At 38.3% G+C, this 64,607-nt stretch overlaps 2 long non-coding RNA genes across 2 annotated transcripts in view; one reads left to right on the plus strand and one right to left on the minus strand.

Annotated features, from left to right (window-relative positions):
- The first annotated feature begins 33,479 nt into the window (after positions 1 to 33,479).
- LOC113943493 lies at positions 33,480 to 46,108 on the plus strand. The gene is made up of 3 exons (XR_003526342.1): positions 33,480 to 33,723; positions 38,442 to 38,478; positions 43,760 to 46,108. It is a non-coding gene; the product is annotated as an uncharacterized LOC113943493 (long non-coding RNA).
- Positions 46,109 to 63,850: 17,742 nt separating this feature from the next.
- LOC113943317 overlaps positions 63,851 to 64,607 on the minus strand; it is a 22,025-nt gene continuing 21,268 nt past the window's right edge. Inside the window, exon 3 of the long non-coding RNA XR_003526289.1 lies at positions 63,851 to 64,398. This is a non-coding gene — a long non-coding RNA (uncharacterized LOC113943317). The remainder of the gene's footprint in view (positions 64,399 to 64,607) is intronic.

Consider the following 64,607-nt stretch of genomic DNA (forward strand, 5'->3'; position numbering starts at 1 on the left):
TGTTATAATGTTGACAGAAAAGGTTCAGAAATGCCACAAAACTTTCATGTTCTGGAAATGCGAATTCCTGAACTACGTCTGGTTTGCTGCTGTTTTGCTTAAAACCAGTTTTCATTCTCTATAGGGCTGTCAAGCCCTATGGAAGTTGTAATTTGAAAATCTCACCTTTGCTACTTTTAAGGTATCAAATTTACAAAAACACTCAATTTTCTTAAATCCTTTGTAAATTTTATTACAGCACGTAATATGGCAGTTTTCCAGCTACCTCTGGGAAATACTACTTCACAGGATATTTAAATTCTTAAGGAAATGATGGCAGAGTGCTGTCATTTCTCTGTTATTAGTTCTATTAGCCCATGTTGTTTACTCTTAATCTATTTCTTACTGAAGCCAAACTTAAGGATTTGAGCAAATTTCATTCTATTTACCATCAATGTGGTTCTAGAAGAGTTTGATTTTAGAGAATGAGCATTGTTAAGAGTCAATAGAGCAAGTGACATTATTTTTGGAGATAGTCTGTAAAGAGCCCTGTCTAAATTAGCACACGTTTGCACACTTACAGGAGTTTCTTTGTAAATAATAATTCAGACTGGACAATCTGTTCACTAGAAGTAAACATATTTATGATTTTTAGAGTGCTAGATAATGTCAGCTATAAATTCAGTTTATACAGATTTGCACATCACATTTCCAAATAAAGTTTCAGTACTTGAAAGATATAAGGAAAATAGATTATTTACTGCAACTACTTCAGAGCTTTAAGTTAGTTCTAACACAATGGAAATAAATTATAACGCCTCATGTTCAGATATTCATAAAATGATCATCTGAACATGATTTACTGAATCTTTCCCTTGTATTCTTACATGGTTGTGGAGAAACAAGAATCAAGGACTGAGTCTGAAGGGAGAAAAATGACAATGATGGAGTAAAAAGTCTCTCATTTCTATGTGTCCTTGACATAAACATTTTTTTTTCCAGGAACAGGCTGTTAAATTCCTTTCAAACAAATCTTAAAGGAGAGTTTATGGGGATCTTATTTTTTGAACCACACTGAAAAGTCAAGAAATAAAAATATAATTCTGAGAGTAAAAGTTTTTGTTAAAGTACTTGTAGCAACATTGAGTTGATCCTGGAACATCAAAGAAGGACACTTAGAAAAGTATTGTCAGGGACAAATTTTTATGTTCATTCTCCTAATTTTTCAAGCTCAAAATATGGAGCACTGTTATTACAAATAAGCTTTTCCTATCAGGGCTTATTATATTAAATTATTTGCTTTTACACATAAATATTAAAAGAAGTATAAAGATCAGAAGTTTCAAATTACAATATTTTATTTTTTAAATCTCATTTCCCTGAAATGTTGTTCAAATATCAGTAGTGCCTCCCTTATTTTATATTAAGGGTGGATAATAATGATATAATAATGAAATTTAATCTCTATGTCCAAGCTGAAAACCAAACATACTCCTTTGAAGAATCTGATGCAAGACTAAGTGACCTAGAAATAGAAATTACGTATGCTTGAAGCATAAGAGATCTAACCAGAAATGTTTTGCAACGCCATATTTGTCTCTCAGGGCATATGAATTAGTTCTTCTAAAAAAAATCAACAAACTTTTAATAAGAGAAATCAGAAGTTTGGGATTGTGATATTTGTGCTTCTAGGTAGAAGGGAGATATGTGGTTACTTATATGAATTGTGGGTGTATAATTGGAGCCATTCAGCTTGCAGCTATATTTTAGAAGCATCATGAAATTGTATTAAATTCAATATGCATCTGTTCCATGTGCACAAGAATACAGGTAAGGCAGCTATGGAAAAACCACAATGAAATTTTATCTCTCCGAAGATAAATTTAGCCCACTCAGACTTTGCCTGTTTATAGGAAATTCAGAACACTGATTTCTTCATAACAACACTCATAAAATCATTACAACACAAATTCTAGGAATCACCAAATATGTTTGGCATTTTTCCATTTATTTTGTTTTTTGACTAAATTCACCAATATTCACCAAAGTGCATCTAGATAATGTCTTGGTCAAATGAGGTCCTGAAAGGAGGAAAGATCTCTTGTACTTGGTGCAGAAATTTATGCCATGAAAACAAAAGGCTGGCATTTCATAGAAAATCTGTTTTTACTAAAAGTAATTTTCACATTATCCTGAAAGAACTGAACAACTGGAAGGCTCTGAAGGATATCACCAAAGTCAATCCAAATTGCATAACAGTTTTTCCTTCTTCAGATTCAAGCCATAGAGTGAAATCTTCTCATGTCTATAAAATAAAAAGGTCTAATCCCTCTGAACCCAATTACACACTCTGTAGATTCAGTATTTTTATTTTATATATTACGCATATTTCCAAAAAAAATGAAAAATATATAGAACCTATATGAACACAGGGATTTGTTCATCTTATTCTTTAACTTAATTCAAGTGATAAAGTGCATATTCTTGTGTCAATACTTAGCTGGTCACTTATTCTTCATTTTTTTCCCCCACGCGATATCTAAACACCTTATCAGAAAATATTTTCTGCTTCATGCTTTCATCCTCTGAGATATCAACCCTCTTTGGAAGCTTCCCAAGGCACACAAACTCTGTGTTACATATTAAGATTTGTATTCACCAGACTTTCTCCTAGACCAGCCCACAAAACTCTCTTTTTGTATGTGAAATTAGTTGTCTTTGTCAACATTCTCACTGCTTTATGTGCAGTGAATTACAAGGCAGTTTACTACTACTCACAATGTTTTGTAAAGTTTTCTTATAATGTTTCATACTCCGACCTGTCTTTACATTTCCAGCTAACTTAATACCACCATAAAACTTTGTTTCTTCACTGTTCATTATGTTTGTAAGTAATTTATTAAAATAATAAAAATCTTCCAGTGCAGAGCGCTTTAGAACTCAGATGGTCTCTCTCTCCTAGAAGAACTGGATATTTCCTCCTATACTTTGTTCCTTAAACTTTTAAATTTTTTAGCATTTACCCATGTATTCAAGGACCTTCTTTCTTACACTGAGGTTTCTTGGTTTTCCTACAGTCTTTGATCAGGGGCTCTGTGTAAAGTCTTTTTGGAGAACCAAACAGTTTATAACAACCATATAATTCCTGTGCCATTTCAATTACCATCTCATTTCCTTTTGCTTTTAAATTGATTGAATATCCTCTGCTGCTGTTTGGAATTTCGGTTTTATTTCTCAGTTCGGTTTCTACCAGTGAACCTCTTACCCATGTCTAAACTAATATGTATATACCTGCTCTTACATTCAAGGTTTTTTAGTGCTTATTTTCTCCTGAGATATTTATTATTTTCTGCAACCTACTCTTGATAACAGATTACCATGACCAAGAGGAATTGTTTGTTTTAAAATTTTCTTCACTTTCCTTGCTAATTTTTCCTTGAGAACTGCAGAAACATCAAGCTCCTTGTCTCAGTCTGATGAGACTGGAATGTTTGCTAAAGAGGATGAGTTATGAAATAGACCAAACCCCTCTCTTTCAGCAATTGTAAATTCGTAATTAAGGGGCTTTAATCGAGGAAGTGTGGAAAAAACCAGAAGAAATTACAACCCTTTATTAAAAGATAAATGTATGTTGGCAAAAACAGTAACAGAACACAAAAAAACTAGACAGTAGTCCTAGGAAAACAAAAAGTCTGAAGACATACTTCTCTGTCCTTTAGTGCAGTCCTAATCGTGGCCTGCAGGGGGCACTGTGGGATCGCTGAAGGTGCAGGGCCTGCAGTACCTGGTCGTGGCTGGCAGGGGGCGCTGTTGGGCTCCAGTGGTCACCGCATGGGAAGAGGGGGTCCAGAGGGAGTGGTCCCGGACCACAGGAGGAGCCGAGAAGGAAATGGGGGATCCTTCCCTCAATGGGGAGAAAGGGAAGGAAGGCAGCCCACTCCCACAGGACTCACTGCTATCTCAAGTGACGGCGTCTCAAAAACTCCCCCCTTCTCTCCCGCGGGCACGCAAATTCTCCAATGAAACACAGCAGACCCGAGGAGCAGGATAGCCGGGCAAGTCGGAACCAGTAGTCTGAGCTGACCAGGATGGGAAGCCAGGAAAACAGACCCCCCAGTCCCTCTTCCCAAAATGCCTGCACGAAGCTCCCCCGATTCCCTCCGAGTAACCAACAACACAGTCTGCCCAGTTCTTTGCCTGGGCGGCCAGCTCCCCCCAGCTTCTGGTCACCCATTAGCCAGGCATTTGGCTAGATCCTTTGTAACACTAACTGTCTCCCTTCCCCCTTTTCCACTATTCGAACTCTGTTTCTCTTACAGAGAAAGCAGGGAAAGAGAAAATTCCTCTTTCAGATTTATAACCTATAACACTCCTTTAATATAAACTCTCCTTTTTCTGCAGCTATTGAAACACTGAGCTTGTTGAGACCATCACCGCTAATTCTCACAAATGCTGTCTCATTGACTTTGTGGTTCTCCATCTGTTTATTTGCAGCCATTTGCCAGTTCTTGCCAGTTTGAATAGGATGAAAATTTGTTGAGACAGAAGTTCTCTTTAGAACTTCCTAATATTGTGTCTTACACACCCCTTACATACTGTGAGTTTTCAGTCCATGACTAAGTCAACAAAAGTCAACATTGTTATAGTATTATAAACTATTAATACCAACATCTCTCTTAAATCTGGTTAGTGAGGCTCAGGTAGGACTCCTGCTTGCAGCCACTTTTTTCTGCCTCTTGACATACTGTGGCCAGAATCTCTTAATCTGTTTGGCTTATGCAAGAGCAAAGAAAATGTGTTGTATTCTGTACAGCCTGAAGTAATTCTGGAGCCACTGAAGGTGCCTTTGGTGTGGTGCTCAGCCAAAAAATCTTACAGTATGTCCTCAAATGGTCCTGCACTCATGTCATACCTACCTCAGACAACCCCCTAAGTAACCAGGGTTTATTGCAATAATAGTCTATTTTTAATAGACTATTATTAAATTAATTAATATAAATAAACTAATATTAAGTTAATTAGTAATTAAACAATCTCATTGTTTCTGTCACCTCAGAACCATAAGTAACCAGCAGGAAAGAAAGCTTACTGCTAGAAAAGCAGACTCCTGATTACAGTTCAGAAATCACTGGTGGGGAAAAATAGCTCCTTCCTACACCAAGCATTTGAATAAGCTCTCTCAAATGTATTGGGTAAAGGGTGAAGGGCACTATTCAAGATTCTCATAGAGTTAATAAAGTAAGAGATGTGTATCATTGCTAACATTTCACAGCAGAACTTCTCAGGAGTTAAAGAGAGGGTGAAACAAGGGAAATATTAGGGATACAAGAGCAGTAATTAGATTTATTTTCTTTTCCCCTTCATTTTCCATATTGATTCTTAGCCAAAACTTCCTCTTCTCTACCTTTTTTATCTATCTGAATGTAGCTGCTGGGTTTTCAATATAAACATACATCATGCCCTATCAGACAGCACTGCCTTCTCAGCAGACGGTGTCTGGTGGAGCCAGGTAGACATCAAAGCCTCTTAAAAATCTCCACGTGTGAGAGTGAGAACAGCATGAGGGGGAATGTAAGGATAAAACCAAATTTTGCCACAAGTTAACCACTCCTTAATTAAAACTAGATTATTGCTGGAATCAAAGTGTTCTTGCTTGCTTGAGCTGAAATGAAGAGAAAGGGATTGAACAGATGTGCAGCTGTGTCATGCAGATAATCAACCTACCTCAACCTACCTCATAGGGGGGCGGGGGAGGGAATCAGGAAAAAAAGCCCCAAACACATCTTATAATACTCTATCAAATCCAGTAGATTATACTACAGAGAATTAGTTCTGAAGCTGAACTGCAGTTTTTTGTATTCACAAATATTGTCATCTACTGGAGCTGGGGAGTGGAGGGGGAAGGGAGATAGAAAAGAAATATGATTCATTCTTCAGGTTATTGAGGAAAGTTACTGTGCTTACATGCTAGTAAATAACACTGTGACTGCTGCTGCAATTTCATATTCTGACTAATATCGTGCAGCCTGGCTGCCATTAGACTGTCTTTGTGGCATTTCCTTCACCTGTAAATGGCTGAGGGGTTGTTCTTGATAATAGGCATTTGACAGCACAATATCAAGCGTATAAATTATTGCACTTTTGTGCTTCCTACTTATGTAATTTTTTTGAGACTTAGCTATCACAAGGTAATTTTTAAGATTCAGGGAGCTTTCTTCAGATATAAATAATCAAAGAGGAGATTTTGCTGACTGAAAGCTTAGAGCTTTTTATTTTTTTATAATTTTACTGAATTGTCAAAAAAAGGTATGAAATATTTGTAGCAGATGAGACCTAGGAGTAATGAAATTCTACTCAAATTTAACTGAAGCCTTTGTTGCCTCAGTGTTACTGTGCTTGTTTTTTACTTAGTTTGAGGAAGCTCCATGTATGGTGTCACCCAATTTTAAACATTTTTCTCTTGCGCATTCTTTCCTCAAATGTAAACAGGGCTCTGGCTGCACAGCATGTGCTGAACTTCAGTGTTTACTAGGACTTTTCCCTGTGGAGGAATGAATTTGCTGGATATATTTATTCAAAGATGTTATTGACCAAAACCAATCTTTTGAATAAATTGTAAATCAGAATTTTTACAGAATAGTTTCATTTTTTTAGATAAATTATTTAAATGAGAAGAAAATTGTCACATTTAGACAGTGAAGATAAAAAAAAAACAGGTTATGTAAAAATCATAAGAAAATAATCTTAGATTATTTTAAAGTTTCTTTAGCTTGTTCACTTATTAATGTTGTTTTGCTAAGTAAGCTGGCAGAAGTGTGAGGGCTTGTATTCAGAAACATCACACACAGGAGATTCCCCACAAAACAGAAACTCTACATTTTATTTTCTCTACTTTGCCTATTTACTTGCTAAGTTGCTGTTTGCCACATTAGTTAGTGCATTAAAATTTAATTCTTATTAGCTACTGAAATCAGTTGGCAAAACCTTACACACCAAGCACTACCCCATTACTAAGTCTATATTATTGAAATGTAACATTAAGTGGCATTTTTAAACATGAACAATACAATATAACAAAACACTGTGTATTTATTTTTCCTCCTAACAAACAAACAAGGTCACTGAATTATTTTTTTGGGAGCGTAATACAGTAGGTATCAATGTATATACAATGTGAGCTGAATGTTCTAGGTAACCCTTTCATGTAATACCTTTTTTCCTTTATCCTTGATTTCTCATTAGCATACATATCAGATTTCCTAAATAGCTTCTGAAGGTTCAAGAAAGAGCATCATTGCAGTGGAGGGTCTTAAGCACAGTATGAATTTAAATCAGCCCAATCAGACTTACAGAGACTCAAACAGCTCTCAGCAATACACTAAGAGAAGACATGTTAAAAATGTGATCTTTTTTTATTTCTCTGCACTTAATGCAGATTAGCAAAATAAGGCAGTGCTAATTTTATATGCTGACTTTGATTTATGAATTACCAGACATGAACAAGGATTTGTTTCAGTCAGGATGTCCAACCATCCTTCCAGTGAAAGGTGGTTTTCTCCAGGCAGCCCTTCAAGTCTTTTGTCCTCGTGCTTGTCAACTGGAGAGCCTGCAACCCAAAAACTTGCTTTGAAAGGCTGAGACCTGAATAAAAATAAAAAGAAAAATTAAAAGATTTAAAAAACAGGAAAAGGAAAAAAAGAGAGAGAAAGAACACTGGAACAAAAGAAATATAAATAGAAAATTCTATCCCTCTCAAAGATGAATTATTCTAAACATTTAAGTATTGTAAAATCTTCCCTTGAAACTGTATAAGGGTTCAAGTATTATTGAAAGGAGTAAATGTTCGAGAAAAGTGCTGTAGGAGGAAAGCAAGTTTCCCTGATTTCTAAAGAGTTCTGAAATAGTCCAGCTTTAAAGAAAATTGACATATGTGGGAAACCACTTAAGAGAAGTGGAACAAAGAGAATCTTCTACTGTTCAATATAGTTTGTGCAGAGTGGAAGTGTCCTTTCAATCCTTCTTTGTTTCTTTTTTCTTTTAGGTTTTGAAACCATTGTACAAAGAAAGGAACAAAAAAGCAGAAGTTATCTAAGAGTTACTGAGGGTCCGTGCAGAAATCACGCTTAAGCTAATTAAATGCAATCATTGAGTTTGTAGTTGACTCTAGAATTCTTAATACTATGTCAAAATCTCCATATGCATTTATTTGCTTTGCAGGAAAGCAACCAAATGTTCTCTAACTTAAGCATGTTTCTTCGGGGGTTGGGGGTGGGGGTGGGAGCTGTACAGTTTAAGCATTTCGAGCAAGGTTTAGGAAAAAAAACATTCCCTTCCAAAAACCTTCATGACTACAAGAACCAGAACAAGCCATAATATTGGGGTATCAACAGATATCATGCTACATTCCATTTCTTTACTAGAATGGCTGATATGCTGTTGAATCCCTCAGGCTCATTAGTTATACGTGATCTGTCCATAGATGTTATTCAGTAGACTATCCAAAGTTTTAATATGTAGTGGGACAAGCTCAGCTGACTTGTTTCTTAAATCTTGGGTTCCTGGTGAAAACCTGGAATATTATACCTTGTGTCAGCTTTTCAAAAAGGGAAGTATAAAGACAAAATAGCATTTGGATGCTTAATTGGATACCAGTCCCTATAAACATGGAAGAAAAGGCTACAAAAGCCTCAGAAAAGTAACAATTGAAAAGGCAGTTTAAAAAATCTTACAATTTGTGTTTCCAGACACATTTTTCAGGAGCTGATGTTCATTTCCGTGCTGGATGCTGAATATTCTAAGCAAGTCTCCTCTTTCAGATGTTCCCAGTTCAAAATTTAATGCCTCCGAAAGGCTCACTTTATCCAGATTTCCAATTTTATGCATTCAACATAGAGAAGAATGAGTCAGGTGCACAAAAACACACAAAAGCCAAGAATATGTGAGGTGATGATCTCTTCTGACCCCACATTTTGTGAATCCATTTTAAGACTCAACATTACTTAAAACAAACAGGATGTCTTATTTAAAAAAAAAAAAAAAGAAACAAAGGAAGTAAGCATAAATAATATTCATTCGAAAGGAAATGTTGGATGAATACCTTACGATTTCTTCAATCTTTGCACAAATGAACACATTAATTCATGTCAGTTGTTTTCTCACACACTCATTCATTCTGTATGAACATCCTAAAAGATGCATTTCTTACTCTACTAGAGACAAAAATGGCAAATACTTAATTTTAAACAAATTATATTCATGGGAATGAATTCCAAGTTCTGTAAAGATCACTGCTTCAATAGAAATTTGATCATATACAGTTATATCTGCCTACTGAGTTGATGAAAGCAGATGATCTCTGCTGTGAGAGGGATTCTCCAAAGGGCTGAGTGTTGATCTAGCTTTGAAATTACACATTGAAATTTACTTCAACAGCATGCACACCCTCATTGAATCTAATCAAAAACTGCCAACACAAATTCAGATTCTATAAACAAGTGCTGACAACAACTTAGAGATATTGAACAGACTAGCAACAGTTTGTAACTATTTTACAGTATAGAATTTAAAATAATCAGATGTGAGAAACCATAACTGCTTGTAGATAACAGGGGACCAGAAAAACCTTGGTTTACTATTTTAGAAATTATCTTCTCAATTTAGAAACAGTAAGCAAATAAAGCAGGGCTTCTCTGAGCTTTCTCTAACTTGCTCAGAACCAAGGGAATCTAAAAAAAAAAAAAAAAAGAAAAGGGAAAAAAATCAATATATACTTTAATCTCCAGTTTGCCAAAATAAGCATAAGAAAAGAAAGCCTAATATCTCTGAATTAAGATTAGTTTACTTATTTTTCACTCTTTTTGGGATAAGACACATGTGCCTTTTCTGAGGAAATTACATTAATTTTATATTTATTTATACATACATGTAAATAAAATATAAATGTAAGTATAAAGATAGGTATAAATAAATACAAATATAAACATAGATATAAATGTGTATAATTAATTAACTAAGCTTCATCAATGGATTTGGAGCCAGAACAGCTGCCTTCTATGCAGTCTATAAAATGGAGTTATGAGTGGGAGTATTTCATTAGTAAAAAGCTATAATAGGTTATATTATTCAGCTTTTTCATCTTCTTTACAGATCAGGAGTGGCAAATCATTGAAAGCCCTTCATTCAACTAATTCAAAGCTATAAGAACTATGTGATAAACATCAGCCTGAGACTCAGAGAACACCAGATTACTAGGAAATCAATATGATGATTTTATTTTTAGTCATGAATTCAAAAAGACAGATATATAACTATACTATCAAAAAGGTGTGAAAATTAACTTACTTCTAAGGAAAGAGGGAATTACACCATGTTTTCTCCTTTGCTCTTGTTAAAACAAGCATGGAAACTATGTTTCTTTTGTTAAGAGAATAAAGGAATTTAGTCTATACCTGATGCTCTTTCTATGCCTGTATAAATCATAACATTAGAAGAACAGATGTCTGTTTAAAGATGCTTTTCATAAATAAGTCTTTCAAACTGCCAACTCCTCTCTAGAAATCAGGATAAAGCTCTAAAAGGAGAAATTGATTTCCTTCTACATTTGAGCATCTCTAGCCTGTAAATATAAAAGAAAATGGAGAGCTAAATGAGTGAGATTGTTAAATAAAAATTTTCAAACACTCCATCATTTAAAACACCTAAGCAAGTGCTGTTTTAGGGCTATTACATTAGTGAAACAGATCGTTCAAATTTGACAATCCAAATAAGTCTATTGAGGTCTGTAAGATAATGACAATATAATATCCCTTATTTAAGGACATCACCTAACTCCAGAATATTAGAAAACAAAATATAAATTGTTCAAATTCCACAGCGTCCACCAGCATCTATAATTAAAATGTCATGTACACCGTGCTTGTACACACCCATTTTCCTTCTCTTCCCTTTACAGTTACAGGAACACCAAAACTCAAGCAAGGAGGACCCGCTCTAGGCTGAAAACTATAGAAAGACACAAAGAAAATATTTCCCTGTCAAGTCAAAATGGAAACTCTCATAGATTGAGAGTCCCCTGGATTTACAGAACCTGAGCTTCTTTTCCTCTAGTTTTGATACATCTCTGTTGGGAAATGAAGCATTTTTAATCAGTGCTGTAGCACAGCTAAGTCCAGTCTTAAATTTCAGACCATTACAGGTTTGTCCCTTTGCTCTGAATTTGGACGATCCAGGTGGATTGACTATGGTTATGTGTTCATGGGAAATTTTAACAGTCAGACCACAAAACAAAATTCTTCAGGTTTCCCACTCAAAACATTTGAACTACATCCCTTTCCTGAAAATGAGTCTTCAAATGATAATTCCTATTTTTCTTAAAACTGTACAATAGACCCAGACAACTAAATTTCTTGACATTACTTTAAAACCTATCATGTATTTCAGTGATTTTTTAAATTACTAAATATAGAATGACAGTTTTGCACTAAGATATTCATACATTTTTATTACCTGTAAACATGATCATGAAATTATAGAAATAATTTGTATAATGTCATATATTTTATCAATTTATGTGTATCTGAAACACTGAGAAATGTTCTCAGATTTTCTTTTTCATGAGTCACAGGATTTTTTCTGAATTTGTGACTATAAAGTGGGAGAAATTAGTGGTCAGTGTTAAATTTAATTACTTTGGCACTAATGTCTTTCACCGTTAAGTAAAAGGCGTTAGTGTAATTATTTTTTTTTCTCACAGAAGGACATGAGAAGAAAAAGAAAACCTGGAAAGGGGAGTTTTTTATGTTGATTCTTTGAAACTGCATTTTTATTTATTTACCTTTAGAAATCCACACAATATTACGTACCACTGGAAAATGTGATGTACCAAGGAGTAAAAACAAACACATCTCTGTAGAATTTGAGTATAGAAACTAAATACAATTTTTTAATTTATTCCAGACAAAACATATTGTTTTCCTCTTTTTTTCAGAGGAGAACCCAGTAACCAGCAGTGCATGATCCCAAACCAATAACAATTTTGACAGGATATAGAGCTGTACAACTGCACCAATACTTCAGGAAATGTTTCACCTCTCTCTCTGAAGACTTTAAAAAAGAATATCAATACCACTCTTACAAATCAGCAGTGCAAAATATGACAGAAAATAACCTGTTTCAGACTATTTCTTGCCATTTTGTTAGAGATTAAATCAAACTTGTCAATTTCTCAGTACATCCACTTTATCCCAATACAAGAAACATAAAAATCATATTTTAAAAGAAGGGAGAGTACCCATCTGTTGCATCATGACTGACAGAAATCCCATTTCTGAAAGCTGAAATGGCAGATGGCCTTTCTTGATCCTCATCCGATGGATTTGTCATAATAGGAAATGTGCCCTTTCATTTGACATGCTCTTTCCCATTGATTTCCAGATGACAAATAACTAGGAAAAGCACTGAGAAATAAACAAACAGTGGCCTTAGACTGGATATTTTTCATTAAATTAAGATATACTGTAATAAAGTCAATTTCACAGGCGTTTCGAAATGGGTCCTTTAATTGCCACATACAAGAAATGCATCTAAAAGCTAAACTTTTGCAGAATGACAATGTAATTGTTGCTGCAGAGTTCACATTGCAACAACATTTCCAGAATGTGGTTATATGTGGACATATTCTATGGTAAAGATATTTACCTTATTATTCAGAATGTGGCTTTAACATCTGTTTCTTTCTGAATACTACTATTTCTGAATACAATTTTTTATTTAGAATGGTCAGATTTTAGGCTTTGCTTATATTTTAAAGTAGAGGAAAAGTTTTTGTGGAAGACAAGGACACTAAAGCTTCTTAAAGGAAAAAAAACCTTCTGTGGGCACAGTTAATCTGATACCATAAAAGGCAAGTTACTGTGCAATCCTGCTATATAGAAAAAACAGTTTACTCTACATCCAGTTTTAGCACTGGAGTAGGGCTTTAGAACACTAAAGAAAAGGGGGGGGAGGGCAGAAATTGCTTTGCTTTTTTCTACAATCATTGCATCCTCTCAATATGGACCAAAAGAGGTCTGATTTTGATTCATAGCGGGAAATCTCCTTGTCCTAGTTAGGAGAGCTGAGACCTGTTCATCACTGGATGAGTGTAACCCAAAACTGTGCATTCTATAGGCTTCCATGCCATTTCCCAGAAACTGTTATCAATAGACTATTTATACCCTCTGCCCAGAGCAACCTGACTCCTCAGGCTACAAAGTAGGTGTTAAGTGGCCTGCGATATGGAAAGGTGCCTCCCTGTTCCTCAAGCCCTTTGTAAAACTCCCTGCCCTGAGGAAAGTACTGAGCATTCATGCCTGAACTGGAGAATATATAATCTTGGAGTCTTGGAACTTTTTTTACCACTCATGGGATCCAGAGGAAGACTGCAGACCACCACTCTCAACCAGACTGCAGACCACCACTCTCGGCTGGACTGCAACCACCACCCTCGACAGGACTGCAATCACCACTCTTGACCAGACTGCAACAGCACTCTCACCAACAAGTTTTCCCCCTCTCCCTTTACTTTGGATTCAGGGGGCCCAATAAACACCACTCTGTTCATGCCCCAGGGTACTGGGTTATACATTTGGGTTTTGTGGGTTAAAACCAATTGTTTGTCTGTATAATCATACTTATTGTATTATTTTATTAAATTGTTATTCTGACATAATCTCTCTTTTGGGTTGAGTTCATTTTCCCCTGCTGGTTTACCTTTAAACCAGCACACTCCTTGAAAGCTTGTTGAAGGTATAGATGCTCTGCTTATTTTGTCACCTATTTATGGTCTACACGATGGAAATAATTCAGAACAATGTGATTACACACAAAGATGGAACAGAGTTATTTTGAGTGCCTTCTGCACAGAAAAATGTTTTTACAAGGTCTGTTAAAACTGGGTAGTAATCACTTCCAAAAGTCATTGTGCAAGTAAATAATGTAGGAATGATGCCAAAACTTCCTTACCTTCTGCTCTTGTTTCTGGCAAGGCACATCTGAAAAGAGACTATCCTCTGAATTACCTTCCTCCTCCTCCCGCGTAACTGGGTAAAATAAATATGAGCAACATATGTAGAAGACCCTCTATAGCTAAAGGTCCAGGACAAAAAGGTAATATTTTCTTGCATGGCACTGCTGAGTGAGCAGGGAATCAGTGCAGAAGCACAAAAAAGCTGTGGATGCCCCATCCCTGGAAGAGTTCAAGGCCAGGTTGGAGCAACTTAGTCTCGTGGAAGGTGTCCATGGCATGAGGTGGAACAGATGATCTTTAATATCCCTTCCAACCCAAACCATTCTGTGATTCTATAAAGGGAGAAGGCAAGGAAAGGGATTTGCCAAGCACTCATGAGAGGTCAGAATTAAACTGTGATGCCCTGGAGACTCCCACACAACCCAGAGTCCTCCATCACTCACAGTGGACCTGAGACTGGCTGGGAACATACTGCCCCCTCTCAGGTACACTGGAGAGAGAAAAGGGAGAAAAACACCTGAAAAACAGAGCAGAATTCTTTCCTCAGTGAACTTCTGTGCTGTATTTGATCTACAATTAGTTCAGTCACAACATCTAGAAAAAGAGTTTACCTTTGCTTTAAAGCAATGTGATAAGTTTATGAGTCTCAGTCTTTTCAGTGTTATAGCACTGCAGACAACATTAAAAAAACATGTTTTGATGCAAAAATGATTATGGCTATCAAATCCATTACCAATCCTCTTCTCTACCTTGGGATCTCTCACTTGTCCGCATGAACTATTCTCAATCCAGGATGTTATTGTGCCTTTATTCCTTATACTTTTTGACAAATAGGTGTGAACACAAGCAGTGGAGTAATTCCTTTGAGAATGAACCAGATTTATTGCTCAGGCATGAGCTGACTGCACTTGCAGCTGTGCACAGGTTAGGCACTGAACTGGAGAGACGATCTTCAAAATATCATTGCTCAGGAATGTAGGATGTGGGTGGTGCCAAGTAGATTGCTGGATTTCTGTAAATCCTACATTTTATCCAATAAATCCAGGTTTGAGACAAATGCTGGCATGTCCCAGGGTAAGGCAAGGAAACGAACATGCCTGTGGACACTATAATGTCACATTGAGTTACATGTATTTCTTTTCAAGTTCCAATTCCTCCACACACTTTGCCAGCTGTGCTTCTGCCATCCTCTGGACCTGCAGCTGGGAGTCCTTGCCCAACACACACGGTGATACTTCTCAGTTCTCACTTTTTCCCTGAAACCTCCTCCAGACCAGTCTTATTTTCTGCTTTACACAAAACTGTGTCTCTCCTGTTTCCATTCCTCAGTCTTTCTACGAGACCTCCCTGTGGAGTTTGATCCATTTCTGTTGGATTCAAGACACATTAAAACTGCTGCCTCTGATGTGTAAACAGTAGAAGGCAGCAGAGATTCTTGACCCTAAAATCCAGAAGGTTTATCATCTCCCTGCTGATTTTCTCCTGAATGTGTTTTTCATTCTGTTTGAAATAGGGTAAATAATTTAAAAAAAAAAAATCAATTAGATCATGTTACCAAGTTCCTTGAACTTCCACTGAAGTTACAAAATTGATGAGTTTTAAAGTCACTGTGTTAAGAGAAAAAGAAATTCCATTGAGACAAGGTGGACTCCACCTCTGCTTTTAACTCAGACAATCCTTCGCTTCATTAACCCAGTGATTGTTAGACAACACTGTAATAGCCAAACAGCTCAGATGTTCTGAGAGTCCCTTTTTATTATGCACTTACAGACAATAGCGTCTCCCTCTGGGATATCAGAAATCTATGTTTTAAATAAAGCCAAGTAAGTGACTGAACAGACCACAGAGAAAAGGAGAGCAAACATGAGAAATTACTAGTTTTGAATTAACAGTTAACATGGTTTATTTACCTATATAACTAAAAAATGTGAACATGCTGTAGTGGGTTGACTCTGCCCAGATACCAGGTACCCACTAAAGCCGCTCTCACTCTCCTTCTGCAACTGGACAGAGGAGAGAGAAAAAAAAAGAGCTAAGAATTCATGAGTAGAGATAAGAGCTGGGAGTGACTGATTACCTACACAGGTAAAACAAGACTCAAAGTTGGGGTAGTACTTATATTTATTACTAATAGGATAAAAGCCAAAGAGTGAGAAATAAAACAGTCTTAAAAACACCTTCCCTCCACCCCTCCTTCCTTCCATGTCCTCCCTCCTCCCCCCTAGCAGTGCAGGGGGAGAGGGAATGGGGGTTATGGTCAGTTGTTGTTTCTGCCGCTGCTCAGAGAGAGGAGTCCTTCCCCTGCTCCCGTGGGGTCCCTCCCATGGGAGACAGTCCTTGATGGACCTCTCCAGCATGAGTCTATCTCTCTGGTAGGAGTTCTTCTCAAACTACTGTCCCATGAGTCACTCCTCCATGGGGTGCAGTGTTTCATGAATGAGCTGTACTGATGTGGGTCCCCCACAGGTGCCATGAGTCCTACCTGGAAAAAACCTACTCCAGCGTGAGCTTCCCTCTCCACAGGCTGCAGGTCTCCAGCAGGACCTCGCTCCATCCTAGGCCTCCCACGGGGTCGCAGCCTCCTTCATGAATCCACCTGCTCCAGCATGGGCTTCTCCATGGGCTGCAGGTGGGTCTCTCCACCCCAATGGTCCTCCATGCACTGCAGGGGCACAGCTGCTCCACCATGGTCTGCACCATGGGCTGCAGGGGCCTCAGCTCTGGTGCCTGGAGCACCTCCTGCCCCTCCTTCTGCACTGACCTTGGTGTCTACATTGTTATTCCCTTGTTCTCACTCTGCTCTTCCCTGGCTGGAATTTTCTTCTGCACAACAACCTTCTGTTATTAAATACGTTATCACAGAGGCATTACTATTGGCTCGGCCTTGGCCCGCGGCAGAAAGTCCATCCTGGAGCCAGCAGGCATTAGCTCACAGAACAGGGGAAGCTTCTAGCAGCTTGTAGTGGGTTTGTGTAGCTAAATAACATTTCTTTTTCTGGGGAGGAAACTAGGATAAGTCACCTGACTCGAATAGGAAGATATTCCATACTGTGTTACATCAGCTAAAATATAAAAAGGGGAGGAAGAGATAGCTCGCTCTCTTCTCTTCTGGGGTAACTGTGCGGAGCGGTCGGGCAGTTCCATCAGGGGAGGAGATCCTTGGTTGTGGGGAAGTATCTTTATTTTTAGTTCATCTCTGTATGCATATTGCTTATAGTGTTTTTTATCTTTGTGTAAATATAAATAATCTTTCTTAGCAGCTCCGATCTAGTAGTTTTTTTCTTCCCTCTTTTCACCCCTTTCCTCCCTCCTTTCCTCTGGAGGGACTTGGGCGCAGGCCCAGTGGATACCTGGTGTTCAGCCAAAGTAAACAATAACACAGCTTCTAACAGAAGCTTCCCCCATAGCCCTCCCCGCTACCAAAACCCAACCTCAGAAACCCACTACACATGCAAATATAATTTAGAACTTTTACACACTCGCCAGCTTCTACTGTTAGAGATCTTCACCCAGCAACGTATAAAATGGTTGCACACTGTCAATCAATCTGCAATAGCATGTTTGTCTTGGAGGTTCATTGGTCCTATTAGGTTCAAATGCTAAAATTCTGCATATTTACGTGATCCTGCTTCTTGTGTTATTAACAGCAATGAAATAGTCAGGTACTAAGAAAACAGGGAGACTGCTAAAGCCTTAGCTTTGGAATAATGTAAATATATAATCACTCACAGAGACATCTCACTGCATAGTTTGCTTTGCAGATTGCTTTACAATTGCATCTCTTCATTATTCGGTGCGCCCCACCTGACTACTGACAGGGACCATTAGACAATCAGACAAATAAAGTATGCCAACAGAATCAAGGAGGTTTCTTTGTCATAAGAAGGAAATGAGATGAAAATTGAAATACTCTTCCTGATTGGTGTTTTTAAACACATGTATCATGAAACACTAACCTACAAGCTATAATCTCTGCTGCCTTCCAGTAACTAATATTAAATCTTTAACCAGAGTTTCGATTTTTTTTCAGAGAATGAAAAGGTAGTGTGTTTGTGTCTTCTAAAGTGACCACAACCATACATTGCAAACATCCTGCTGTGAGCTGATGTGACCAGTTTTCAAATCCTGGGATTTGAGATAACCATCTGGCCTTCAACAAGGTCAGCTTTTGGCTTGTCCTCTTCTCAAACACACAACTGCAATGCCTGAATGAATGATGTAGGTCTGAGAAAATGATGCCCATCGATCCCACATTTGTGTAGCATTTATTTAAATTTTGAAAGGATACAACGTGGAAGAGGTCTCAAACAGTAGGCACTACTGATTGTGAATAAACATTTCTAAGTTACTGGTAAAAAAAAAAAAGGTATGACCTTGTACATTGGCCTGCTAACAAAAGATTTGAGTTTTCATTCAGCTGCATCAGCCCTAGTGAGGAAAATGCATTGCAAGAAGATGTAATTTTGTTTGATGATGGGTCACTGAAGAGAGAGTCTCATGATAAATCAAAATTTCCTACCCCTTCCTCAGTAGTAAGTTCCCCAAAGACACAAGTGCCTTCTAAAATTTCCGCTCATGCACACTGGTACACAGTCATGTCTCAAAATCAGCCATATCTTCCCATTTTTTCTTATTCAAAGCAATAAGGCTTTGTTCTTTCTAGTGAATGAATTTGGGTAAAACAGTGGATCAAAACCATCCTTCTTTGAGTGGTATAGAAATGACCAATCTTCCAGGAACAATTGGGATGCTTCCAAGGGAACAGCATGTATTTTGGACTCATTATTATATTATATTTAAACTAGAGGCAAAATAAACAATTTCAGACCAAAAATTCTACCTACAATAATTTCTTCATAAATGTCCTTTTTATGTATAATTTATATCAATTGTGTAGAGCAATGTGGTAATCTGATTATACACTACACAACTACAACTCATAATAAAACATGATTAACTCCTTACTACTGTGAACTATTTGCATGTGCAACATAGTTTTGAATAAAATTATTGGAAAATTTATTTTAAAGTCAAGTTTTATCTTTTGTTCTGCATATTAAGTATGACTTACAAGACATGTCTTACAATTTTTCCAGCTAATAATTTAAAATGTCATCTTATTTAATATTCTGTAAAACAGAGAAGTGCAGAATGACTGTCATTCTCAGTGGATTTCTTCCCTCACACCAATAACATAGTGTTGTAGTGGCCCAAATAGTGGAGTAGCCCAAAGCCAAAATAATTATTACGAAGATTCACTGGAAGAAAAGCTAGAAAATTTATGGTCAAAAAATATATTTGTTTTTTGAAAAGGAAAATCTTTTTCTCTGTGTGTGTAATTCAAAACAATTCTGGAAGATTCCATGCTTACACAGTTAAAATTCTTTATCTTTTATAACACTGTAAATGTTACCAGATCTATGAAATGTCATGGAAATGTAATTTTGGGTGGATTTGAAAGACGCAGTGGCACTTCCACCAACTGTCTTAGCAATAAATCCACAAATGGACTTCAAAGTTAAGCATCTATAACTGGTCTGACACTGCCTTAAATTTTGATTATGCTTCCTGATATCAACAAAGCACAGACAAAAAGTTAAGGGCTACATCTAAGCCACAGGTGCTGTCAGTGAGGTCCATATTTTGGTCCCCAAATCATTGATGCTGAACAGTTTGAGCACATCGTGGCTTCTGTGCACTCTGTCCCTCTCTAGACAGGTATCTGGGCTTCCTTATAGCAAAAGAGTGGGAGAAAACCAACAACAAGGACCAAATGCCCATGAAGCTTGTTATTCAGGAGATCTAGGAGAAGATAAATGCTCCAGCATCTGGCTACTTACAGAAAGTTCCAGCCATGCAAAAGCCTAACCGAACTGTCAAAATAGAAACATGAAGGAGAATTCTATCCCCTGCCCCCAACATTTTAGTTCCTGTCTCTTTCCCTTTATGAATTTTCTTCTGTGTATACAGTCCACAAGATAATGAGCATTTCCCAGCCAGCATGAAACAGACTATAACACGGCAGGAATCAGCAAGGTAGAACATCTTTTTTCACTTTTACGAAACTTGAAAAAAAGATTGCATACCATTAAATTTGGATAGTGTCCCAGGAGCTATTCTGGGAGCCACTCTTCAGTCTGCTCTGCTGAGCTGGTCCTGATTTTATGGTGAGTTGAAAAGACTTCAACATGGACCCTCCTTTCACAGACTCAGTAATGTCCTCAGCAGTGCAAACTGACACAACTAAAATGCAGGAGGTGTTTAGCACTAAATTCACATTAAACCTGGCTCAGAATTATTAGTGTCAAGACAATAAAAATCACCATTTTAGAGTTAAGGGTTGTTTAGAAACTCTCATTGTCAAAGAGCTCCACCAGGAGACAAACCCTGATTCTCCAGCTCAGCAGTAAGGTGACCATATTTTGGGAAGCTGCTTCTCAGTTTTTGCTGGCATCAGACACAACACTAATGAATGCAAGTTTTCTACATCTCAGCAGACAGCCTTAATCACAAGGAAAGGGGCTTCATGCCTTTCTGAACTGAATCTTCCCATTTTCTCTCTTTACAGCCCTGAAAGTCCTTCCCAACAAGCTTAATCTGAGGTATTTGCAATTTCAGGAAATGTTTGGTTTCCCAACTCAGTGTTTCTTGCCAGTAGCACATACCTAAAAGAATTCCTGACTGTGTCTAAATTCTCTGTGTAAACAATACATATTAAAAATATTGTTTTCTAACATATGTAGACTCATTCAGGACACTAAGCACACATTCACAGGGACCTGACTGCATACCCCACAAGTATATGCAAAGAAAGCTAGTTTAGGGTTGTTTAAAACCACAGACCCATCTCTGAAAGCTGGGTTTCCAAAGGAAACCAAGGATCAAGAGATGTTGGAAAAGTTTTGCATTTCTGTTAGCAAGTTAATGTCTTTTTTAATCATATTGCTTCAAATAATGAAAGAAATATTCAGTAGTGTTCATAAAGGCTGTGGTTTTCAGAGAAGCTCAGGGTAGGTTTCTCCCTTGGCAGATCCCAGCCAAACATACTAACATTTGAATGCAGCTGAATGCCAAATATTGTGCACTGGAATGTTGCCATTTACCTCAGAGGGTCCAACAGTACACCCCAAATTCTCAGAAAACTACTAGCCCCTGCCAGCCACTGCATTATAATGTATATTTTTCACTATAAAGAGCAAAATATATAACCCTAGTTATTTTAATACCTCCACTTCAAATATTAAGACAAACAGATTTCTAAGAATAAGGAGAAAGAGAAAGACAAATATAACCCAAACAGCCTACTATCAAAAATATGAGCTGACATGAAAAGAGCAAATTCACCATGAAAAGGACAACAGTGCTGGTGGTCTTGTTGGTTGACATAAGATGCTGAGCCACAGGCATCCAACCATTGACAATTCCATCAGAAGTCTTTGTTTTTGACAGTCTGGGCCCCAAAAAAGCTTTCTAGTGTTCTATAAGTTGACAGGCACGTTTTACTTTACGTAAGTTGCTGAACAATTCCATTGCATTCAGAGAAAGCTTGCGTGCTTGAATAAAGAGGGGATCATGCTTAACACTTGACTTTTACTTGACGTTAGTGTTGCAGGTAATTTTCCTCTTAACAGGATGCAATGTGTTACAGAAGATAGGTGAAACAGAGGTCAAATAGAGTTTGGCAACTATAGGCAGGTTCTGCTAAACTGCACTGATCCCCTGCAAAGATCCCCTACACTGAGGTCACATCCCATCAAAACCCATGTGTTTAAGAAAACCCACTAAATTTTGTTGTATGCTTTCCTTCCCTTTTCTTTTTTTCCTTTAGAAGAAAGCAAACACAGGAGGAGATAAGTTGAAAATGATGGCATGTCTGCCAGCAAATATCTTGATGCCAGTCTAGCTAGAAATGACTCTTTGAACACACAGAAAAGGAACAGTTACCTTAGCAACCAGGGAGAAAGCTCTAAGAATCTCTCTTCTGCTCTGTGATACTTCACCATTCCCCAGTTCAGTCTGCCACCTCTCGCTCATGGATTTAATTTAGTTTAACATTTTATAAGGTTCAGGTGGCAGAACTCTTCCTGCTAGTGGAAGAGATAGCAAGGCTAAAGAAATTTGGGGTGAGTGGCGGGGGGGAATCCATACTCATAATAAGGGGAGGTATGTGGTTTCACACTCAGTGGAGTGTAAACGAGGTACTGGAGAGTTCTCTAGTTTGTCAGGCAGATATTGGCCTTTTCAAATACCAGATCAGGTCTTCACAGAGCCCTGGCTCTGCCCCAGGTTTTGAATCCCTTCTACTAACCCGTCTTAGCACAAGTCTTTGCAAAGCAGCTCAGGGGCTCAGCTGCTGCTTCTTCCCTTTTTTATACAGCTGCTACAGGCAGGTATAGGAGATAATATCTACATCTCTTTACATTTTCAAAGGTCTACCGAAATATTAATCCATGCATGTGATCTTTAGATACCAACACATTCCAAACTGTCCTAGAAAATTAACCACCTTGTTTTGAGTTCCCTTCCTTAAAAGGGAAGAGGATGGAGAGAAGACAACAGATCAATTTTATCATCAAAGCCTTCTATCTTCTTGATTAAAATAATATCATTTTTATATTATAACTCCTATTTCTTTTTTGCTGTATCCGGGCATCTTAACTCTTTTTATACTTCCTCTGTTTCAACTTCAATGAGTGAATTCAGGTTGCTTCATGCATTTATAAAACCTTCGGTTAATACGGGCAAATATTTAATTTCCTCCACTAAAAATTTGGTGACAAGCCTCTGTAGTATGAGCTATTTCCCTTTAGCAGACACATGTGACATTTTGATTTGGGATTGTATATCAGGTAGTACATAGACTATTAGCAGTGCTAATACATACTAAGGCTGGAATTCTGTGACAGTTTGACTGATCTCTTTTATCAAGGAACACAAGGAACCAAAATTTCCGGCGCAAAACCAAAAAGGAATTCCTCTCTCCCTACTACCAAGAATCCAAAATTTGCTGCATCCTTCCTAAGACAGTTTACAAGGGAGGCACTATGTGTAAGGAAGATGTAATTCCAGGAATACAAAGACTTAAGGTGCAGAAAACTGTGTCTGCTTTCCAAGCCTCTGGAAATTATCAGATTCTGTAAGTACTGCCAGGAATAACCCATGAAAATGAGACAGAACAGATCTTACTTTTTCTCACACATGGCATACGAAAGTCTTAAACAGAGAAACAATCTCCACTTCAGAACCTAAACTGAGCTTCATGCTTGAGCAGATTAAGAGTTTTAAAAGTGAAGTGTTTCACATGATGTAGTAGCAGGCTTCAAGTCTATTGAATGCTTTATTGAATTTCACACATTTTTAAAAAAGTCACAAAAAACAGCCAAACTCATTTTTTTATAGTCATGCAGCGGTTTTTGCTAAAATATCCCAGTGCGTCTGAGAGATGTCTGAATGAGACATGAATATAAATAGACAAGATAGGAATCTCTCTTGACTTTAAACCATCTGTAGTAAATTTCTGGAAATTGGTTAGGTGATGATATCCCTGGATGCTTTAGTCACAGCAGTGTTCTATCATATGCATTTTTAAAGCATCCATTTGGAAAGACTCATCTCATCTGTCCCTATTTAATCAATCTATGCAGCCCCTTAGAAACATACATACTGTGTCACTTTGGTTTTCAGAAGTTAAAATGGAGTGCTTCCAAATCCATGTTCCAAATTGAATTTATCCATTTGCTGAAGCATTCTGCAAGATCACAGCTCTCAGGCTGAGAATCCATCCCTCTGCTGTTGTAAGCCAATCAAACATAATACCAGGAAAGGATTATTTATAAAAGTTCATTAACTATAGAAATTTACCTCATGCTGGCTTTGACTGATAGTATCAAAATGACTGTTTGCTTCAGAAGGTTCTACTTTTCCATATGTGCTTGCAGTGCTATGTATGTTATTTTTCTGAAAAAAATGTTTTCTCCTGGGTGAGGAAACTCCTCTGATTTTCCAAACCAACCACAGCCTTAGGAGCCAGCTGACAGTATGGTTCAAAGAGCAGGGAAAGGGAAACAGCTTTTACTGTGCCTTTTCCTCTTCCTTTCTACAGCCTTTCTTTTATCCCTCCTTCCTATTTCTCACATACAGTACAGTGATAACAATGAGAGAAAGTGAAAAGCATAGCTGAGTTTGTGAACAAAGTAAAATTAGCATTGATTGAGGTAAATCAATCAAAGGGAGAAAGGAGATGAACTGTCTGAAAGGAAGCGACGATGAAATGGAAAATATGTTAAGAGTAGGGAGGGGAGTACACAGGGAAGAGCGGAAATGTGCTTAGAGCAACAGCTTTTCTGGTCCCACGGTAGTTTTGATTTTGATTTTGAGAGTCAGGACATTACCCATGTCATTTAGATAGCAATTGGCAGATGCTTAATCTGCAGATGGAAAGAAAATTAGATGAAAGATGATAAAATAATGTCCCTGTAGCTGTGTAACAATGGAAAGCTGTTCTTCATTCATAGGCGCTTGGAAGTCAACACTGCTATTTTCATTTTATTGTTTTGTTTGCATTTAGTCTGTTCCAAAGACAGTGACCAGGTTTTTAGGCACATATTTTAACAGGGGGAAAGTGGATTCACCTTGGGTGGCCAGGTAGCCCTGCCATTCTCGCAGATGTATCTTCCATCTCAGTCCTGTCTACATTTGGATCCAATAGCACTGGCAGCACAAATATGGAAAAAATAGCACAGGTGAATGGCACTTTTCAATCTGGTGGACACAAGCTTTTTTATTCCCTGTATGTTGCTGAAATGTGAGAGTAGGAAACCAAGCGCAGATATGTCAGTTCACAGTTCAGTCAGGAGCTACACAGGAAAATGATTGGAAAATGAAGGGAAGGAGAAGGAAACAGCTCAATTGAAAGGAAACATTTAGATTACAGAAGAGAAACAGGCAAAGAAGAAATTGAAGGTTGTGTTTTTCAGGGTAGAAAGCAGAGTTCTCTCTCTAGTTCCACTCTCTTTTCAGTCCTGAGCCTCTGTCTCTGTCACTATCACCTGTAATATAACTGGATACCTGTCAGACTCAGGGAAGAAATCGAGGCTTCTGGGGGAGTCTTTTAGTCTGAATTTATATCCAAAGACAAAGTGAGAAACTAGGCCATATTTGTGCCATTTCCCATATCAGGTCTGCTCCTCACTGTACAAAAAAACCACATTCAAAGACTGTGAAAATGATATGAATCTTTTTATCCAAAAAGAAAGGCAATTGGAAAAATAAACCACAAGTACACTGTCAGGAATATAGGGACTGCCACAGGTACCAGAAAATTTAACAAAACATAAATATATACATGAAGGCGAATGACACTGATTAAAGCTGAAGTAAAACCCAGCGAATAGAAGATTGAGGGGAAATATTTCCATGTCACAGACTCCTTGAAACCCATGGATTACTTTCCACTAAAGTTTTACTAGTACTGCAATATTTATAAAAACTTCTTGAACAGTGTTCCACAAATATTGTAAAAAATGCATATGTTATTGCTCATCACTAATTTATATCTCCCTTCTTATGTTTCTCATTTTGGATGAATTTTTAAGGAGTTTTGAGGGAAAAAATAGTGGTTAAAAGTCAACAAAAACTATAAATATCAGATTGACTTGAGCACCTCATCACAAGACATATTTCTGTCCTCCAGTTACACATTTTTCTTCACCTTATCTTCCTAATTACTCTAAGATTCCTATTCTTCCACAAACAGAGTAAGATTACTAATTGTGAAGTTAGGGGGACATGCCCATAAGTCACAAATCATCACACACCCCCAAACGCCTGACTTGATCCAAAACCATCTTATTTTGGTGCTTTACTGAATTAACAGATAACCTTCTTAGGCAACCAAAGATGACAAAACTCTACAGGGAACACTCTTACAAAATGCCAACAATCATCACTGTGTTGGTGAATGCATCTCAGAAGCAAGGAGGACCCTAAAAGACTCGTTGCAAAGCAAGATATTAATGAGTAATGGAAAGCCTGAATAAAAACAGAATGTAGACAATTACAATCCAGATGCAGCACAGGAGAGAAAAAAGCAAACATCATAGTCCAAATTTACCACAGCACTTCTTAGAAAAGAGTAATTGATCCTATGTTGAAAAGCAAAGAAGTAAAATAACATTAAAGAACTCCATGGCTGGAATTACTAACTGAATCTAAGTGTTTTGGACAGCCCTAATTCAAAGTAAAGGTTTTCTGGGCATGATGAACTGTCCTAGAAAAATATTATCATGTCAATGGCAAGAGCTTTCTTTAGTGCTCTGCTTAATGAGAGCATTCCTTGGATTAAGCTTTAATGACTCCCCTAAAATGGTTTGCACTGTTCTTTTCTGCAGGTAGAACCAAATGTCAAAAAGAACTAGTGAAAAAAAGGAAATCTCAGAATCATAGAATCATCAAATCAGTTGGGTTGGAAGAGACCTCAGAGAAAATCAAGTCCAACTCTTGATCCACTACCGCTGTGGTTACTAGACCATGGCACTAAGTGCCACATCCAGTCTCATCTTAAAAACCTCCAGGGATGGAGAATCCACCACTTCCCTGGGTAGCCCATTCCAATGCCTCATTACCCTTTCTGTAAAGAATTTCTTCCTAATATCCAACCTAAACCTCCCCTGGCACAGCTTAAGACCATGCCCTCTTGTCTTACTGATAGCTGCCTGGGAGAAGAGACCAACCCCCACCTGGCTACAACCTCCTTTCAGGGAGTTTTAGAGAGTGATGAGGTCTCCCCTGAGCCTCCTCTTCTCGAGGTTGAACAACCCCAGCTCCTTCAGCCTCTCGTCATAGGTCTTATGCTCAAATCCATTCACCAGCCTTGTTGCTCTTCTCTGGACCTGCTCCAGCACCTCAATATCCTTCCTGAACTGAGGGGCCCAGAACTGGACACAGCACTCCAGGTGTGGCCTTCTTGGCCACCTGGGCACACTGCTGGCTCATGTTCAGCTTCCTGTCAATCCAAACTCCCAGCTCCCTCTCTGCCTGGCTGCTCTCCAGTCACTCTGTGTCCAACCTGTAGTGCTGCATGGGGTTGTTGTGGCCAAAGTGGAGGACCCAGCACTTGGCCTTGTTGAACCTCATCCCGTTGGAATCAGTCCAACTCTCCAGCCTGTCCAGGTTCCTCTGCATAGCCTTCCTGCCTTCCAGCTGTTGACACTCCCCCCCAACTTGGTGTCATCTGCAAATTTGCTGATGGTGGACTCAATCCAAATCATCAATAAAGATATTAAACAGAAGTGGGCCCAACATCGATCCGTGGGGGACACCACTAGTGACCGGCTGCCAACTGGATGCAGCCACGTTCACCACCACTCTCTGGGCCCAGCCCTCCAGACAGTTCCTAACCCAGCACAGAGTGCCCCTGTCCAAGCCATGGGCTGCAGCTTTTCCAGGAGAATGCTGTGGGAGACGGTGTCAGAGGCTTTGCTGAAGTCCAGGTAGACACATCCACAGCCTTCCCCTCATCCACCAGGCAGGTCATCTGATCATAAAAGGAGATCAGGTTGGTCAGACAGGACCTGCCCCTCCTAAACCTGTGCTGGCTGGGTCTGATTCCTTGTCCATCCTGTACGTGCTATGTGATTGCACCCAGGTGATCTGCTCCATAACCTTGCCAGGCACTGAGGTCAGGCGCTGACAGGCCTGTAGTTTCCCAGGTCCTCCTTCCAACCCTTTTTGTGGATTGGCATGACATTCACCAATGTCCAATCATCTGAGACCTCCCCAGTGAGCCAGAACTGTTGGTAAGTGATGGAGAGCGGCTTGGCGAGCTCTTCCACCAGGTCCCTCATCACCCTTGGTGTTGCAGGAATCATGTTGGTATATGGGACCAATATTTGTGGGGATCCAAGTGGCTCAGCAGGCAGCCAGCTGTTTCCTCCTGGATTACAGGGGGGCTATTCAGATTCTTATCTCTTTCTACAAGCTCCAGAAGCCAACCTGTCCTCAGGACAACCTGTCTTACTGTTGAAAACCAAGGTAAAGAACGTGTTAAATACCTCAGCCTTTTTCTCATCTTTCATAACTATATTCCCCCCCATGTCCAACAAAGAATGGAGGTTTTCCTTGCCCCTCCTTTTGCTATTGATGTATCTGTAGAAGGACTTTTTTTATCCTTCACAGAAGTGGCAAGATTAAGTTCAAGTTGTGCCTTCATCTCTCTAATTTTCTTTGTACATGACCTACCTATATTCCTAAACTCTTCTTAAGTAGCCAGCCCTTTTTTCCATAATCAGTAGGCTCTAATTTCCTTCAAAATCTCCCTGTTCAGCCAGACTGGTCATCTTCCCCACTGGCTTGCCTTTCGGCACATCGGAACAGCCTGTTCCTGTGTGTTCAAGACTTCCTTCTTGAAGCATGTCCATCTCTCCTGGACCCCTTTGTTTTCAAGGGTTGTTTCCCAGGGTACACTTTGAGCTAGTCTTCTGAATAGGCCAAAATCTGCCCTCCAGAAGTCCAGCATGGATGTTTTACAGAGTATCAGTTCAGCTGAGATAAGCAACAACAAAATCTTTTTTTTTTCTTTTTTTTTTCCATACCACTTAAATCTCTACAGTCATGCTCAACACTTTCTCAAGAGGTTTCCAACGCTTCCTGCTCTGAGGTAGAATGGACTACTACCAGAATAGCCTGCTTTGTAGTTAATCAATGACACAGCTTTGAGCCTCTGCAAGAACACTATACTCCAGGTTAAACAAATATTTTAAAAAGCTGGAGAAAAAAATACATTGAAAGTACAAAAATTGAAGAATAACACCAGTTTTCCACTTCTACAAGACTTCTTTCATGTGTTCTGAAACAAAGGGAATGTTTGGAGATTCCTGCAAAGTTTAGCAGCAAAATAGTGATTAAAGACATGAAGAAAAAAAAATAAAACTACCTGAGAAAAATTGCCCTTTCCCCTAGATCTAATACATACAGATCAAAAGGGTATATACCAAACTCCATCCCCACCTCTCTTTATAGGATACACAGTTCTCCTGTGCCCATTATTTCAGTCAATTGCATTGTTAGCTGATGTTCTCCAGCCTCCTTAATAATTTACATATGCCATATTTAAGTATTTTAATTAGAATTGTAATCATAATAGCCAGTAAAGCATCATTGCAAATTATCCCCTTAAACAGAATTCTCCAATCAATTTTATCTCTTTTTATAATAAACTGAGCACATAAAAGATTAAAGGGATTTTTTTCAGCTTTTTCCTTTGGTCACATTAGGCATGAATCAAAAATATAAATTTTCATGTTTCTCTGTAGTCCATGATGGTACCACCAATATTCTGCAGTCACCCAGTGTCTCCCAGGTTCCTCCAGAACATTTCCTAGCGTTCTGTCAAGATCTCAAACACTTTGACTGGATTCTTCTCTCACTTTTAAAATATCATGTGTATTGCATGTCTGTATCAGTTTTGATTTCTGAATAAACATTCACAATAGACAATTAAATATTCACAAAAATAAAAAAAAACTTTTGAACGTTTAAGTAATAGTATGTAATTAATCTATCTAGTATTTTTGAGGATTTTTGCCACTGGCATCTTGCATTTTCATTCAGAATTGACAATTTTATTTAAAACTAGAGATTTTTACATCAATAATTTGATATACATCACAAGTAACACAGGAATTACATAGCCCATGTAAACTTGTTTAGGTAAAGCACCAGTAAAAGTGCTTTAGGCACCAAGAAAATCTTGAAGTTTAAGATTACTGAGTCTGAGATTGCATGAGGACAAACTGTTAAAGCAAGACCCAAAGGGCACCTTCCTCTGATCAGGTAAAATAGGTAGTGAAGAGGACCTTGGAAAACCACTTTAGTTCCTTTTCAGTGTAGAATGAGGCCCTGATGGCTGCTGACATCAAACAGATCGGCTCATTCATAGTGGTACTGCACACAGCAAGGAACACAATACTTTCCTTGGGAGTAAGAAGTAGGACAAAGTACAGGAAAGATGAAAATTATGTATAAATTTAGGGTAAGATCACCCTTTGAGAAGAGCACTAAAGAACTGGGTTTTTTCATAAGACTGCAAGCCCTTTCTTTAATTGCTTAGATTTCTTCGCGGTTTTTATTTCAGTCAGAGCTGACCAAAGGGAAAATCAAGTATGACTGACCATCAGCTGCTTCTAAATCCCTGTTCAGCTCCTGTCAAATGTCAAATGCTTTGCTCTCTTCCAGATTTTTCGACTGGTATCACCAGTCTTCGATATGCCAATTTTTATTGAAAAATTATTCTGGCTACCCACAATAACTACATTAACTTATATCTTAAAGATGAAGGCCATAAATAGGTATTACACAAAAAACATGCACTTAATGTCAAAGACTTTTTGGAGTCTTCTTATCATTCACTATCAGAGTTCCAAAGAATCAAATATGTCTCTGATGATACAGCTATCACAAAAATATCAATAAAATGTGCTATAAACATATAGTTATTTTTAAACACTATCAATATTCAACAGAAGAATCTTGCTCTGACCTGCATGATCAAAAACCAGTTGTTTCACCATTCAGATTTCTGATTTCAGCACATAGAAATGTATTTACTTTTTCCCCTGAAGCAGTCATTTCCCTGGTTTGGTACAGGTAAACTGTTGAAACATCAGTCTGGGTTTCTTCTCATCTTACATTTTATCTTTCTGTAACTTACAGTACCAGGAGATGTTAATTGATTTTTTCATTCCGCAGTTCTGAAATATTAAAGCTAATCTCTCAGAAACAAAACAAAAGGCAAGTGGCACTATTACCATAAATAACTGGAGTAAATACTAAGATACAACTTGTCTTTGGGGCAGTTCTTAATTAGAGCTGTACTCCTCGTAACAGTTTTAGGTATTACAAAGCCAAAACATGAGGGAAAATTGAAATTATAGGAATGCACTTTGTCTTGGAGATTCTTTTAAATACATTCTTTTATGTCAAGAATAAACTGCAAATAAAGTAGTCAAAATCTTAGCATGGAAGGCTAAGTCACTGCTCTGGCAAAGGAAGCAGTGCAGAAAGCAGGACATAATTTAAGAAACTAAAAATGGATTCTCTATTCAAATCCTAACCCGAGCCAGGAATCCAGTTAATGAAGTACATCAAGAGACTGCATTTAATAGACAGGGTCAGACTAAGTCACCTCCTCAGTCTTACACATGAAGATTAGCAACCACCCAGCCCTGGGTCCTTTCACTTTTTTATCTTATGCTGTATATTCAACTGATTTTTGCTGTGAAAGCTCCATCGAAATCAGTCGCGCTCTGAATGGGCAGAAGCAAAAACCTCCTCTCCTGCTGACAGGAAAGTGTAGAAGTCACTGATCAGGCAGGCACATAAGCATTCCTGTGATCTTTACCAACTTGTTACACAGACAAGGATGGGCTTTGGAATCAGGTTTAAACAGCGGTATTGCAGAGGAGCATAACACTCAGTGCGGTTCTTGGATCAGAAGAAGGCCTTGATGCCTCTACATGCTGCTCCCTGAATATACCACCCTGCAAAAACTAAGTTTCCTTTGATTTTTTTTTTCTTTTACACTTTTCATAGAATCACAGAATATGCTGAGCTGGAAGGGGTCCACCAGGACCATCGAGTCCAACTCCTAGCCCTGCACAGGACACCCCAACAATCCCACCACATGCCTGAGAGGATTGTCCAATGCTCCTTGAGGTCTGTCAGGCTTACTTTCTCTGTGTTTGAAAAGAAAAATTAAGAAAAATAAAATTTGGCAAACCCACAAATTATCCTTTCTCAGTAGATGTAACTTCTTACCCATGGGTTTATTGTCAGGAGGCAGATGATGGCAACCAACTATCTCACCTCAGCAGAGCTTTAGAAGAGTATTTAGGACTGCATGCTATTCAGAAAGTATGATAAGGGGATAAGTAACATAGATATTGTCAGAAAGGAAATATAATTACCGACAAAGTCACCATTTCTGTGAACATCTGTGAAAATATCTCTTCACAATATTTAAAAAAAAAATAGACTGGAAAACCAAAGAGCTTTCCAAGTCAAGGGGTTTTCCAAGTTCATCTACTGATACATGCCACACTGCACAGATTTCACAGTTTTTAGCTAGTTTCTCCAGGTTTTCATACATCATGATTGTAATTTACACCATTAATCTCCCTGCAGTGAAACTGGGCAACTTCCTGAGAAATTGGAGGTGCATTTTTAAAACATAAATGTTTTGCCATTAGATTTTAACAAAAAATTTGATGCTAACAAAATACAAGAATATTTTAAAGTAATTTATATTTTATACTAATGGAATTTTGTTGAGTAAATTGATTGCAGTTGGTAATACAAGTTAAAAAAATTGCAGTCCTATAACTAAATTATAAATGTATAGAAAAGAGTGAAAAATAGACTTAATGCCATTTTCACATTAAAATTAACAACTCAAAGAAGTGTCATATGCAAAATTCATACAGAGAAAAACTAATAATTTTTTTCCCTTTCTTAATTTTTTTTTTGCATTTTTAAAATACAGTCACATAGCTCTGTGTGTAATTAGCAAATCTGGGAAACTCTTATTGAGGGTCAAAATTTCACGCAACCTCCATACCCCACAAATTTGACAGAACTGGGTAATGCTACACCTGGTTAACTTACCTTTTTTTCCATAGCAACTTTTTTGATTCTACTTATCAGCTTCCCACTGTACTAAAAGAAAGCAGCAGCACCACCAATTTTGTTCCTTCTTGTTGCCTACATTTTATATTCCAGTTTCTTTGATGGATTGTTGTTTTGTTTTTTGAAAAGTGAAGTAAACTTCATATCACAGAACAAAATTGTTGCAAGAAAAAAATTGAAGTGATGGCTGAAAATAAATTAATACATAAGTAAATAAATAAATAATTAAGGAATTTGATCCTCACAGCTTTAATGTTCTGCACATAACCTTAGCATGACACTGCTCCCCATTGCCTGACAAAGCAGGCTACTGCTCTTGGATTATGCAGTTAATGCAGTTGGTGGTGAAAGAAATTCCTCACTGTACAGCTGCTCTTGTTAACATCCAGCTCATCAGCACAAAATGCCTTATCCATAAAATACCTCTTTAGCTCTCTTTTGTCCAAGAACGAGAACAGGAGCATCTCTGTATCAGTTTAATGAGACTGAAGTGTTTTGCTAAGGAAGAGGAGTTATGAGGAAGACCAAACTCCTCTCTCTAAGCAATTGTAAATCCGAAATTAAGAGGCTTCAAATGAGGAAGTATGGAGAAAGAAAAAATAACAGCCCTTTATTAGAGGATATATGTGTATTGCCAGAGCAACAAAAGAACACAAAACCAACCAAACAATAATCCTGTACCCAAAATCCCCCTTCAAAACGGAAACAGTTCAGTACTTTCTGCCTTTTGGCACAATTAAAACCACGATCGGGAGGGAGCGCTGTTGGATCACTGGAGGAGCAGAGCCTGCAGTTGCTCGGTGTTGGTCAGCAGGGGGCGCTGTTGGGCTCTGTGTGGGGCCCCGGTACGCGGGAGAAGGCAACGTGGTGATTTTGCCCCCACACACCAAGAAGGGGAACGGGAACAGGGGAAAAAGGGGGCTCTTCCCACGAAACTCATGCTGTCTGCAACTGGCTGTGGCTAGGACTTCCCCCACTCGTTGATGGGCACAAGCCTCTGCCAACACAGGAGTGGAGGAGAGGAAGGGTGGCCTGCTCCCCAAAAGGTTCCTCTGCAGGTGGGTCAAGACTCTGATGAAGTCCAAGCAGGTCTGGGCTGGGGGCAGAACAGGGTGCAGGAAAAATGAAGGCAAACTGGGGCCAGAAAACAGCCAGATGACCAGGCCTAAAAACAAAGTGAACCTTGGACCCCTCCAACACACTTTGCCTCAATTAGGGCAAAAGTGAAGTGCCTGCTGTTTCCCAAGGAGAGGGGAAAAAAACTAACCTCCCCTCACAGTCTTCTGACAGCCATCAGTCTGGAATGCAGGCCTGGTAGTTAGTTCTTTTGTGTATGTCAATCACTCCAGCCAAAAGAACTACCCTCCCGCTCCCTCCTTCAATATCCCTCTTTCAAAAGGATGCAGGGGAAAGAAAAAAAATCCACTTGGGTTTTTTTTCAGAACAAGTAAACCTATGACACTGACAGACACGTTATTCGGCCTCAAACAAGCGACATCTCATGGACTTGGAGCAGCCTGATCCTGCAAAATGTGGTGAAGGAAATGGGTGGCTGGAGAGACAATGGAAAGGAAGGAAAGCCACAGAATTGTTATTGAAAATCCCTAAGAATGCGAGGCATCACTTTTGTGTACAGACATCAGTAATTAAGCCCCTAGATAAAAAGTGAAGGCGTGAGTTGGGAAACAGATAACGTGACTGACTCTGTGGGATGGACCTAATCCATAAAACTGGAGGTAGTTGGAGGCATGCAGGAAATAAAATTAAGGTTAATTGAGGGAGCTTGCACTTCAAGGGTGCTATTTTTCTCCACTAAAGAAATTCTGGACAACTAACTCAGATGCAGAAATGCAAGTAATAAAGGCAGAGGGAAGCATAACAGATTAATTATCTGTGCAGACACTTCTGTTCTATTTAACAAAAGTGCTTGTGGCACTTTAATCAAGGCATGTTTAAAAAGACAAGAGATCATCTAGAGAGCTTTCTTACTGGATAATGATAGGATTTACTCCTGTGATTAGTAACAGCATCAGGTGTATTTAGCTCTTAAGTCATACTCACAAATAAATTTGAGCAGCAAGCAAACTTCTTCCTAATAGTTTAAAAGTCTTTGTAGACTCTCATGTCTGCATGATTTACACTGAAGAGGACAAAGAGTCTTGCAGAGCATTCACAGCCTTTGGCCTTGCAGAATGAACAATTATAAAGCAACAAAACACCTGTGGATCTACTTTAGGATTTTATCTCAGTACATAACTGCATCATGATGCTTTTACTCACCCTTCCAAAAGTGAATGATCCTTGTCTTGGAACAAGGCATCTATGCCAGAGGAGAACACACTCAGATGATTTGTCATTATTCCAGTTAGAGGAAACCCAATATGGACTACTCAAATAGCAAAAAAGACTTCCTGAAAACAATTTTAGGTGCAATAAAGAAACCAATCCTCATTTATATTAAGTACTTGCTACGTGCTTTGGAATTGTACTAAAGCTAGTTAAATGCCTTAATTGTTCACTAATTATTTGCAAGAAGAAAATCAAAATGCCTGAGAGAAATTATTAATGACAAACCACTCACTCAGAGATGCAAGTTCCTTGTACAACACCTGAAGTGTTACACTAATAGCTAATGAGTGTGGGTACTTACATGTAAAATCATCACCCTGGTCTCCTGTATTCAAACGGAAAGCATTTCTAGAGTGTGATATATTTTATTTTAAGAGAATTTGTAGGAATAGATCAGGTGCCTTTTTTTGAGAGACATTTTCAAGTCTCTAACCTGTCACAGACATTTACACTACGACCTTCTAATGCCCAAGGAGATGCACAACGTATGAAAGGTACAGATTATTTTTTATTTTTCCTGACCATTCTGTACTAGTCCAATAGAACAATTCCAATTGCAAGCCAAATACATATATTTATATCAGCCTTAGACCCATTCAAATAATTTTCATGGAAAAATCCTCTCGTGACAAACTGCGGTTTGTGTGTCCTCTAAACTCTCAAGAAAGACCACCTTGTTGGAATATTTTTTTGTAGTTAAAACTGCAATGTCATGAACTGTCTCCCTGGCATCTTACCATAGGCCAGAACAGAAGGTAATATAATGGGTGAACAGCAAAGGTAATATAACGGGTGAACAGCAAAAGAAAAGCAATAAATTGATTTGGAACAGTCCACTGTGAGATCCTGGATCTGAATCTCACGGAATTATTGATACAGGTCGGAACCAACTAACTGTGAGAGTGTGTGTGTGCATATGGGGAGGGGCTGGCCCTGGACCTGCAGGTCCATAGTAAGGCCTGCACATCAGGCCTGTGCTGAGGGCACAGGGCAGAGATGAAGGCAAGGCCTGCAGCCCACGCAGAGCACGTGGCACAGCTGAAGGCCCTGCAGCCTTGTCAGTCGGGCTGTCAGTCAAGGCAGAGCTGCCTGGCAGCTCACCCACACCACACCCCTGCAGCCTGGGACTGGCTACACAACTCACCCAGGACTGGAAAGCGCTGGTGGGATAACCTGCCTGGGAGGGAAAACTGAACTCTAGAAATACATGGGACTCCAGGTGGTCTCCCTGTCTTTCTCTTCTCCCTCTCTAGCTGGTACCATGTGAATCATTGAATTTTGTCGGCAACCATTTTTTTCTCTTTCCTTTCTCTACTTCTCTCTTTCTTTTGTCTTTACTCCTTTTAATCTGTTTTCTTTTACTCTTTTCCTTCTCTTGTGGGTAGCTTAAAATCAGTGAACTGTGTTTTACTAAAGCTGGTATATGAATTATTTTAGTGTGGGTGTTTCCTGTGGAATGGATCTTTATGCTGAATGTTTTAGTGAAATGCTTTTTTCTTGGTCGTATTTTACTCCTGTAAATACTTCTTGCCAAAATATCCTATTTTCTCACTAAATTAAAAAGCCTTTCTCCTAGAGAAGAGTGTGAGACTCTCCGGATGCTAATCAGAGGTTATAACAAACCAAAAGGCTTTTAAAAAGTTTTAAATAAAAATTTAACCTCTCTGGGCAGTTTATGGCTTAATCCAGAGTGTGACATCCACCTAAAGAAAATAAGAATTTTATAATAGTGTCATAGGTTGAGATTGGCCCCCCCTGAGAGGCTGGGGGCTCAGAGGTGATTGGGTGCCAGGACAGTGTTCCCTGGAGAGCCAGTCACCACTCATGTTGTTCACTTCTGCTCAAAATCATATATCACAGCACTGGAACCTGTTGGCAGTTCTGTCTTGGTTGTTTTGCTGTTGGTGTCTGCTGCGTGTAGATGGACAAGGCCAGGAGGTGGCTGGGCTCCCTCTCTTCCCCTCTGGTGGGGAGAGGGGAGCCCTGTGACCCCCCAACTCAGCCTTTAGCTAGAGTTAGAGTCAGCATTTGGAGTGTGTGCTGTGAAGGAAGAGATTCACAGCACCTGAGGTAAGAGGAGAGAGGCAAGCTTTATAGCCAAGCCCTCTTGCCCCTCCTTTTCTGCAGTGAAGCTGTAGAGAGGGGCTTTTCTTTCCCTCCACTGTAAATGGAGGAGAGGCTCAACTTGAAGCTGAGCCAAGAGACTGGGCCGTGGAGGTAGGCCCGGTGCTTGGGAGAAGAGTCTCAGGCGAAACTGGAGATGAGCCAAGAGCTCGAGAGTTGCCTGCTGAAGCTGACTGGGGGCAGCTGAGAACTGATGTGGAGGAATGAGGATTCCAGGATGTGGACGCTTGATAAGCTACACTGCAGCAGCCTACGAACCGAGGTGAGACACCGAGAGGGAGAAATCACCAGCAGCAGAAGAGCAAGGACTCAAAGCTATCTTCTCAGACTTCATGAGGAGGAGAGACTACAACAAACAACTAGAACTTGGTGAGGGGGGAGCGTTCAGGAGCCCAGAACACTCCCACAGCAAAAGACTGTGTTACATGTCAGCCTTAAAGGCTGCTCCTGGACTAAAGTTAAAGGAGGGGCTTGAAAGGACTGACTGATAGTAGTGTAATATATATATATATATATACTTGCCTTTAGTTTGTACAGTATTTATTTGTGTAAATAAATGTATATACTTCCCCCTTCCCCTACAAAAGCCTCTGGTCTGAAAGTTTCTCTCCGGTGTTAGGATAAATTGTGGGAAGGGGTAGGGAGAAGCCTAAAAGTTAGATTTTAGATTTCTAATGTGGCTCAAACTGCCACAAATAGTTAAATATGTGAACTAGAACTTGCCCATGTAAATCATGTAACTATCTTAATGCTGTGCTCTTGCAACTTGCATCTCAAAAGCCTTGCAGAACATTTCTTTTGGGGAGGGGGGAGAAAAGCATAACAAGTGCATTTTTTATTTATTCTGTGTGAGCAACAGAAGCAGTTTTCTATTTTCTTTGCCTTCTTTTTCTCTGCTTAAATTCACCTTCAGTATGATAAAATTCCATTGTAAAATGGAAAATTATTATACAGTCAGAAAGGAAACATATAGTAGTACAGGTTTTCAGCTTTTACAAATCAACTAACACAGATCATTTATATGATTAAGATTTACTTTGTAATTATAAATTTATGCATTTAAAGAGAATAAGATATATTTAAACAGTCCACTTTCTTCAAATATAGTTTGCTTTCATTTAAAACATCTGAAGTCTTCTCAGTTTTATCGAGGGATGTACTATTTATTTTCCATAACATTTTGTTCTTCTTCTTTCCTTTTCTCCTGTAATTTTAAATCTTCCAGTACCCAAAGGAATCCATAAAAATAAGCAATTTAAATTGACTCTTTCTATGCTGAATTATCCATTTTTGCCTCCCCCAGATTGCAATTTACATTCCAAGTGGTGTCTGGAATGAGAGTAAGTACTTCTTTTTTAATTTTGATGTGTATTCTGCTCCAAGCGCTATTTCTAGGACAGATTCATGCATCAAAAATTCACAACAACAAGAATATAAAATTGCCTTGGGATGACTATTTCTAGGGCACATTCAAGCATTAAATTTGTTCACTACAATAAGAAAATGAAATTGCCTTGGAACCTAGCATTTAACTACTTTTAAAACTGTCCTGTTGAGGTGATGTGCAGTAACCCCCTTTTGTCTACAACAAAGTGAACTGCATTAATTAAATAATTTTCAGTTTCCCGTTACATTTCACTCTTGGCAACATCAAAAGCGTAGATTTTTTTTTTCTTTTCCTTTTCAGAAGTACTTTGAAAGTATAAACCTACACATCTTGGATTCCCAGACTTTTCTAAGTCACATACATTTCTTGCATGTCTATTGAATAAATATACTATGATCCAAAGCCCTTGAAAACCAACAAAAATCTTTCCATTGACTTTAGAGAGCTTCAGGTCAGCTCAAACGTACTAAGTTTTTCTTGGAAGAATCCTAAGAATTCTGGGGGAAAAAATACAAACAATTGATTAGAAATTCTCTGTTCTTCTTTTTTTAACCCACGTGAAAAATGCCTCCCTACACAGTTGTCCGTAAATTAAGATATTCACAAAGCACTTTCAGAACAGAAAAGTTTTAGAGCTACAGAAAATGTAAGAACACCCATGAAACAGCAGGCTGTATCAAAAGAGTTAGAAAACGAAAAGCCACGTGCAGACTGCCTGTTGCATATTAAAGGCAGTCTGGGAAACTATCAAAAAAAAAATCCAAAGAAGGAAGAAAGCAATGCAGTATAATAAGTTTTTACTGCTTTAATTTGTTGGGCAAAATACTGACAAGAAGCATTCATAATGCTGAAATTGCTTCAAAACTTTTATTACATATTAGTACAAGGCAAACAGAATGTGTTAGATCTTACTCTTACAACTAGAACTGAGAATAAAGTAATGAAAAATATGCATGAGACCACTAAAGCTAGAGACTGAAACCTCATATTTCGTCTCACTTTGTGATGAATATTCACTTCCTGTGACCCATATGATTTTAAATCATGTGCTGCTTAAAAAACTGTAATAGTAACCTAAGCATAAGATGCAGAGGGATATATAGTAATTGTGGTAGTTTAGTCTAGGCCTTTCTTGGTGACCAGTTTGTAATCAAGGAAGTGCCCAGATTTACCCGGTATTCCCTATGATTTTTACGTAAGCCGGGGTATAAGAAGAAAGGAAGGAAGCCCCCCTCTTTCCTTCCGGCGGCTTTGGAAGTGCAGGTTCCCTGCTGTTGAGTCTGTCGTGTTGGGGAGTGAGGTCTGGTAAGGCCTTGCCGACCTTGGGAGACAGCGGTTGCCAGCGATCGTTCCAGCGTGACTCTCCGTTGTCCCAAGGAGAGCAGTAAGATATTCTTTTGCTAATTCTTTTAGTTGCTAGATCTTGGGCTATTGATCGTGTATATTTTATTTTGTTTGTGTGCTTTTTTCCTTCCCCCTTCCCTTTCCCTTTTCCTTTTGAAATTGTATATATATTTCAATTGTATATAACTGTAATATAAGTGTAAATATATTTATATATATTGCTTTAGCTGCCTCTCTCACTCATTTCGGTCCTCTTGGGTTTTTTTCCCTCTTCTCCCTTGGTTTGGGGGGGAGAGGGGAGTCTTGTGGTGAGGTTTGGGGACTTGGCAGGGAGCCAGCTTCAAGCCATATCAGTAATGTAAATATGATTTTGCAAATAGTAAATTGAACTAGAACTCATAATTTTAATTTTCCTGATAATAAGTGTCCTGTTTTCATGTTTGCTTCTGATCCTGGACTAGATTTGCTAAGTGATGTTCAACAGTACCTCAACTACAATTTTGGGGGATTGGTTTGTTGGCAATGTGGCAATGCCAACATTTTAGCCAGTTGTGCTATTACTGAGCCAAATATATATATACTATTAATAATTAGACCACTTATAAACCTTTTTTTTTAAAAAAATCAGTATTTTTAAGGCATGATGCCTGAAAAATTAGCTTTCTAAAATGTGCAGAAGGCATAAGATGAGTTTGAGGAATTATTCAGGAATTTTTAAATGACTGCACAAGTGAACCTGTATAGTGACACTAGACCTTGAAATTCAGAATCTTTAAAAGATGAAGTCTGTTTGGGTGTTCCTTGCACCTTTTGTACTTACAGCAATCTGCTTTTGACTATTTAAACTTCAAACTACCTTTTTAACTTTGTCACTCGCAGTCTGTCCAGGCTTATAATAAGGTGATAAATGCTACGATGTTACTGATTTCTAACATGCAATTCCATGCCAGACCTGTAATACATAGTTACTACAAACTTCTTATCTCAGTTTATGACACATTATACAAAAATACAAGATAATCAACCATAACTTCCTCTTCCCCTCAGTCTCCTTCAAAAAAAAAAAAAAAAAAAAAAGAAAAGTAGCTCAATATTGGGCTAAATGTCAAGTTCTCTCCTTTGTACAAAAACTGAGTCAAAAAACTGTAGCACCACAGCACCACAGTTAGAAACACCACCCTGCCTCTGGCAAAAAATAACATTTCTGTTGTTAACATTTCTTAATTCCTGTGGTACTGTTGCTGTGGGATTTATGGTGCTGAAAAAATCTCCAGAGCAGTTAATTAGGAGTGAGATAAGAAAGGGTTTATTTGCCAAGGCAAAAGATGTTACAAGACACGTGCCCCCGTGCCTGAGAGGTTACATTTTATAATACCACCCATCCAATCCCAGATGTGTCCACCCTGTGGCCTTTACTCTGGACTGCCCTGGGGTCCACCCCCTGAAAATGGGTCTGGGGTGCATTTCGGGACCACCTACTTCATCACCTTCATCATCATCAGAGCACAAAGGGTACATAGTTACCTAATTCTTGACCGTATTCTGTGGTTTAGGTCCTGATATGCTGTTCTGTCAACTGTCTAGGCCTTGCCTTGACAAAAGACTAAACATTTCTATTAGATTTGGGGCTATGAGTGATGTAGGGAGGATAGAATGGGGTAAGAGGGTTAAGGAATGTATAAACAAGGGTGCTACAGGGAAAGGGATAGGGACAAGGGACAAGGGATGCTGCTTTTAGAGTCAACCTATAAAACTTACAAGGCTTACCAATATTAGAAAAATAAAAAAAAAAAACATTAGGGGCTTAAGGCATCAGTACACAAGTACAGGGACAGGGAATGGCTTTGCTGTTTGCACAGGGACAGGGAATGGCTTTGCTGCCTGTCAACCTCTTTCTTGCACTACCAGAAATATAGCCCCAGAGTTAGGATGAGCTTTGGGAGCAGAGCAGTAGCTCAGTTCTGGTTGTCCTTAAACAATGCATAAACTGAAGAGCCAGACTCGCTGTGACTCACTTTGTGCTCCCTGTGAAGGGTGAAACAGGATTCTTGGAGAAAGGAAGAGGGAATAATTGTTCCCTTTCAATCAGCAAGTCTCTGTTCCTCACTGCCAGAAACATCACTAGAACCGAAACCATAATGTAATTATAAACCCTTTCTGAGAACTTTTAGTAGCTCCTGAGCAGAATAAATTACTGTCAAAAATATCAGAATTGATCTTTCCACCTCTAGGGGCTGGGGTGTTCTCAAAAGCAGAAAAAGAAACTGAAAAAGATGATCATTCACTGGAAGTGGTTCTGAAGCCTCCTGTGAAAGCAGTATTGGCCCCAAGAGAAGTCTATAAGTAAATAAACAACGCTGCTGCTCAGAGCTGGGGAAAGGATGCAAAGCCCAAAAGTAAAAGAGGGAGCCCAGGTGTCACTTAGGGCTGAGAGACTTGACTGTCTTAGCATGGAGCCTTGGAAATCCGTTCTTAACCACCGCTTAAGCATAAATGTTAAACATTAACACTGAAAAAGCATCAAAATTCATTTTAGACCCAAAAATTCCCAGCTAATTCTCAGCTAATTCTGCTAATTCCCAGTGCATCTGTCTTGATAATGCTGAGCTTTGCTGACCTCTGATTCTTACTGGGATTCAGGAATAACATCATCCCCTGCATAAAACTCCCGAGGAGTTCAATCTCATGAGTGTTCTGAGATGAATTTCGATCCAATAAGTGTTCTGAGACTAAATTTAACACTTACACCAAACCTGGGCAAACCATAAAAGAGCACCAGCCACCTCTGTCCCTTTGAGTGATTATGGAGCTGCATCCCAGCTGGGAAGAAATGGAGGGGGCTTTTGTCAGAAGGAAACACATAAAAAACAGGTAACACAATTCTGTTATGTTCAAGACATGCTTCATTTGCTTTCAAAATGAGGAAATAGGTCTCTGTTTCCAGGAGAGCAGCCGCTGTGGCTTTACAGACTCAGATCTGCTGAAGGCACGGAGAGATACTCGTTATAAATTACTATGTTTTTGTTTATTCTATTTCTATGTGGGCAGAAAAAACCTATTTCACATGCATGACATCAAAATTGCATACATAAATTCCGGAAATAGTTAGAGTATAAAGATTAAATTAATTTCAATAAAAGCAATAAAACTGATGTTGCTGAGTATTTGCAGACTGTGATTGTCAGCAAGAACTTGGATAGATTTCCTGATTTGCTCTTTATTGAAGCACAATTGATACTAATTTGATGAATGCAGAAATACTGACTATGGCTTTCAGTGAACTAACCTTGTTTAGGAATAGAGAGATATGAAAAGCATGCCACCAGTGCATGACAGCCTTTGTGTATAGCTTCCTTCCTTTTACCTTTATTACCTCAAAATGAGACAAATATGAATGCAAGTGTTAGCAAACCTGAATATGGAAAACTAGAAGTCCTGACCTGACAAATGAATTTCAGTTATTCCATCTGATGGAATATTCTTCTGTTTCTATTTGCTATTTTTTCCTAAGCGTGCATAGAAATAATTCAGAAAAATGTACATCTTTACATATTGTTTTCACTATAGCCACTGGTATGGATTTTTTAATATTTTGTTTTTAATAGGGCCAATTATATGAGAAGATCAGAGAAATGAAGGAGGTTATCTCAAAATAAAATTGAGTCACAGGATACAAGATTTGGCCTTCCTAGTATAACTCTTGAGTGATGCTCATAAACAGATCAGTCACAACGTGCATTACTAAAAGATACCCCCACAGACATTCCTTTCTGTTCATGATTGTGAGTGTTCATGATTCAGCTAAAAAAAAAAAAAAGAAGTCACTTTTCAGAGGAATGAAGTGTCAGATTTATTGGGTTTTTGTTTTAATTTTTTTTGTCTGGTTTCAGTGTTACCAGAAGGAATGGCCATACCAATAAGGAGACCCAAGACTTATTTCCTCATATAAAGCATCATCCACTGACAGGAGACTCCACACCTTATGGCTCAGAAGTACCACTGACTCCCACAGAAGTGTTATTAAAACTAAAATAAATAAAACTTTTTAGTTTCTTCCATGAATTGCAGCAGTGACCACAGTGGTACAATAGGTGAAGCACTCTCAGGTCACATTTATGTTCCTTTCTACAGTGATTTGGCTTGGAAAATATTTACATAAAAGGTAACAAGGTGCTTGGTGCATTCAAAGAAAGAATGACAATGGGTTTATCTTCCTCTAAACTTGTTTCAGCTGTTAAAGAAGGAATGATACAGCTCATGCTTGTACAGGATTACTCACCAATCCAACCAGTTTCCAAGATTTTTGCAGTCATTTGTGCTTATTCCTGAAAGAACAAATTATACATAAGATATTTGTGTTCTGTAGAGTTTAATTGGAAACACAGAGTAGGAAAACAGACATGAGAAAGAATGCTTAATTATTTAACAGCATTCAAATAACTAAATTACTCAGACTCAATAGCAGTCGGAGTGTGGTACAGCTAATGCTTTGAGAAGTTTTAGCTTCCTTTGATTATTTTATTCCATATAAATTGAAAGACATGATACGCATATTTTAGCTCATATTTTCAACTACTTTTCAGCAGATAATATGGCTAAAGGTCAGCAGCCAGCTTCGAAGAAAGGGAAATGGTGTCTCTGTGAAGTTAATTTGCTAGAAAGCAAAGGGCACAGTCCTGTAGTTGCTCATAACGCAAGACTGTCACTGCCTTCCCAGGAAGATGGAAGAGCTCAGTGTGGAGGATGGCTAGCAATTTGCAGTGCTGAGTCCGTGATGTGCAAATCTGCCTAATTTCCGAGAAATTATGTGTTAAATATTTTTATCACCAGCTGGAAAAACCACAGTGGAGAACATTAACAATATTCATAAATGTAAATACCTGAATTTTTAGTTGGCTGAACCTGTCATCCACACAGACGCCAATCACTACTAGGGATCAAACCCAGAAATGTCAAGACTTAAAGATCAGACTTCCATTGTATCAAGTGACAAATTGATCACCAAGATGGAATAATTAGTTTGTTCAGTTGCTGGAAACAGGTGTTGTGGGTGCTAGTTGAGATAATTTCTGCTTTGTTTTTTAGAATACCGCGTCTAAAGAAAATTAGGCATTGACCATAAAATTGGTTTTACACAGACTGAAAAACAGTCACTTGAAAGAAACTTTTAAGCTTTTACAACCTGAGCCAGGCACAAACTCAGAATCTGAAAGGAAGGGTCCTTCACTTGGACCAGACACACACACATACACACACTGCTTTAACAAAGGTAGAATGAATGTTGGTGAATGCAAAAGTAGCAGTTAACTTACTGCAACTATACTGCTGTTTCCTGCTCTATTTACATGGTGTGTAATTACTTGGTTGTATTACTTAGGCATCTACAGATGTGTAGCCATTAAATGAATTATTCATTCTTCTCAAAATAAAAGTTATAATTATGCATCAAAAATGAAAGTTGTAACTATATATCGCTTTCACTCTTTTCTCCTTTACTCTATGTCATTACTCATTTTTTCCACATGCATTATTCTGTCCAACCCTGTATAAGAAAATAAGGTAGATATATGGAATCATACATATCTTAACAGTAACTATTTTATTTACATAGACAAATGCAACCATGATTCCTGTCCATATAGATTTACACAAAGCTAATATAAAAATACATTGTCTACACCTTGAAAATAGAGAGTGTTTAAAAATTTATAAACTTTGTGATCCTCAGCTGCTTTTCCATGATCACGTTATCTTTAATTCAAACTGAAGGTTTTGTAAATTATTATAGACCAAAACCTTGGGGTTTTTTTTAAACTATGTATCAAAGGTAATCATCTACTAGTGATGTAGAATAAATTGTTAGTAAAATATATGAGGGTCTAAGTTTTATTCAGGAAGCTGTCCTGAGGCTGAGTTTGAATGAGCAACCTTGGTCTCTTTAAAGAATTCTCTTACTTGACAGAAAATAGAAAGCAGGGATGAAAAAGTCAGGGTAAATCAGCTTGCAAAATGATGAGCGATGGAAGCCTCATGACTTTTTTGTATTTTAATTACTCCTGATTTCACTGTAATGTCATAAAATGGAGGAAAATATGTTTATTATTTTGAAATCATTACTAAATTCATTGGGTCGTTAGGCACCATAGATCTCTTGCATGGAAATACTCCATTCTGTGCATCAGACAACTGGCTCCAGGACCACAGTTTCTGAAGGAGGTGTTATGCTGGCACTGAGCAGGAAATGACTTTTTCCTCTCATGACCAATAGTTCAGATTAAATTTTCTGATAAGCGTATTTTCAGTTTGAATTACTCAGAATGTTCTACTGACATCCAAATAATCCTCTTCAATGTTATGGAGTTTTGTGAAGATTACACTTTCAATTCTCATTAAATTTCTAAGTATCATGCACTTAAATTCTGTTTCAGATAACACAATCAAAACCTTCACTGAAACAAGGCAAGAGCATATTATAAAAACCACTGTTTTCAAAAGTGTTTCCTGAGAACCTAACTGAAACAAGCACTTTCTCATGAAAGGCTTCTATTTTGCTAAATTACCTCTTTCAACAACAAAAATGTCTCACAATATTGAGAGGCCTTGTTTTTCTTATGAAACCTATCTTTCCACTTTCTGTGAATAAATCTCTGTAACAAACTCTTACAAATGGTAATTTTCCCACATTTTAAGACTTGTGTCTGAAATGATGACATGTACCAAGGCTCCCTGTATTGCAGTGTCTGGCTGTGAAGGGTTCTGGGACGTTGCTACCTTATAATATACACCATGTGAATTACCTCTGAGATCATCAAGTCCAACCGTTGTTCCACTACCACTGTGGTTACTAGACCATGGCACTAAGAGCCACATCCAGTCTCATCTTAAAAACCTCCAGGGACGGAGAATCCACCACTTCCCTGGGCAGCCCATTCCAATGCCTCATTACTCTTTCTATAAAGAATTTCTTCCTAATATCCAACCTAAACCTCCCCTGGCACAGCTTAAGACCATGCCCTCTTGTCTTACTGATAGCTGCCTGGGAGAACACCAACCCACACCTGGCTACAACCTCCTTTCAGGGAGCTGTAGAGAGTGATGAGGTCTCCCCTGAGCCTCCTCTTCTCCAGGCTAAACAGCTCCAGCTCCTTCAGCCTCTCCTCACAGGACTTGTGCTCAAGTCCCTTCACCAGCCTTGTTGCTCTTCTCTGCACCTGCTTCAGCACCTCAATATCCTTCCTGAACTGAGGGGTCCAGAACTCAGCACTCCAGGTGTGGCCTCACCAGCACTGAGTACAGGGGAAGAATCACTTCCCTGGACCTGTTGGCCACGCTGTTCCTGATCCAGGCCAGGATACCATTGGCCTTCTTGGCCACCTGGGCACACTGCTGGCTCATGTTCAGCTTCCTGTCAATCCAAACTCCCAGGTCCCTTTCTGCCTGGCTGCTCTCCAGCCACTCTGTGTCCAACCTGTAGCGCTGCATGGGGTTGTTGCGACCAAAGTGCAGGACGCAGCACTTGGCCTTGTTGAACCTCATCCCTTTGGAACCAGCCCAACTCTCCAGCCTGTCCAGGCCCGTCTGCAGAGCCCTCCTGCCTTCCAGCTGATCAACATTCCCCCCCAGTTTAGTGTCATCTGCAAATTTGGTGATGGTGGACTCAATCCCCTCATCTAAATCATCGATAAAGATATTAAACAGAACTGGGCCCAACACTGATCCCTGGGGAAAAGTGAAAATAAAAAAAAAAGGGAAAAGAAAAATAGACTGGTCCTGTAGTTTTAAATGTTTAACACGTCTGTAGTATAGAGATAGGATGTACCAGTTTAGAGATAAATCTTACATGTTGGTGGTCATTTTCTAAATCCACAACACAGATCTATCTCTTCTCATCTGCTCTTTATTTCCTTTTTCCCTTCCAGTCAACTCTCTTCCTTAACTTCTTTCGCAGAAAATTAAATATGTCTGGATAAAGCAGAATGCCCCACAGGGGCATCTAAAAGGTGTTGCCACTTTGCCTATGACTAATAAACAAAAAACCCCTCTGAATCCCTCTTCTCTTACCACCACATTAACAGAAGTTCATCTTCCACATTTCCCTTTGTTGCTTTTCATTGTTCTCCACACTCAGAATCCCTGTCTTTGCCAGTGTGAAATTACCAATTCAAGTAGTGCTTGGAAGGCAAATGGCACTCCTGTCCATGTCTGACTAACCTGATACTCCAGATTCCACTCCAGAATTGCAATTTTTCAGTGCTATTCATGCATTAGGGTTTTTTTTCTCTGAAATACTGAGGATGCCTTTGCCAGAGGGAGGAGGTAGGATTTGAGGAGTAAAAGTCATTTAGAAGCTGACACTTGTTCACCTCTTGACTTTTCTCTCAAAAAATCAAACTTGATTAAAGATTTGTTTTTATTCTCATTGGAGTTAAAATAAATTATTATAATGAAAGATCAATGTGTTTTTCAAAAATATAAAGAATAATGACTTCACAGAGTTCATAGTCAGTCTTGTGGGTTGATTTCCTCCTTGAAGGCATATTTCATTTAAATAGATTCCTAAAAGTTGGTTAATGTAAATGGGATCTATATGTAACATATCAGTCCTTAGCTCTATTCAAAAACGACAATAAAATTTACAATGGAAAACAATAAGTAAATATTTATAATTATATATATAATTATATATAAATATATATTATATATAAATATTTATAAATATTTATAATGTTTCTTCATGCCTATTTCTTGTACCAATCTTCTTAATCACCATTTCCATTTCATTTGATAGCACTATATTTTGTCATTAACAATCACTGAATGAAGTTTCTTCCATGCCAGACTGTCTCAGTTTAACAAGATAGAAGTGTTTGCTAAGGAGGATGAGTTATGAGGAAAACCAAACTTTCTCCTCTAAGCAATTGTAAATCCGAAATCAAGAGTCTCCAGTTGAGGAAATGTGGAGAAAGAAAAAATAACAGCCCTTTATTAAAGGATATATGTGTATAGGTAACAAAACAAAAGAACAAAAAACAAACAAAAAACCCCCTCATCCCATGAGTTCTGCACCGAAACCTCATCCTTCCCCCTGAGGGAGAAAAAAAAATATCAAAACCTAAGTTCTCACTACCCCCCCACCCTGGCAAGACAGTCATTAATGTCTAAGCCAAGCATTCACCAAAACCTAAAGAACTCATCTCCACCCCAGCCAAGCAGTTGGTGTGAAAAAATTTACCAGAAGCTAATGAAAAAAGGAAGAAAACCTACGAAACAAAGACACAAACAAAAAAACCTACAAAACCAACCGACCAACCAACAAAAAAAACCCCACCAACAACAAAAAAACACACAAACAAACAAACAAAAAAAACCACACACAAAAAACCACCACCACCACCACAACAACAACCACTTAAAACTGAGTTGAGCACAGAGCAAGTCATTTCAGTGACTTCCTCTCCAGCAGAAAAGGAGTAGACCTCATAAATTTTTATCAGCAGTTTCTAGAGAATCATTAATGACTCAGCTGCCACTCTTCGCCTAGTTGTAAATTTGACCTTCCATTCCCAAACATCTGTGCTGACCTTCTGGCATGGAAAGCAGACTATGTCACTTGGAACTTTCTCTGCAGGTCTTCTGAGAAGTTGATAAGGAAAAATCATAGAATTGCAGAATTAGAGAAAGGTTTCAGTTGGAAGAGACCTTAAAGTTCATCCAGTTCCAACCCCCTGCAATGGGCAGGGACACCTTCCACTAGACCAGGTTGCTTGGCTTTGATTCTCTTATGCAGAATGGAGATAAATGTACTGATTTTTTATAAAATGATAATGTAAATGTCCCCTTCACTTGCATCACTTCTGCAACTGCTGCTGCCAAAGACATCACCATTCAGACTTTCTTCCAGAGATTTCTGGAAGCAGCAGAGAATTCCTCGTGGACTGGCATGTCTACCTGAGAAGGTGAGTAGCACTCATCAACTGCTCTGCATGTTTGCATGAAGAAGTGTGAAGAAAATTGTCACTGTGAATTTAGCAATTGAAGTATGGACACAGCTCGTTGTCTGTGCATCTGCTCCAGTGTCCCAGCAGAACACAACACTGTGAGATACAGGAGAGCAACAGCTTGCAAAGTACAAACATGAGAATTACAAGATTCCCAACAAAATTCCATCATAGCAAGAAAGTGTCAGGGAGAACAGGAAATGCATCCAAAGTTAGGAAACTCACCGAAGGCGTATTGAAAAAAAAGAACCGGGAAAACAAATAGAAGTTACTATTGCCGTATTTCAAGTCAGCACTAGGAAGGAAGTCTTCCATCATCCCCATATCACCATTGGCCAATCAGAGTTCAAATCAGTCCAGCAGTTTAATTACCTAGGCAGCCTCATCTCCTTGGATGGTAAGATTGACAGAGAGATAGACAACAGGTTAGCAAAGGCATACAGTGCTTTTGGAAAACTCCACAAAAGAGTTTGGTGTAATAAACACTTGAAGAAAAGTACCAAGATCAGTGTTCACAGAGCCATTGTACTGTCTACTCTTTTATATGGTTCCAGATCATGGGTCATCTACCACTACCACCTGCGACTCCCAGAATGCTTCCATCAACGCTGTCTACGTACAATTCTAAACATTCACTGGTCAGATTATGTGACCAATACATCTGTTCTTGAACAAGCAGCAGTCACAAGTATTGAGGCCATGTTACTGAGAACACAGTTGTGTTGGGCAGGACACATCTCAAGGATGAAGGACCACCGCCTCCCTAAGATCTTGTTTTATGGTGAACTTGCCACCGGCTGCCGCATGAGAGGAGCCCTGAAGAAAAGATACAAGGACTCCCTGAAACAACATCTCAGCCTCAGCCATATTGATCTACGTAACTGGTCTGCTCTGGCCTCCAATCGGGAGGCCTGGAGACACAGCATCTATAACGCTGCTGCTTCTTTTGAGAAAGCACACAGGATCACTCTTGAGGAGAAAAGACAATGCAGAAAGAATTGTGCCTTGCAGAATATACCACCTAACGAGTCTTTCTGCTGTGCCTTTTGCAATCGGACATGTCTAACTAGTATTGGCCTTTTTAGCCACCAGTGTGCAAGTAACAAATGTGGATAGAGTCTTTCCCAAATCTTCGTTCACGAAGCCTGGCCATGATGACTAGGAAATTTACCAGCCTCGGATATCAAGCAGTCCAAGGCTTTCTGAATAAAAAATGAGTTATAGAAGTTCACCTCTGCCCATCTTGGAGATCTTCAGATTGCAACAGGTTCATTTTGTGTTCTTTTTGTAACTTTTCTTGTGAAGAGGCAAAATAGTCAAATGAAGCATTCATTCCTCTTCACCACAGAATTTCTGCTTCCTGTAGCCATTTCCAACATTCTCTTCCACAGTTTTTGCTTTGTAAAGGCCAAGTGACTGTGTAGATATTTGTCCAGTGGAAAATAGCAAAGTATATCCATGCAGTTAGTTAGTATTAATTTGCTGTAAGCATGTTATTCATTCTTCACCTTTTCAAGCGGTATGTGCCGCAGTCTGAAATGGGGAAAGGATCACACAACAGCACAAAAGGGTTCGAGCAAAGTAGAAGGCTGCTCCAAGCTATCACACTTTATTCTTCTCAGGGACTCACTTATATAGGGTAGGACGGGGAAGGTTCCAGAACTCGAGGTGGAGATACACCATATATGGAAAGGGTAGGAGGGGCTCAGACCTTATTAGGGTATAGGGGAGGAGAAATGTCCAAATAAAGGCATTTAGGGGAGGCACAATACCAAATAAGGGAATACTGCAATGCAGTAAATTCCAGCCAATCAGAAGAAAGGAATAGCATATGAGGGAATAAACGTATTATAATTCGATAAAACTGGGGTACAAAGCTTTTCAAACTGTGCATTAACAATTCTCTAACTGTCCTTTAGTAAACTTACTTTGTTTTGTCTGGAATGGCGAGGTTTTAAGGCATCAGCGAGTGTCCGCATGTCTCTGTCATCTTTTGTACACTTCTCGCCATCTTTGGAACTTCTGCCAGTCTTCTCTTGTGCCCGCCACAGTATATGCTTGTGAGGGGGCTGAATAGGATTAGCCCAGCATGTGTGAATAGATTTTCATAATTAATACCGTATTCGAATTCCTAATCCTGTATGGTTTTGGTGCTCAAAAAATTCTTAAGGCATTTATGAAGAACAGTCTTGCAAGACTTCAAGAGATACATAAGAGCTACACTTCTAAGGAACAGATAGCACAGACAGAGATTTTTTTTCTTTCATGTTCTTTTCATTGTGAAAAAAGACTTGATAAATGTTCAGTGAGTATTTCTTGTAGAAGTAACTGGAAGTAAAAATGAGAAGTCCTTGCTTTAGTTAGAAGGAAGTATCACATATTAGGCAAATCAACTCTTTAGAGCCTGGTCCTTTGCCCATCTTAACTACATGGTAGAAACAAAAAATTGTACACATCATATTTGAACATTAAAGAAAAGCAGTTCTAAATATTTTGCATTACCAGCTTCATGGTCTATTTTTATTAGATTAGTGAATAAGATTATCAGATAGTCAAAATATAGAGACTTTCATTAAGCACTAAATCAAAATAGATGAGAAACCTCAACTCTGAATACTGCATTATTGTAGTATTCCTAATGGTGTCCAAGATATGATGCAGGTGTCTGAGTTACCTCCCTTAAAAATGGTACCATCAGAGGATGTCATCTGCTTTAATGCAATGCTTTTCAGCTTTAGCACATACATATTTCTAATTATTACAGTGATACTTGGAACTGCTAATGACTCAATTGAGGTATTGAGTGATAGCTTGCCTAACTGAGGGATTTACCTCACAGTAAGAGGCCTCCTTGCAATTTCTTTGTTCTTTTGTTACTAAGTACAACCTACAAAGTGTTCAGCTTGTACTTCAAAACAGGTAATTTCTTCCACTTAGTTGTGGAGGTGGAGTGTCCCTTTGAAATATGTTTTTACTGTTATAACTGTGTATTTCAATTTTTGTGCTGTCTTATGACTAAGTTTTAAGAAATGTTTTTTTGAAGGGTTATACTCTTCTGAGCTTAGAGTAAAATATCTAATGAAGAACGTAAGTATTATTATAAAAATCCAGTGATTTCTCTCTCACAATCCACAGTTCACATCTTTTTCAGGTAAAAATTGCTAATTGAGGCATCCAGCTGTGGAGCTGAAAAAGCTGCAAATGGATTAATCATCTCCTGTGCTAATGAGCAATTCAGCTGCAAGAACATCTCTGCTATGAGGAAAAGCTGAGAGAATTGGGGCTTTTCAGCCTGGAGAGGAGAAGCTTCAGACCTAATTGTGGCCTTCCAGGACCTGAAGGAGCTACAGGAAATGATGAAGGGAAACTATTTACAAGGGCCTGGAGTGACAGGACAAGGAGGAATGGCTTCACACTGACAGAGAGTAGGTTTAGATCAGATATTAGAAAGAAATTCTTCCCTGTGAGGGTAGTGAGGCTCTGGCACAGGTTGCCCAGGGAAGCTGTGGCTGCCCTATCCCTGGAAGTGTCCAAGGCCAGGCTGGTCTTGGAGCAACCAGGGATAGTGGAAGGTGTCCCTGCCCATGGCAGGCAGTGGATATAGATATCTTTAAGGCCCCTTCCAACCCAAACAACTCTATGATTCTATAATTGTATGAACTCTGTCAAGAATAACTCTTTCTTCAGCTATAGCAGAAAGTAAGAATAGGCCTGAGAACACGAATAAGCATCATGGAAAACATGTATCCACAAAAGTCTTCAGGATTTACTGACCACACACAGAGTTTTACTGAAAGCTTCCATCTCTCTTTCAAGTATATGCTCAAAGTCACCAGAAAAAATCTGCATGAATTAGTTACTGCATTAAAGTTATTACCCTGCTACATGTTCAACACACTGGCTATAGAACCAAAGAACAATTTGGGTTGGAAGGGGCCTTAAAGCTCATCCAGTTCCATCACCATGCCAATGGTAGGGAAACCTTCCACTAGATCAGGTTGCTCAGGGCCCTATCTCATAGCTACTGCTACAACCTAGAGTTATCTATCTACTAGACTTTCCTTTAAAAAATGCTGTTTATTTTGAAAAAAAAAAAAAAAAAAGAGGGTCTCGTTTTGAAACAGCTGATGGTCATATTATTTTAGTGCGAGACCTGGCACAACAGGTAATAAATTTCACAACCTGGGAGGGGCTTTTATCTGCTTCATTGCAACAACCAGCTGTTGTGCAATATTGTGCACACAAATGTGTGCACAATATTGTGGGATAACACCAAAAAAGTCACCATGTGGGTAGGAATCTGACTGTTGAAAATAGCACACTAGGGCAGGTAAGAATATAGAGATTTATAGTGTTAATGCTTTGTGCCATCTTAATGCTTTGTCAAACTAAATATTTAATTGAATATTTTTTTTGTAGGATATAAAAAATTTTAAGATATGGATGTACACAATTCTAGGAGATTACAGAGTAGGTAGTTATGAACTTAACAGCTTAAGGTAAATGAACAAGAACTGTGTGCTCCACTATGTGCCAAAACCACAACAGCAAAGGGAAGCTCTACAGGGGCTGGGGGAAAGATTTTGGAGACTCTCAGAATAGACTGAACAGTCCCATTCCCAAGCAAACATGACTCACCAGGTCCTGCCACAGGGGACATACTGGATTCATGTTTTACCTACTAGGCTGAGTGTCCTGCAGTGAATGACAGCTCCAGACCTGTCCAAAGCCTGCTGGACTGTGGAGACTTGCTCATTTATTTACAGATGCTGTGCGCCTCTCCCCCTCCTCCCCCCCAGTAAGCTCTGTACATCTCTATCAATTCCAAGCAAAATGCTGGATGCCAAGTCACCACCAGGTATGTGTCAGCGTTTCTTAAACACACTCTGTACACTCGCGTTAATTTTACATGGCTGTGGTTCCACTGCTGGGGAAATGCAAATGGCAGCACATGGCATTGCCCTGTGAGGAAGCAAGAGAAACACTGCATATTTTAGTAATGCAGGATTCGTTTTTCTTGCCTTCATAGACTTCTTCGCAATTTTTTGCTGTATGGGCAGTTTCTGTGCCACTTCTTACCTGCCTAAGGCACTCCTCTATAGGCAAGGTTTTACACATGACTTATAAATCTCTGAATTTTAAAAACAATGAAAGATGGGTTTTCATGAAAGGGGAATACTTTTGCCAAAAATAACACCCTGTAATATTTAAAAAAACAACAGCAAAATCCTTCTTCCCTACGGATCAGTCTGTAGGGTGTAGAGAAAGGCTCATACAGCATTTTGGTTCTAAAGCTTGTGTACTCTCAGTTCAAATGTCCTATTACAGGGCTGAAGAAACAGGATCAAATTGTTGCTGGATGAAAACTCTACTTGATTTATAAAGATAAAAGGAACATGACTCCCACAGGCAGCTATTCTTACTCTAATGTGGGAAGAAGTTGCAGCAGCTGAGTTTCTGTGGCAAATTGATGTTCCCAGCGATGAACAGCAATCAGGTCTGGTGAAGCACAAGATTGATGTGATTGCAGGGGAACATCAAGAGGAGAGGGTGAGGTAAACCTGCTGGTCTGATGGAGCACATTTCTTGCTGTATCAGTTTGTTATAGCCATCATCTGCCTCTGTATTTCTCTGCCCATTTTTCCATAGTATTCACTTAAGAGTCCTTTACCAGCAAAATCCCCAAGCATGAAGACTCCATACTTCGCACATCCCATGGCCACAGAAGGTTGCCCTGAAAAAATATCTGTGACAGTTTGATGTTCCCTCAGCCCCTTGGTCTCAAGACCAGTGGCTTGGCATCATTTATTTGAAGCAAAATAAGTACATACCTGCTATATTTTCCACATGCAATAGTTTACTCATGTCTTCTTGCCTGATGTCAGCCAGTAGTATAGAACGTGAGAAACACATCAGCTTGACTAAGGACCAAATATTTTCCTTTTTCTATCTCACCAATTTCCAGATATTTGGCAGCATCCTGCTCCCTTCCCAGTATCCTAGAGTTTTCAGAGGGTTTCATCTGTCTTGTGGGGTTTTGTTTTTAACAACATCCTGCTTTTCTTCTTGTAAGTTTTGATCTTGTTATATACAATACATCTATCACTCCCAGATGTTAACAAAACTAGTTTAGGCACACACGATATGAAGGACTGTGCTTTTCAATTCACTGTGAAAAAACTGAAACACTTCACTGTAAAAAAACAAACAAACAAACAAAAATAAAACCTACAGCAACAGACCAAAGAGTAACAATAATTTTTTCAGAACATAACGTGGGTGAAGCAGAGAAGCGTAACTTAAATGAACAACTCCATTTTTATTCATAGTCCTAACTTTAAAAAAAAACCAAAGTCTCCCTAGACTAGGTGATCAAACAACATAAGGACTACAGGATTTATCATAGTTAAGAGAAGCCAGTGCCATAGATGCTGCTTCAGGAACAGATTAAAAGTAGCTTATATTCCACTAACAGAAACAAAAGGTTGAATATATTTCATTACTTCCAAACATCTGGCAAAAATAATGCCCTGTTGGATACATGCCTTTTGCCACAAATTCAGCATTGATGAATTTTGCTAATCTACTCCTCTTGTTGAAGAAATATGTTGAACAAAGAGGGAAGAAACCATGCTCAGGTGTTCCCCTCTCCGCAGGGTAGGAGGTTCACCAGTTCTCCCCAGGTATTCCTACCAGAGGATAGTTTTGACTGTATCTCAAGGTACACTGACAAATCTCATACACTAAAGAGCTGGCCTACACCCCTCTCTCTGCATCTGATTATTAGAAAGGAGTACATTCCAGATTTTGATATTACTGCCAAACAATGGACTTAGAATAAATTTCTACTGATAGAAGAAAAAAAAAAAAGAAAGAAAAACCAAAACAAAACAAAAAAAACCACAAACACACAAACAAAAACTAAAAACAAACAAAACCCCCTAAGTTTCTTATTAGTTACTCAGTACCCAGCACCGTACCCTCAATGATTTATACAGCACAAGATAGCATCTTGAAATTTATATATGTGTGTCAGTGGCCAATCTCTTCAGGGAAGCTCTTTCTGTACAGAATTTGGACACATTCTGGCATTTGTTCTGTTTTCATGCAGAGCAAAGACTTGTTTTTGTGGATTTGCGGGAAATTCAGAGAAGTGAAGTTACAAAAACCCCAGAAGTTTCTGTTAAGTGGGAAATAAAATTAGAGCATACCTCAGTTAATCTGCAATGTGAAACACACCTCCCAGTAAGTCAGTAAGAACAGTGATGGCTTGTGCTATGGTCCTTTGGGCTAATAAATCCAGAAATAATTTCTGTTCCATGGAACACTCTAAGTGCCCTTCACATCAGTATAGAATAGAGTGCATTCAGATGTCTTCCGCAAAGAAGGGTCTCAAGTCTGCGTTGCCCCTCCCGAGACTAGAGGGGGAACCAAAGTGGAAACCACCAGCACCTCCAGAATTTTTAAATGAAATTATGAAGTAGAAATTAGTTCCAGAATGACACTGTGATATTTCTTAAAACATCTTAAAAAGAGTGCTCGGTTTTAATATTTTTTAGTTCTTTAACAAATCTATACCAAAAACCAATTCTATGCTGAAAATAATAAATTCTAATGGCACAATAAGGCTAAATAAGGCGAAAGTTAAAAGATACTGAATTTAAAAGGTTGGATATATATTTGCACTATAATAATATAACTATGATATCTATATAATAACCATAATATGTACCATAATAACATATGCTCTCAATATAGTACAAAATTATTATGTCAAGTTTGCTGCCATAATATATGGAGAACAGGATTTTTAGAAATTCAAAAAAGAATAAGGCATAAAAAAAATGTTGTGTGTGAAAATGATTTGTATCATCTTTTCATAAACTATGTTTCCTCTAATTTTGAAGATTTCCATATCAAAGATACAGGGCTTGATTAGTCAACACTTCTTAAGCACCAGCTTTTACTCAAAGTCTATCTAGCTTAGTATTTTTAAACTTGTGGTAAGCATTTAAAAAATAAACTCTAACACACACAGAAAGCGACAAAATTAAAGTAACATAGCAAAAACATCATTTTGGGGCCTGGAAACAGGTGCTGAGAACTGATTTTAAAACACAGGTTCAAAAACTGACCACTTTTCCTGTTAGAGATGCTCTCCCTTACCCAGAAAGACATTAAAAAGGGAGGAACACCCACCACGCTTTTGAGAAAATCAGTGTATTTATGAATCTTTTTCAGGTATTTAAAACATTGTTTTGGATTGAGTTGCAAATTTTCCTTTTTCACTCACACCACCATTTGGGGGATTATGTAAGTTGGACTCTCAGAAATTTTAAAGTTTTAAAGTTATTTTTCTATTGCAGAGACTATATAAAACTATATAAAACTGTTAAACAAGTAAAAATAAAGGGAGAATAAAAATTAGTAATTCCTTAAACAGGACAGACACTGAAACTCATTTTACTTGTATGATATTCAATGAAAAGCTTCTCTTCTGCCACTTCCAGAATCTTAACTACCAAGTAAAAGAAAATGTTTAAGTGTTTATTTGGATATTTTCAACTGTTTTCATACATACACATAATGTAATTGGTTTCTAGCTACTCTGATTGTAGTAATTTATCTTGCACACCACAAAAATAAAAATAGCTCCTGGGGAGTTTAAATTGTCTAGTAGTGAAGATTATATGGGTTCAAAAGTCTATTATCCTACAGTGCTGCAGAAATTAATGCTTAAATAAGGTTAAAATGTCTAAACATATTCAGTCATCTAAAATTTTGCCACTAGAGATATTTTTTCATTGTAAAAGAAAAGTGGTCAAAGAACTAAAGTGTGAAAGCATAATTTATTTGGCTAGAAAGTTTTATGAGAGAAACTTAATAATAATAGTAATAATAATAATAATAATAATAATAATAATAATTTATAATATTGAATGTCTTTCTTTATCACAAGCCAATGTTGAGTAGATGTCAAGCAGTAATTCTGATTTTAATTTCTCTTTAGAGCAACACCTGTACTGTACTCTGACATTTCACTGGGCATTAGTCCACAAGATATAATGTGATTTCTCTCACATTAAAATCTGTGTGTGTTTATTGAGTGAATTTGATAAGGATTCTGTCTGCTGACAACTAAAACAGTCAACTCTTTGGCTGTCAAGAAACGTTGTTGAAAGCAGTGACTCATTTACAGACAAACTGGAAGTTTTCATAGTCACTGGCTAAACCCACATAAAATATGTGCTTGACAGGTAATTTTTCACCACTACGAATTTCATCAATGTCTTTGGGACCTCTCTCAAAAAAAACTCTGAAATACAAATACATTATTTCCTCATTTTTCAGTTTCTTCTAGTACTCCACATTATGATTTTGGTTGGTATGTAAGGTTAAAACCAGTTCCTGATGGTTGATTCAGGGAGGGATTGTATTCTCTGCTTTAAGCCATGGAGGTTTTTCACGCTTTTTTTCTTGGGCAAAGTGGGGATAGACCTCTAGGAAATCTAATTTGAGCTTCATTTCTACAGTTTTCTATGGATTTTATGGGTTTTATCGCATTATTAAATTATCTGAATAGAGGATCTCTGTTTGTTTAATGGATTTCAAGATATATGGAGATGGAGGCAGTGCTACCTTCTAGACAGTACTTATTAACTGGTGATTAATTTAATTGAAATTTCTCATATTTTGTGAAAGTCTCTCTCCCTTAAGAGAACTGTGAGTACTCTTGGTCGTTCTTGCTTTTTAAACACCAATTGAGATGCATATACAGATGTATGGATGTATACAGGGAAATGATATTTTAGATCAGTTCCGTTTCTTCAACTTACTTCCTTGTGGTATTTAGTTCAATCTTGCCTTGTCTTTGGTCTCAACCTGTAACTCAGATTCCCTTCCCCATCATTCACCATTGTTTGGCATAAGTTGCAATTCCAACTAATATCTTTCACATTTTTCATATATTTTTCCATTTCATTACTTTATTTTTGTTGGCACCTGTGCAAAGAACAGTTTCAATCAACCAGTGTTGTCTTGGACCCCAATTTTCAATCAAGTTCATACAAACACCTGTTGCTGCATGAGGCTTTCATTGGTTTTAATCAGTGAAAAGTTCAGGTGAAAATCAGTCAAAAGCACCATATTTCTATAGAATCCAGAAAAATTATGCAGTTTATTTGTCTGGGAGCAGGGAGAGACAGGGACATAGTTCACAAACTGGGTGATTAGAGCACTTTTTGGAGGGGCAGACTGAGAGGTTTTTATTGTAATGATTTCTCAGTGTTTTGTTCAATGTGAATTGGCTTCAAATGACAAAATTATACTTTAAAAAGCCTTTTATCCTGAAAGTTCTCCAGGAAAATAGGCATCAGGGTTCAAATCAGCACAAACAGAACAGGTTATTGAACAAATTCCTATTTGAGTGTCAGTGGCTATAATACTCAATTAAAAAACACTGACCTGCTGCAGCCTCTTCATTTTGCAAACTCTTCTCACAATTCATTTTGACTACTTCAATTCCATTCAGGATTTGTGAAATGAAAATTAAACTTTTTGTTTCAGGCTGAAAGGAAACAACATGCACTTCAGCAAGGTTAACCCGGCACACAGCCATGCTACAATTTCTATTCACCTGATTCTTCAACCCAGCTGAGCACTAGCAGCACCTCATCTTCAAACTGTAACAGAATTCTCTGCTGTAAAGAGACCAGTGATACTAGTCATCAAATTTTCCCATTATTTCATAAAAGCTTGAGAGGATTCCATGTAATCTGGGAGGAATATCAACAATGTCTCAAACGATTTATTAGCCTCACTGTTTTAGCATGAGCCCTTGGTTTGTTCCAAAGGGTCTTGGTGAAATACAGTAATTAAGCAATATATAGCAGGAACAACACACTTTTAATGGATATGGATAATGGGTATCTAACAAGAATGGATGATGTCACTCATATCTGTATTGAATGTGTATCCCTAGGGAGGGACAGACATCCTAAACCTTAATATAAAAGAAACCAATCTAAACCAGATACAAAAATTAACCTTCACCTCTTCAAAAAGTGGAGAGAAAAAATAAAAAAAAAAAAAAAAAAGGAAAAAAGAGGCACCAAAATGCAGCATGTGCATTTTCTTGTAATTTCACTGGATTTGGCTGGTCTGAAAGGAGTGTTTATTCATGGAGTAAACAACTTCCTTTAGCAACCAAATAAATCTGATCTGTACATCCTTCACTGCTCTGGGAAAGAATAAATTTCAGTCTCAGCATTCAGGTCTTTCTGTACTATCTATCATGCCTGAAGTATTCACTCTGAAAACTTTTTTTTGGTATATTCAATAAAATCCTCTTCTGGTCACTCTAAAACCTTATTAGGTATGACTAAAGCTGATTTTTTAAAATCTATATTATAGAAAAATAACTACTACAAAACTAAAACCTTTTAACAGTCCTTACATTTATTTCCTTTATTTTATTAAAAAGTCAAGCAAGTGAACAAGTGAACTTGGCATACAGTAACTTACTGTATTCTTCTTATTACTCTTCAATTTCTAAATTTCCTGAATCTAACTCCAGTTCTTTTCAGGGAAAAAAAATATTTTCCTCTAATTAAAATATAATTTTCACCCAAATGAAATTTTGGCATAGAACATATCTTATATCCTCAAAAATAAAATACACATTTCTCTAAGAAAAATTACTGAAGTAATTAATAGTGCTAGGCCACTTTGCAGCCAAAAAATATACAAAGTGTTAAATTCTAGATTGCTGAATTGAGAAAAAAGTACTTTGGTGCTCATGTGTTTGCTTTTGATAGCCAGAATTTTCCCAAGAAAAGTAGCCTTCCTGATCAGCCTTAGAGTACTTCAACAATACCTAGCTGACATTAACCAGTATACAATTTTCCTCTGATTTCCTATAAATAAACCCAGTATATTTAATAAAAAAGGAAAATTGCATACTTGTCTTGCAGGTTGGGATGTTGGAAAGAATGGGAAACCTTCGTTTTATAAATCCTGATGACCTGGGGAAATCAGACCATATTCTACAACCTTCAGCAAAACCACAGAAAAAACGTGTATACAGCCCTAAACTATCATCTTCTGTAAAAAAAAAAACACAAACCCAAACCAAAAACAAACCCAAACCAAAAACAGCCTTGCTATTTGGAATACAGTTACACTCATGCATTTCTTATGCCTCTAGGGTAGTTGATAGTAGACAAGTTTTCTCTGGAAATAATCTATGCAAACAGAGGAAGAAAAAACAGGCATAATTCTTTGGCAGATAAAAAAATCATCAGGAACAGAATCTGGTTTTAATCCTTGTCTTGTAAAGTAATTATACACTGGCACTTTAAAAGAACCTGGAGAAATAAAGATCCATCATTTGTAGCACTTTATCTTCTTTCCATTTCCTAGAACCAGGAGTTTGTGGGTATTTATGTTTGACCTGTATGGAACTTCATTGCAAGGCTAATGTAATCTCCACTACTAAATGCATCCTGGAATTACAGCTATGGTAATGTCTTCCCACAGACCCCATCCTACGATCACCTAATGAAGTATTACCTGTAAAGAAAACAGCTATTAGAACACTTTTTTTGATTTCTTGGTGATGCTATTTGATCCGGCCCAGATGTTCGCAAGATCAGCCCTTCCATGAGCAACTGCCACCAGCTCCAGGATGAAGGAATCTGTCCAGATGCTAATTTAAAAAAAACCAACAAAACAAAAAAAACCCACAAACAAACAAACACATATGCACAAAAAAACAAAAACAAAAACAAACTAACAAACAAACAAACAAAAAAACACCCAGGCAGCAGAAATATGTGATTCTGTTTAAATACGTTTAAATATTTCAATGTAATTTTTGTCTTAATACATCTTTCTTAGACATGAAAGTACAGGTTTGGAAGAACATAATCTTTTAAAGATGTTTGTTTCTAAGAGTACTGTGAAGTTTACATCTCTTGGGGAAAAGACTTGCTTTTAATGAAGTATAAATCAGTTAAAAATACATTGAATCATATTTCTGTAGATGGGCTATTCTCCAGCTTTAGGCAAAACATTACAAACATCTGCTTCAATATACCTACTGTATCTCACTGGTCTACCGATGTGTGGTAGTTTAGTCTATGCCTTCCTTGGTGACCAGTTTGTAATGAAGGAAGGGCCCAGATTTACCCAGTATTCCCTACGATTTTTACGTAAGCTGGGGTATAAGAAGAAAATAGGAGAGGTCTTCCCGCTCTTTCCTTCCAGTGGCTTTGGAGGTGCAGGTTCCTTGCTGTTAAGTCTGTCGTGTCTGGGGAGTGAGGCCTGGTAAGGCCTTGCCGACCTTGGGAGACAGCGGTTGCCAGCGGTCGTTCCAGCGTGACTCTCCGTTGTCCCAAGGAGAGCAGTAAGATATTCTTTTGCTAATTCTTTTAGTTGCTAGATCTTGGGCTATTGATCGTCCATATTTTATTTTGTTTGTGTTCCTTTTTCCATTCCCCCATCCCTTTCCCTTTTCCTTTTGAAATTGTATATATCTTTCAATTGTATGTAACTGTAATATAAGTGTAAATATATTTATATATATTGCTTTAGCTGCCTCTCTCGCTCATTTCGGTTCTCTTGGGTTTTTTTTCCCTCTTCTCCCTGAGGTTTGGGGGGTACTTCTTGTGGTAAGGTTTGGAGACTTGGCAGGGAGCCAGCTTCAAACTATATCAAGATGTTATAGCTTTTACTGTGTTTTTAAATGGCTCTGTTTGGATGTATATTTTGTGATATTTAAAAGCAGCAGATGTATACCTGGGCATTTGTTTCAAAGAATGATTACAGCTATAGAACATAATTGGCATATTCCAAAAATACTCCAATTTTTACTGGTTTACTGTTAAATGTTCAGGAAATCAGTAGGACAGAATTTTTCAGATACCAGACTGTGAAGTTCCCAGGAAACATCTAAAGTTTTACCTTCATACTTGGATTGTTTGGGCAGAAAATCACACACTGTGCCATAACACAACAGATTTTTCCTAGTGCTGGCAGTACAGGATAGTCCAGTGAAAGTGACTCAAGATTTTATATTTTACACATTCCTTCAATGCCTCTAATGTCATAATTACATTTTAGTTATAAAAGCACAACAGCTGTATCAGGAGTGTTTTATAAAGCAAGTGTTCAAAGAAAAGTTCCTACAGCTTTCATCACACACATAAAAATAGTTGAATATTGCAGTTCTTGGATTCAGCATGGCAATGGACTACAGCCGGGGAGTTCTGTAACAGAAGGGCTAAAGGAAGAAACAGGTGACTGCATGTGGGGATGTATATTTATCTATAAGCATATTTATCTATGTGCATCCACAGGCAATGTTTTATTTACAATCCTTTTGCTGGCAGAGATCTTTTTGCACCCATTCTCCATCCCTTACTCATAAACAATAATTAATATTTTGGGGAATAGCACAGAATCACAGAATGTTTTGGGATGGGAGGACCTGAAGAACATCCAGTTGCACCACCTGCCATGGGCAGGGGCACCTTCCGCTAGAGCAGCCCTTTGTGATGCATCGAGTGCGGGCACTGTGACCTCGCTGGTGATGGTGGCTGAGAAAGCTGTGATGTCACAAAGGGCTCCGCCCTGGCTCCACTATAGAAGGTGCCTGGGAGGCAGAAGCAGCCCAGGAAAGGAGGGAAAGAAAAAAGAAAAAGAAAAAGAAAAAGAAAAAGAAAAAGAAAAAGAAAAAGAA

The sequence above is a fragment of the Corapipo altera genome, unplaced genomic scaffold (genome assembly GCF_003945725.1).
Source record: "Corapipo altera isolate COAL_440 unplaced genomic scaffold, ASM394572v1 61411, whole genome shotgun sequence".
In the NCBI taxonomy this organism is placed as follows: domain Eukaryota; kingdom Metazoa; phylum Chordata; class Aves; order Passeriformes; family Pipridae; genus Corapipo; species Corapipo altera.